Genomic DNA, 72,089 nt, shown 5'->3' on the forward strand with positions numbered 1-72,089 from the left:
AGATAAAGTCAAATGGCAATGTTTACTTTGGTAACATGAAGATTGCATTTCTGTTTATGATCATAACTAGGAAGATCGAAAAATGTTTGGGAGATTGCATTTATGTTTCTGTAGGGGTATTTAATTTGTTTTGCAGATCACTTTTTAGACATATGTTTATGTAGAAGTTTGTTACTTTTGTGGTTTATACATATTTCTAACTTGTGATAGGTATGCTTGAAACTGGTTGTCTGGCGAACCGGTATTCATTTATATGGATAATCGAGTTCTATGGATCTCTGGAACAATAGTGCAGTTGAAGGTTGAGAACAAAAGGGAGATCCGTGTGATATTCTCCAATTATACAATTATAGGAGTTCGCAGAGGAGGTGGTTAGCATCCCTGGGGTGGTTTTGATAAACTGCACTCAAATTACGGTAACTGAATTCTAAAAACTTCTGGTGGAGATCATGGGCAGAAAAAGGTGGAGCAAACCACCAGCAGAGAAAACCACAAATAACTGCCACCACAGTGGGTTTTTCATCTCAGCAAGATCTAACGATGGATATCGATTTCACCGGCGGTTAAATCTTAATGGGGTTAATAATATATATAAGCTGGAAACAAAAACGAAATGAAAATATGTAAATATGGAATTCTAGAGAAACACCTGAGTTGCCACGTTTCCAAAATATTCATTCTCTAAGCTTATAAGTTTCTCTTTAGTTGCATCAGGGATATCAAGTTTGATGGCCGATCTCAAATTTTGAATACATTTTGCTCTATTATACCTCTGTTATAAAGGGTTAGTAAATAATTAAAAAAAAAACATAAACAAAGATTCCACTCATGATGGAAGTTATGATATAAAAATAAAAAAAACTCGATAAGTAACTTACTCGTAAGCCACGGGACATTGTTTATTGTGGACTACTTAAAGGTAATGAATAAGTGCCAAGAAATGATTGGCATTTTTAGTTGCTTGATTGTTTGATAGTTCCTATTGCGTCTTACTGTCACTCATTAAATTAAAACATAAATAATTGGATGTAAAATGGGAAAAATACTAAAGAATATTATGAAATGAAAAATTACCTTAACAACTCTTGAAGATGAAGAACATGGCCATCGCATTCTTCACTGAGTTGAGCAAGTAGATCATTCTACATCAAAACTAAATTAGGAAAATTGAAAAAATAAATTTTCTGTAATTCAAACAGTAACAAAAACACTAGTTTAATATTTTTTTCAGAAGTAAAGTCAAACGTGACGAGACAATTGTGAAAGATGGTTTCTGTGACGAGTTTAGGGATATGATTAGTGGCTTCCGTAACCACCCATTTTACTTCTTTATAATAAAGGCCAGTTGGATGAACCGAGGCAAATATGCAGGTGTCGTCATTGGAACACACCTTCCACAAGCTGTTTTAACAAACCAAGTAGGTATGTTAAGTTTTTTTTTTATCATGTTCAATTTTCTGTAGCACTTAGAAGACACTATCAACCACATTCTGTTTCTTTCGATCTTTTGATTTCCATGAGTATGTACCCAATGGATATGAGTTAGAATCATGATTGGGATGACTCACTAATAGAGGTTATCAATTAAGCTAAACATAACTGGAATTAGTCATTTAGTCAGGTAGATAAAGGCTCTTAGAACGTCAAAGCACAAAAGCTAATTCGGTTTTCCTAGCATAATATTAAGCTCACTTAGCAGGTGTTATTGTGAATGCATCCCACTTAAACATAATATTATGTTTGAAACTTTGTTAGGGTGCCTTGATAGAAAGTGTTAATTACTTAATTGAGTGTCGATCATTTGATGAATACTTGCAAGGCTAGTTTTATGAGCAAACAATCAGCATCTACAAAGGGCAAAAGTAACTCATTTTCCCACATTGGCTGAGGGAAGAATACATATATGAAGAGACAGCATACATAAACAGCAGCCCAAGAAGGAGAAAAGCATACCTTTCTCGGCCTTTTGGCTAAGATCAAGTGTAGTATTTGTTCTTATCAGTTTAATATCTGATATGTGGGCCATCGGCCCACTCGATATTAATCTTATTTTTTATGGGGAAAAACCCATCACAATAGCTTGCTATTGGGGCCTTTGAGCGTCGCCTTGGTGTTGCACTACTGCCTTGGCCTGGCGCACCCCTCCAAAGCTTGGTTTAAGTTTATTTGTTATATGTTCTAGTGTGTTAACGAATCTGGGGGTGACTGTAATGGATGATTGGTTAAACATCAAAAAGAGTCTTCTATGTAAGTTATCACATCATTTTGCCATGTTCCCACCCCTCCGTAGTTTTATTGTTGGTTTGACACATTTCTTTGAATTTTACCAAGAGAACTCATGCTAATAAGCGTTTTGCTTATTAGTAATATGCAAATAACTTAAAATGGGTTTTAAAGACATTACGTCCCAATAACCTCTTTTAAGATTTCTCCATATTTGTCTATTCTTTCAGACATGGATCGTATTAAGTCTTCAGCATTACTAGATTCTCTTATTTGTAAAGAGGGTCCAGCAAAACTGTGTCTAGGTTTTGTTCCTAGAATATGTTTATTTCGTGCAATATCAATTGCCCAATTTTCTTGTAACTGTGAAGGCTCAGAAAATTTACTTCCTTCGACAATTCCAATTTCTCAGAAAATATCTTCAATTGTTATATTTTCTTTTTCCTTATACTCAATTGAATGAGTACTATTAGTTAAAGCATACGAAATTAAATAATTAATCGTAAAAACTTTATTTCCTGATTCCATAAGGTCAGTTCTTTTCACATTGGTGTATAAAACTTAAAGTTTTATCAAAATCTTTTGAATCTCGATGTAAAGCAAATTTAGGATAAATAGTAAACATGAATTTACCATAAGCTAAATTTCCTTGTATCGCTCCCAGAAGAGCGTCTTGCCTATTAATAATTCTATTATCAACAAGGGCCATTTTTATAGGAAAATTTATTCCATCTCTAAACTGTGCTTTAGGAGAATTTTGACTGCTCCTATATGTACCATATTGAGAGATTTTCTCAATTCTGGTTTAATATGTAAAAGCCTTTTTGCTATTTCCCCTTTTGTAAGAAGTGGCAAATAAACTTCTCTCGATGTATTTTTTATGTCCACTGAAAGTTCTTCAGTGTTAAAACAATAAAATATGTTATTTTTTCTAGAAAAGGCTCTAGACACTAAATTTTGTAAAGTTTTTGTTTGATTAAAAACTTGTTTTGTGTCAAGCTTGATTTTAAGCTTGCTAATTTTTGTTAGTTGATCAGAGTTAATCATATAATCTTAATCTGATACAAAACCCTTTTCGTTTTCACTAAAGTTTATTACCTCAGTGTTTTGTTTTGATTCTTCCGAATCGTCTTTAAATAATTTTTTGTTTTCCATTTAAAAGGGAAGTATCTTATTTTTTAAAAAAGAGCACTCGGCTCTGATACCACTTGCGGAATGGTATTGCGGTAGTTTACCGTGTGGCTATTTACTACGGTAAATAGAGTAACTAATAAGTTACTATTTGAAACCATTAATTTTTGTGCCCAAAAATTTGTCGTACACAAACTTGTAGTAGACAATTTGATGGCAAAGTTTGTTGCTTCGGTAAATTACTACCGTAAGTAGGATGACAAATGAATTACTATTTGAAACCATTAAATTTTGTGCCCAAAATTTGTTGTCGTACATAACTTTGTAGTAGACAAAAGTTGAGTAGTATACAAAACTTAAGTACCCCATGTGGTACTAAATTGGATTTATCAATTTTAGTGCAAACTTTGTCTATGGCAAAAGATGCCATCCAAATTTGGTAGACCAAAGATGCGTTACGAAGTGTTTTGTAATTATTCAACTTGATTACAAATTTGTTCGTAGATCCATTTTGCAAATGGAAACTTGTATAGTTTCTATAAATGACAAAAGATGTCATATATGATTCTTGTAAATTGAATTCAATCATCTTTTAACATACATGCCATTGACTTCTTAACAGCTGAACCTGTCCCACATTTGAATAGATTAATTTGTGAAGTGTAAAATATTTTCGTCAAGGGTAATTGTGAAGCTTGAATCAGTTTTACTGTTGCTGTATCCATAAGGGCAGAAAGTCCTGATTGAGCACCAAAGGAGAACATATTAAAGTTAGGGATGATTTGTATTCTTTGGTCTCTGCTTTATTTCATATCTACGAAAGTGCTTCTTTTTGTTTGATAAATTCACATGTAATTCTTCGTTTTATCTGCAGAATTCTTGACTTCTTTATGGTTTTACAGGATACACTTAAATCTTTTTAGGACGTTACGAATATACAGAAGCTGCAATACTATCTTCCATGTTAGTTTCCTTGATGTATACGCAGGTGCGTTTTGTTGCTTATACACATTATGACCTTTTAATCAGTTATCAGTTTGTTACGACTTTTATACGAACATACTGCAGAGTTTCCACCAACTGATAAGGGTAAAAAGATACTTTTGCTTGTCCTCTTACAGTATTAAATCCAATTTGCAGCCAATTTCTGACAACAAATGGTATTATCATACTTTTTTTTGTGTTCTTATATGCATGTAGAGCATGTGGATTCTGTATTTACTATTGCCATTAATACAGATTGGTCAACTGAGGTACCTGCTTTACTTTTCAAGTATGTGATTCAATCTTTGCTCTTTGTTTCTCAAAGTATTTCCTTCACTTTGGTTTCGATCATGATGTTTTTGGGCCAAAGCACCTTATTTTATACATATTACGACTTCATTATCAACTTTTATATAACAGTATATGCTTTTATGAGTGAGATTTTACTGGTTACGTTTGTTTCTTGGCCTTTCTGCACTTCTTCATATCGACAGAATATTGAACTATATTTTTCTGAAGATCTTCCTTCTACTGGGATTCTGTTAAATGTTATGGTTTTAAGTTATGAAAGAGGAAAACACAAAGAACAAAAGTCACTCTGTTGGTGCACTTGTGTCTGTACTTTGTCTGTATTCGGTCTGTATGTAACGATGTCCTGATTTGTGTTGTAAGTTGACCAAGTCAACCATCCTCCGGTTTGACTTGGACAACGGTTTGTATATTGAAAGATGTTCTGATCGAAGGATAGCTTCTCGAAGGATTCTGTTGATCCTTCGAGGTGCACGAAAGATATAGTTCGACTGTTAGACCTCGAAGGATGATCCTTCGAGGTCAATGCTGATGATTCGAACAACTTATCCTCGATAGATGATCCTTCGGACCATCTATCGGATCCTTCGATCTGGCATCATGGGCTGGGTATATATATACCCATGCAGTGTATGTGTGAGATAGTTCTGCCATTTTTGCACATCCGAGAGATAGAGAGCTTTGAGAGCATTCTGTCCAGGACTCACACACACACTTTGAGAGTTTATAGAACATTTCTGTAAACATTGAGCTTGTAACCGAACCCTCATTGCATTAATACAAGTTGTGTTAATCGGTGAACTTGTGTGTTTGTTTCTCTACCTGCTACTAACTCGGTTTGCTTGCTAGCTGGGATTCCGCACTAGCTAGTAGGTTTGTATAACAAGGTTTAGGTTCGTTATCCTCCGTGAAAAAGGGACCTACAAGTGGTATCAGAGCTTGGCTCTTTACCTTGTTTAAAACCGGGTTTTTACAAGTTTTGGTGTGTTGAAACACTTGGTTTTGCACCTGTTTTTACTTAGTTTCTTGCATTTTCTTTGAGTAAAAACGTGTCTAAACTAACCGGGAGTGTTTAAAGTGGGGTTGGGTAACTTAGAAACTTGTTTTTGAGTGTTTTGGTGATTTCCGGCATACTCCGGTAACTATTCCGGTCACCGGACTGTGTGGATAAGATTGTCCATATTTGGTAAACTTTCAGGTCATTTCAAAGTTGGTAGAAATCTGTGTCAGACCTTACCTCCTTTTGCCGAAAGTTGACTTACCAACCTGTCACCTTTTCACCAACCCATCACTTTGTGTCTGTGTGTCAGAACCTCTCGAAAGATATCCTTCGACCTCGAAAGACTATCTTTCGATTAAGGAAGGCTTGAAAGATTATTATCCTTCGACCCATCTTTCGAAGTCCGAAGCATATCTTTCGATAAAGGAATCTTTTCGAAAGACAGGTGTCCGAAAGATAAGGATTTAACTCGAAAGATAAGGATCTTTCAAAGGGGAATCCTTCGAGTTCTTGAATCTTTCGAAATCGTTGTTCGAGATTCAACAGTGATCTTTCGAGCACTGTTGATCCTTCGAACAAGATTTGATCTTTCGAAGTGTGGTCTGTTTATTGCTAACAAGTTTCTGTTTTCTTTTAAGATCTTTCGAACTAGGGTCCTTCGACTGTGTGTGATCTTTCGGGTGCTCATCATCTTTCGTGACTTGGACATAGAATTTATTTTTCTTGTCAAAGATGAATCCAAGTTGGTGGGGAAATCCGACTCCAGACAGTGGAAAATACATGAATACCAGTCAATCTCCATCATGGGCCGAATCGCCGGTATCTACATCCTCACAAACAAATGCCACTCCAGCTGGTCAATGGGCGTTTGTTTCAAATCAAACTCCGAGTATTCAAAGTCTTCTACTAAGCGAAAGTGAAACCGGAAGTTTAAACAGGCCTCCAAAGTTGATGCATCTTAATGAATATCCGGGATGGGTTGATCGTTTCCATACATACATTCTTGGTCAAAATACAGAGTTGTGGTTGCGGTTCACTACGGAATTCGATCAATCTATCGAGGTTGCTGCTTCTTCGACAGCTACATTTGCCGATCTTCCTGATGATCAAAAGAAGACGTATGACTTAGAAAAGAAAGCATACGCTATTCTCACTCAAGCACTGAGCAAGGATATTTATCATCAGTTCGTCAGTTTCAAGACTACGAAGAAGCTGTGGGATGCATTGAAGACAAGAGGAGTAGGTAATGAAGCCACACGTCAACTACGACGAGATCTACTGAAGAAAGAATTCGATGGCTTCACATGTATGGATAAAGAGTCCTTGGGAGATATGACAAGCCGTTTCTATCACCTACTTACTGAGCTGACCAACTTTGAAGTCACAACGACTCCAACAGAGGTGGTAAAGAAGTTTGCCGATGCATTGCCTCCTCAATGGAATAACTTCCTGGAAATCTTGAAGTACAACGGAACGTTGAAAACTACAAATATCAACGATTTCGTGCAGCTTCTGGAGAACAAGGATCAGGAAGAAACGTTGAAGGCAAAGAGAGTTGCAGTGCCACAGAATCCAGAGATGTATTATGGCACCTCCACTTCTTCATCTGCAAAAGCCGGTTCACATGCTCCACTTCAAACGGCGTTTGTCACAAGCACGGATATGTATGGCAATCCAGTGCAAGTTCCTGTAAAGCCGCCTCCAACCACAGATCTGTATGGAAATCCAATACAACCACCTCCTCCTCCTCCTGCTCAACAACCACAATATGCGTGTTATGGAGGAACATCATCTGCTGCAGGTCAACAATCAAAGCCAAATACAGTACAGCTTGACACTTCAAGCTTCTCTAAAGTCAGTGTAGAAATAGCTAAGGAACACATGGAGCTACTTAACACTGTAGTGAGCGCGTACTGTGGGTTGATAGAAGGTCAGATTGGAAACATTAATCTGACACAAGAAGATTACAGGCAGATTGATAAGGAAGAGATGGACTTGATGGATATCAAGTGGGCCTTTGCGAGTGCTGTGAGAAGAGCAAAGGATTGGATGGAAAGTACTGGCAGAACCAGCTTGGAAAGTAAGCGAGACACCAAGTATGGGTTCGATAAGCAGGCTGTTAAATGCTTCAACTGTGGTGAACGGGGCCACTTTAAAAGGGAATGTACAAAGCCAGCACAGCACGGAAATCAAAATCCCTTCAGAAACCGAGGCAACCAGCAGAATCAGAACAGAAACACTGAGCGTTCATTGGTGCCTGCAAATAACCAAACCAACCGAGCACTTGCAGTTCAGGTGGATGAAGGTTGTGACTGGTCAATCCAGTTGGGTGCTGATGCTCCTGATGAAACAGCATGTTTTGCTCAAATTGTGAAAGAGTTGGTTCACACCAGTGGTAGAGAATCTTCTGCCAGTGGTGGTGAATCGTCTGAAGATGAAGACTCTTCTGGTTATAGCAGGAGTGCTGATGAAGAATCATCCAATTCTGGTGATGATTATGTGGGTGAGACATCGAATGCAGCAATCGATGCAGATATTGATGAACTCTTGGAGGAAGTTGCAGCAGAAACTCAAAGAGGATCTATTCTGGTGGATCAAGCTGCTTATACTTCGTCTTCTCTCCATTCAGCCTTTATGGCTAATGTCGACGGTTCATCAAGTCAGGTATGTGTCGATGAACCCACTGCTGTTAATTGTGATGAATGTGCTAGGTTACATGCTAGATGTGCTGATCTGGAGAAAAGTATGTCTGAGTTGCAAGGCAAACATGATGCTTTACAAGCTAGTTTGTTTGACTTGCAAGACAAACATACTACTGTGAATGAGAATTTGAGTGACTTGCAAAGTAAGCATGACGCTTTGCAAGAAAAATATGATGTGACCTTTCTTCACAATCAGAAATTGACTGTGGACCTCTCTAAATGCACAGAAGCCAACATGTTTTATGAAAACCATGAAAAAGAATTTAAGTCAGTAATTGAAACATTAAAGAAGGATAAAACTGAACTGACTAAAATGGTTTCAAGAAAACAAACTGATATTAATTTGTATATATCTCGCCTTGAGAGTATGCAAAAAGAGATGGCTTGTGTGAAAACCGAAAGTGATGCGATCCAACTCAAGCTAGACAGTTATTTGAGTTCTAGCTATGTGTTAGATCACATCATTGACGTTCAGAAGGAAAAGAGAGATGTCACATGCATAGGCTACAAGAAGTGTCCACCACCAGTGAGACATAATTATGATGCCATGCCTGATGAAGAGGACAGGGTTTTCTTTGAACCTTCTGTGCCTCTAGATGTTAAGGAGTTTGCTGCAGGACTCGGATACCAAAAGGAAGTATCCTCAGATTCAGATGTGTCAGCAGATACATTTGTGAGTGCTAAATAGAATCAAGATCCTCCAGTTGTGATTGAGGATGCTGATTCGTCTGATGATGAATCTGACGATACTGTCCCAGCAAAGTCTGATGCGGTAGCCAAAAATGAGGACATACCTCTTGAGAATCACATTCTATGTGATCCCCCTGTTCAACCCGCTAAGACTGTTGCAACTGAGTCCTCATCTGCAGAAAAGCCGGAGAGTGTGAATTTGCTGTACACTCTAGTTGGTGATGATAAAATTTACTCAGACAAAGATTTTCCCATTAAGAATGTTAATCAATCCTTAATCTGTAAAGTCTTTGAGAATTCGACGAGTAAGTTCTTGGGAAAGGCAGGACCTAAAGTTACAGTTACACAGTGTCCTCCTATTCCAAAGGCTGAAATTCGAAAACAATTTGGTAACAAGAAATTACCAACAGTGCCAACACAGCAAAATCACACCAAACCCAAAGGTAAAACACCGGCTCAAGCTAACAAGAAGCCGAACCAAAAGAAGAAGAAAAAGGTTAACTTTGTGAAATCAACGGGAACGGATAAAATTGAAAAGTTTGAAAATCAATCTAACTTAGATTTTGTCAAGAAAGCTATTGTCGAGAAAAGAAATGAACCAAGTAGTTCAAAACCTAGTACCTCGGGTTCACAAAGTTCAACATCATCGGCTAGACGATCACATGATTCTTCGGGGTTTGTTGAACGAAGATCATGTTTTGAGTGTGGAACCATTGGGCATATTATTAGAAACTGCCCATATCTTCATAAGCAGAAAGGAAAGGTTGATGATCCCCGTGGCAAAACTGACCGTAAGCCAACTGTTTCCACAAAACAAGATCCCCGCCTTGTAAAAGAAAGGGAAAAGAAACAGAAACGCCAACAGGTCAAAAGGATTGAAAAAGCGATTAAAACCGATGTGGTTCAAAAACAATCTGTTGTTGTAAAACCAGAAAATTCTAAAACTTCAAATCATCAAGAAGTTAAAATTTTAAAGAAAAACACTGGTGAAACCAAACAGACTTGGAAACCAAAAACGGTTGTTGAATCAGGGGGACCATCACAATTCACCCACCATCAAAGGCAAGAAGTTATTGTCATTGATGAAAATGGAAGACCCAAGACCACAATGGCTTGGGTCCCCATCTCCAACTAATTCATTTGAGTTCATGTGCAGGGTGCTTCAGGAGGAACTATCAGTAGTCATTGGATTGTTGATAGTGGGGCATCCAGGCACATGACAGGCGACATGAAGCTTCTCTATGACGTTAAATCTATTAGAGGAGGTTATGTTGCTTTTGCTGGAGATAAAGGTGGATATATAACGGGTGAAGGAATGATATCTAACGGGATTGTCAGCTTTGACAAGATCAACTTTGTGCAGCAGCTTGATCACAATCTTCTCAGTGTCTCTCAAATCTGTGACAAGAAATTTTCAGTACACTTTGATGCTAATGGATGTTATGTGCTGAAACCCGGCTTCAAAATTCCAAAAGAATGGATTCTCCTGTCGGCTCCAAGGATAAATGATTTGTACGTCCTTGACATGAGCCAGGCTATTACTACGTCTGCACAAGCAACTTGTTTCGTTTCCAAAGCCACAGAAAAGGACACTATCTCTTGGCACAGACGAATGGGTCACATTCACTTACGAAAAATGAATCATTTGGTTTCAAATGAATTGGTGAATGGTGTTCCCCTCAAAAATTTTCATCTTCAAGACATCTGTGTTTCGTGCCAGAAAGGAAAGCAAACAAAGAAGAAGCATCCTACAAAGAAGATCAACACGGTGGCAGTTCCTCTTGAACGTTTGCACATGGATTTGTTCGGTCCTGTCAAGCACAAAAGTATTCGGGGTGATCAATACTGCCTCGTGGTTACTGATGATTATTCAAGATTTTCTTGGGTTGCGTTCATGGCACACAAGAATGAAACCTTTGGCATTATCAAAAACTTGATCATTCAGATTGAGAATTTGTATAAGTTGAAGGTTAGGCGGATACGTAGCGACAATGGTACTGAATTTAAAAATCATTTCATGGCGGAGTTCTGCACTTCAAAGGGTATTCTTCATGAGTTTAGTGCAGCTTATACTCCTCAACAGAATGGTGTCGCTGAACGTAAGAACCGCACATTGATCGAGACTGCTAGGACAATGTTGGTAGAGTCTCAGCTACCCATTCCATTCTGGACTGAAGCTGTGGCCTTTGCATGCTACACATTGAACAGAGTCCTTACAGTCAAAAGGCACAACAAGACCTGCTTTGAGCTTCTTCAAAAACGGAAACCAGATTTGTCTTATCTAGAACCGTTTGGAGCTCCATGCACAATCATCGATCCTAATGGAAAGTTTGGGGCAAGAGCAATTGATGGATACTTTCTTGGGTATGCCACCCCTAACTTACGAGTCTGGAATCTAGAGACTAAAAGGGTCGAGGAGTGGTCTGAGGTCAGAGTACAAAGGCACACTTTGCCAGTCAAAAATCCGGGTCAACCTTGGATGTTTGAGTACGATGACTTCTTCAATTCGATCAATGTTGAAGCCGTTGAAGAAAATGCTGCGGCTAGGATGTTTTTCGAGAGTGATAATGCAACAGTTTCACCGGTGGTTCGTCCAATTCTTGTGAATCAAGAACCCTCTTCTTCGGTGAACAACAATACTCTCAACAATGAGGATTTTCATGATGCAAACGAATTGAACGAATCTTCAGAGGATGATGAATTTCTAGATGCAGATCAAGAAGCTCCTACAACAGCAGTTCATGGTACTTCAGAGGGTACTCCTCCAGTGGATACACATAGAACAGCTGAGACTACTGCATCATCCTCTTCGTCAATTCCGGGTCTTGAATTGGTTGTTGATCTTAATCTTAACAACCTGGGTATAAATGTTCCAGTTCCAGATAATCCAGAAACAAGGATTCATAATACCCATCCTCAACAAAACATCATTGGAAATGTGCAAAGTGGCGTACAAACAAGAAACATGTTGCGAAACAACAACAATGCAGGCTTGTATGCAGCTATTCGAGAATCCGGGCAACAAAACGACTGGTCCTTCGCGTGTTATGTCTCACAAGAAGAACCAAGAACATGGAAAGAAGCCTTGAAAGATAGCGCTTGGGTTGAAGCAATGCAGGAAGAACTGCAACAATTCCAGAAGCTGGGTGTCTGGAAACTAGTAGAGAAACCTGCTGGATACAAGAAGATTGGTACCCGTTGGGTTTTCAAATGCAAAAAGGATGACCGCGGAGTTGTTATCCGAAACAAAGCACGTTTAGTCGTTCAGGGTTTTCGTCAGATTGAAGGGATCGACTACAACGAAGTCTATGCACCTGTTGCACGTCTCGAAGCAATTCGAATCTTTCTAGCCTATGCGTCCTTCAAAGGATTCAAGGTCTATCAGATGGACGTGAAAAGTGCATTTTTACATGGTGTGGTTGAAGAAGAGGTGTACGTCGAGCAGCCTCCAGGTTTTGAAGATCCTATCCATCCCGATCGGGTTTGGTTGCTCAACAAAGCTCTCTATGGTCTACATCAAGCACCGCGAGCTTGGTATGCAACCTTATCTCACTATCTGCTGGAGAACGGTTTTCGCAGAGGTCTTATCGACTGTACTCTTTTCATCAAAGAACAAGATGGAGATCTTCTTCTGGTACAGGTATACGTTGATGATATTATTTTTGGTTCTACTAATGATGTCTTGTGTAGGGAATTCGAGCGCATCATGCAGGATAAATTCGAGATGAGTGCTATGGGGGAAATGACTTTCTTCTTGGGCCTACAAGTACAACAAACGGAGTCTGGGATATTCATCCATCAGACTAAATATGTTGGTGACATCTTGAGCCGGTTCCAGATGTCTGATGCAACGCCCATTGGTACCCCATTGCCAACTAATCACGGAATTACTCCTGACTTGAAGGGAGAAGCTGTTAGCCCCTCAAACTATCGCGCTATGATCGGATCTCTTATGTACCTCACAGCATCAAGGCCAGACATAATGTACCCAACATGCCTGCTTGCCAGATATCAAGTTAACCCGAAGGCCTCACATCTTGCTGCTGTTAAAAGGATCTTTCGTTATTTGAAGGCGTACCCTGACACCGGTCTGTGGTACCCTAGGGATAATAACTTTGAATTGGTAGCTTTCAGTGATTCTGATTTTGGCGGATGCAAAATCGACGGTAAATCCACAACGGCTGGATGTCAGTTCTTAGGAAATCGCCTAGTTACATGGCAGTGCAAGAAGCAGACGTGTGTCGCTACATCAACATGCGAAGCTGAATACATTGCTGCCTCAAGTTGTTGCTCCCAAGTTCTTTGGATCCAACAACAAATGCGGGACTACGGTTTTGAATTCCTAACTACTCCTATTTACGTTGATAATTCTGCTGCTTTAGATATCACTAGAAATCCTGTGCAGCATTCAAAGACCAAACACATCGAAATCAAATATCACTTCATACGTGATTGCTTTGAGAAAAGGCTAATCGATGTTGTTAAGGTCCACACCGATGACCAACGTGCCGACTTATTTACCAAAGCTTTTGACAAATCAAGATTTGACTTTTTATTATTGGTAAACGGCATTAAGGTCAAGCAAGAGTAAAACCAACATCGGAAAATCATTTTTGTAAATACCCTTGTGTTTTTAAATTTGTCTTAGTTTATTGATTTTAGGGGGAGTAAATCCAAAAATCTGAAAATCCAAAAACATCGAAAAATTTCAAAAACACAAAAACAATAGAAAAGCAAAAATGAGTTTCCTGGCGAGCAAAAGAGAAAATGATAGTACATCAGTGGTCTATTCAAACCTCTTTAAACCTTAAATGAAAAACAATAAGCAGCTCTATATAAGATGTATCGGTAGGCTCACAATCATTTTAAAGTGTGCAGGGTGATATAAATCTTAATCGACTGAAGACCAGGTGGGAACCATTCATTGGCATATGGTCTTAGTACCGAAATTTCGTTTGATAGATTGCCGAGGTTCTGAGATATTCGGTCTTTATGCTGCTTATCATCTGGGTATCATGGTTGTATCTTTTACCGAAAAATAAAGGGGACGCAAGTCTAGATCTTCCATGATACTATACATACGTGTACATATTGCATACTGCATTCGACCTCAATAAGTGATAAACAATCACATGTCCAAATCAAATAAGTGATAAAATATCACATTTTTCCGGGTGTCAAGTTCGTCTCTCTGCTGTACGGAAGTACTGACCTGTTCACGGACTTGCACCTGTGCCCTCATGCATATGAAAATCAAGTTCCTCATCAATAAGTGATTTTATCACAAAGGGCTTGTTTTCAATTCAAAATAAGTGAGTATCTCACAATTTATACGGTCAAACAGATGATAATCGGTATACTCACCGGTAAGATGAACTTTCGTGCATACCTTGATACGGGAATGTGTCGTGATGTGGATGAACATCGGTCTGTAAGTATAAATCATACATTAACGTATCCTCTTGTCATGATTACATCTGATAAGTTGAGCTTAAGTGGACAACAATACCGATAATTGTTATAGGATGCTTATCTTAATGTTAACTAACTGAACAACAAGAGTGTTTTGGCATGACCGTACACTGATATGATTCTCTTACCCTCGAAACTCGCAAAAAGAATGTCTGTATATATTTATTTACTGCTTAACTTTTATTGTCTTCTTTTAAACAGTTTCGTCGTTTGGTGCATATCAGCACGACATTAGCGGTGATGTCGTTTGATAACACTCAAAGGATTTTAAATTGTTGTCTTTTACTTTCAAAAATACCAAAAAGATTTTAGGAGTGTTTTAATATAAACTTTATAAAAGCCAAAAAGATTTTATTTCTGCTTTATTTTCGATCGTACGATGTTGGAGCTCAAGTCTTCGTTACCTGAAACCTGACGAAAACCGAATTGACTAAATCTTCATAAACGGTCAAATTTTGCAAGTTTTGAAAGTTAAATCTAAAATTGACAAAGTTATTAAACTTTCAAACTGTCGGACGGTGTTTGTTTGTGACATGGTCATTCGTGTGTCATTTGTTTATACTATATTCCAAGCAGTTGTTCTCATTACGCGTTTAGATTTCTTGCATGTGCAGATTCTAAAGGCTAGGAGAACATGGTCGATGACAAGCTCTGGAATGAAGACACGACGAGAAGGCGCTCAAGTGATGAAAATGATCGAGTTGCCGTTGGCCATCATCAACACCACAAGGATCTCACTTCATAAAGATAAAGTCTTTTCACGAGCATAACTCAAGGGGGAGCTTATGTTAAGGGGGAGTTTGTCAACACACTTCCTACATGATACGGGTAGTTTGTTGATACACTCTCTGCTTTCAAGACGTGAAGACTTTGAAGATCCTCCGACTTTGAAGACTTGAAAGGACATCAGAGTTTTGAGAACTCGAAGACCCAAGACCGTCGAAGTTCGAGACGATCTACAACCATAGAAGATAAAGACAAAGCTACAGCCAAGGGGGAGTTTGTTGGTGCACTTGTGTCTGTACTTTGTCTGTATTCGGTCTGTATGTAACGATGTCCTGATTTGTGTTGTAAGTTGACCAAGTCAACCATCCTCCGGTTTGACTTGGACAACGGTTTGTATATTGAAAGATGTTCTGATCGAAGGATAGCTTCTCGAAGGATTCTGTTGATCCTTCGAGGTGCACGAAAGATATAGTTCGACTGTTAGACCTCGAAGGATGATCCTTCGAGGTCAATGCTGATGATTCGAACAACTTATCCTCGATAGATGATCCTTCGGACCATCTATCGGATCCTTCGATCTGGCATCATGGGCTGGGTATATATATACCCATGCAGTGTATGTGTGAGATAGTTCTGCCATTTTTGCACATCCGAGAGATAGAGAGCTTTGAGAGCATTCTGTCCAGGACTCACACACACACTTTGAGAGTTTATAGAACATTTCTGTAAACATTGAGCTTGTAACCGAACCCTCATTGCATTAATACAAGTTGTGTTAATCGGTGAACTTGTGTGTTTGTTTCTCTACCTGCTACTAACTCGGTTTGCTTGCTAGCTGGGATTCCGCACTAGCTAGTAGGTTTGTATAACAAGGTTTAGGTTCGTTATCCTCCGTGAAAAAGGGACCTACACACTCACAGTCGGTCCCATATTGGCTGAGTGAACTATACAAAGATGAAGAGACTACCTATATAAACAGAGGCATAAGAAGAGAAAAAGCATACCTTTCTCGGCCTTTTGGCTAAGATCAAGTGTAGTATCTGTTCTTATCAGTTTAATATCTGATATGTGGGCCATTGGCTCACTTGATATTAATCTTATTTTTTATGGGGAAAGACCCAACACAATAGCTTGCTATTGGGGTCTTTGAGCGTCGCCTTGGTGTTGCACTATTGCCTTGGCCTGGCGCACCCCTCCAAACCATAGTTTATATTTTCTTACCTTTTTGTTATAATGCTTTCTGTAAATTTCATATGAAGTTTGAGGTTGGCAGTCTGCTATTTTTTAAAATGTTATTAAAATGAGTTTGGGTTATTGTTTTTCAAGTGTTGGAATTGAAGATGATGAACATGTCTTTTATTGATCCTTGTTATGCTACACAAAGTATGTGAGAACAGAGAAGAGATACGCCCGTCCCTTTCAGGAGACATTTATCTTGAATCCCACGTATTAGAATAAGTCCATATCACTTTACCATATTTTTTTGAATTGATTTGTAAACAGAGGTGAGGAACTGGTGGAATGAGTGATCTAGTTCACCGTGCCTTGCTACAGTTTCTTTTAAATAAATACTGGTCATTCTATCCAATGACTATGACTATCAGATTAGCAAAAAATGATAACTTTCAGTTAGTGAAAAAAAATCACCCACATGACGTTAAAAAAGTAGGTGTTTTTGGCAAGTTTTTGACCAAACTCATAGAGTAATTTGCAACCACTTCCACATATATGACAACTGAGGAAAACTTAGCTTTTCATGTCTAATGGTATGAGCACAAGCCAGATAACTGACGTAACGTCTTCTCGCTTCTTTTTAGCTGTATCTTTTCATTTTTCTCTTATCTCAATTTTTAACCAGTTGACCCGTTTGATGCTCAAACTGCAAGGATTTACCGTCATTTGTTTCTAATCACACATAACATATTATACTCAATTGTTTCTGAACTCCATATTTTGGTCGAAACACATTTTGGATGTTGTTTTTAGCAAGTTCTAGTCATTTATGTATTACCTCAACATATGTTTAACTAGGCAGTAAGTAACATGTAGTCTGTTCTGTGACACATTTATTCCAAGTTCTACAAAGATTGTGGATCATGAAATATATGGACTTTCAGCCTTATTTATTGTTTCTTGGCTTACCCGCCTTATGAGATTGCTTACAACATCATGCTAATAATTTTACTGATAGTATTCATCTCATTCAAGGACCTGATTGTTCTGGCATATATGTAAACCAGGTTGTTCTTATTTATTGTTTCCGGAGCATGGTTGCCCTGCAGTTTTAGTCTTCCGTTTCCATACCATTGTTTAGTTTGGCAGGCTATTAATCAAAATTCTTGTAATGGATTTTGCTTATCTTGTAATCAATTCTCAACATGCAGAATATTCTTACAGTACAATCCTTTTGAATTCAAATGAGTATATAACAAGTTAGAATCATGATTGGGATGTACTGACTTTTAGAAGTTATCTGTTTAAGCTAAACATAGCTGGTATTAGTCTGGTAGATAAGGGTTCTTACTTAGAACATCAATCAAAGCACATTCAGTCTTCCTAGCAGAATATTCAGTTGACAGATCTGTACTAAGGCAGTGTAACTTGTATGTATCCCACTTAAATTTTCTAAACAATAACATGATATTGAGTTTGAAAACTTATTAAGGTGCCTTAATAAAGAGTGGTGATTAAGTATCCATTAATTGTTGAACACTTTGTGATATTAAATTCTGGGAGGTGAAACTGAAAACTATTATGAAATTTAGTCTATGACAGTCCCACATCGGCTGAGTGAAGAATACATATATGAAGAGACAGCAGACATAAACAGCAGTCCAAGTAGAAGAAAAGCATACCTTTCTCTGCCTTTTGGCTAAGATCAAGTGTAGTATCTGTTCTTATCAGTTTAATATCTGATATGTGGGCCATTGGCTCACTTGATATTAATCTTATTTTTTATGGGGAAAGACCCAACACAATAGCTCTAAACTATTTTTTTTATTTTTTATTTTTTGTTATAGGTAAGGGAAGAAAGTCTTGAGTGAGAACTGAAGGACTATATATTAAAGGTGGGGATGATTTGTACTCTTTGTTATTTGCTTTATTCCATATCTACAGAATTAGTCCTTTTTCTTTGGTAAATTCAGATATAATGAATGCTTCATTTTACCTGCAGAATTGTTGACTTTTATGGGATTCAATTAAATCTTGTCTAGGATGTTCTCAATATACATAAGGTGCAATACTGTCTTCTTTTTGGATCACGTGTTAGTTTTCTTGGTGCATCAGTTATCAGGCTTGTAATCAAATATGCGATTCCATCTTGCCGTCAAGACGTTTTGTTAATAATGATTGCTTTTGACGGACATTCGATGTAAAAGGGCGTGAAAAACAAACTTTGGAGATATTTGGTTTCTAAGTTTGTGTATCGTTTGGCAAATTTGGATATCCGGTTTCATTAAAAACAGTTTACAGTGATCGTTCTGCATAGCCATCACAATAGTTTAGAGAAATAATTATTATGTTTATTGACAAGAGTTAGCAACACTAACGCTTCCTGAGTTTCATTAAATGAGAGAAAAGAAAAGATTTGGAAAGAAATAATTTTTTGTTGTATTCCAGAGTTTAATTAAAGAAGAGAAAATGAGAGATTTTTTTGTCTAAAATTAATCTTTCCAATTTGGAAAGAAACAGAGAGAAAAGAAAAGAAAATAAGAGAATCATTTCTTTTCTCTCCTTAGTTTAACTCGCGAACACAGTGTAAGGTCTTTTGAGTTACTAGTGGCAGCCAGCTGCTGGCCACTTGTTTATATTTTTCTTAAATTTACGCAAATGATTTGATGGTCCAAACCTCTAGGTGGTAAATGGAGGATTTGATTAACCCAGCTACCCGTTTTCGACCGCCAGCGACGAACTTTCAGGAATTGATTTTCCATTTTTGAACAACTATTGATTGGATTCTTTTCCATTTTCCTGACCTTTGCTTTAACTTTTTTCTTTTTTTTGCCTTCTCTTCTTATTTCCATCCCTTTTATTTTACTAATTCACTAAAACTTTAATATTCTAACATTAAATTTCTTTTATTTGTTTTTCTAACATACGTTTTATAAACGAAAATATAGCCGGTACTGCGATTCAAACCGGAGTCTATTCGCTATAACACAAAACCTTTAACCAACTAAGAAGGTAACTTTTCCATGTATTTTCTTAATAGTTTTTCCTTTTTTAACTCAAAGTAAATGTATTTAATTCATCATATTCTTTTAATATTAAGACATCTTTCAAATGTTTTGCTATCACTATATGGTTAGTGTTGGCATTTTAACCGAGCAATGTTGGTACCGGTGTTGGTTCTACAGAAATCGTTACCAATATACGTTATTTTTTATCGATGTCAAATCGTTACCAATATACTAATCAAAACCCTTGATTATCAATACACAAGTGCAGATACAAGTGTAAATCAATGGTCATGATTTGATGATGAAAATACACTAGTGTAAATAGAAAACAAAAGAAAAACTAAAGTTGTTACATGCTTAAAAGGATATTGACAAGTATAGGTACCCAATAATCACTGATATCGATATAGGTTCGTTCGACTCATCGTAGTCTAATTTGACTACAAATTTGTTTTCTTAAAAATTTATACTGGAACATCAGGAATAAAACTAAACACACATATGTGTTAAGCTATTTTAAATAATTAACGAATGCAAGTTATTAAAAAGGATATTTAATTTTATACATTTAATTTTATATATTTAATTTTCTACTTAATCATATCCAAATTTAATATATATAATAATAACTAACATATATAAGAACCATAATCCACAGTTACATAGATTTATAAAACAAATAATGATAAATTGTAATAAGCTAAATAAAAATTTAATATACACAAAAGGGTGGTGATTTTGACCAGCAATCCAACAAAGTTATAAAAAGGAAATAATAAAATAGAGTATTGTATTATTTGTTAGCTTTGTTGTAGCAAAATCATATGATGACAAATTTGTAAATAATATCATATTATTGTCCAAATAATACACTATTCATAAGGATCTTCATGAATTGTACCTATATCGATATCAGTAATTATTTGGTATTGATGAAACAATGGTTAACCGGGCAGGGTTAACTCACTGATCTCGTCAAGAAGGGTTAATCCCTTCCTCTCGAGGATCGCTGGCTGGATCACCGGTGGGTTGATCTCCTGCACAAGGAAACAAACCGTGACTCGTAACAAGGAGGATGGGGTGGGGGGTGCTCCTTGTTACCACTCTCCGGCGTGAGAATCAGTAATCTGCTTGGGAAGCAAAGTATGATAGTAGTAGTAGTGAGAGAGTTGTGAAGAGATACCTCAAACCTGGTTTGGGGATGGTATTTATAGCCGAAGAGTGAAGGAGGAGGATGATGGACATACTGACGACGTGCTGCACCTTTGCAGGTGTGTCAGGCTTGTCGGGTGTGGAGGTTACGCCACGTCAGTCTGTTACTTACGTAGCCCTGACAGATAACTGTCATTGGTGCTACTTGCACTGTGGTGTCAGTCCCACTTGTTGGGCGTATAGGATGCGGTGCGAGCCACATCGCTGCCTGCGGTAACATCTGATGTTACCGCGTCCCTTGCTTGTGATCAAGAAATACGCGAGATGCGGTGCCAGCCGCCTCGTCGCCTGTGGTGACTGTTGCTGTTGTCCAGCTTCCTTGTATTGATAGAAGTGTTCACTGGACGCGGTGCCAGGCCGCATCGCTGTGAATACTTCCGTTTTCATACACCAGATGTGATGCTACCGCATCACTCTACCGCTCTCATATCCCAGGTAAGTCCTCCTCTATCAATGGGCAGTTTGGATTCAACCCTTGTGTCTGTGCGTTCCCGCATGGACATAAGTGGGTTGTTAGCTAGTGGGGGTTTTGATAAGGGTAATGGTCACTCGCGGTCATGCTGACGCGAGATCTGGGACCATACCCCTTCAAGTCCCCCCAGTCTAGTGTTGCTACCATATGCAAGTTGCATGTGGGAGGAGTACTGGACTATGGTGTCTAGAAGGTAGTTTGGAGTCTGGAGGAGATTCTAGACCATGTAGATGGTCTTTGCGCTTCGTAAATCAAGCTGGAGATCTGGAAGAGTCATGCGAAGCCTCTTCCGTACCGGTGAAAAGATTTCGTCTGATGCGAAATTCTCAGCCTCAAGTTTTGATCCGGTAGTATGGGGTACCGTTCTGACGTCTTCCGGGTTGGGTGCCACCTGTTGGTATGTCGAACCAACCTCTGAGATCGAGCTGGAAGTGTCCACAAACTTCGATCCAACCTCTGAGATGGTGGTTGAAGTTGTCCTGCACAAACTTCGAACCAACCTCTGAGGTGGTGAATGAAGAAGAGAGTGGTCGTCAGCAGTAATTGGACATGAAATGATGATCCCTTTTGTGGGGTTTTCATGTTCTTCTGATTAGCTCTCAAGTAACCGCACGTCCTTTGCGGTTACCTCGTTGCTTGGCATTGTTGGCCACGAATGTGGGAACAATGTTGGGTACTTGTGTCATCGTTGGCCATGTTTGGTCGAACAATGTGAATCTGGATAATTGTCAAATAAACATGGTCATAGGCATGGTAATGCCCACCATTGTTTATTCTATCCGTCGTACAAGTAGGGTAACAAAGTCATAAGCAGACGTGTTACCGCTGTTCGGCCGCTTGTTGTTCGACGAGATCTCGTATGAGTACTGGGAATCTCGTCTGCACCTCTTCCTTAGCCACTTTCCTTCACGCTCCAATACCGAGGAGTTTTCCTTGAAGTAGCTTCGTTCATCTATGTGATGACTTAGTTGTGGCTCTTCCGTAGCAACCGTTTGTGGAAGCTATGGTTGTGTCCGCAGTGACTCATGAGTGTCTGCGGTTTGTCACCCCATCCTCGCTTGAAGCGGGTGTGTTGCTCGGATGTGGCTCTTGAAGGATCAGGAGTCAGGGTTGCTGATGTGCGTGCACGTATATTCCCTTCCTTCTTCTCGTTGAAGAAGTTGTTTATGCACCCTCTGTGGTTGTGAACCGGACAGGAGGGATTTGAAGCTTGAAGAGAATGAAGGTAATGCGGTTTACCTGTTTCTGAGATGCGGTTCAGTCCAAAGAACAACGCTGGTTCTGAGTATCTGACACACCTGAACGGGCTCGTGTGTGTCATCTCCGCATATTCCACGTGTGCTCGTGGGTAGCGCGGATAGGTATTATACCCCCTTATAGTGTAGAGATATACATTTTTTGCCTATTTTTAGGGGTATGTAAAAAAACGACATGCGGTATGGGTTATGGAATTGGCCTGTGGCGTGGAGGGATCTATTCCCTGTTCTTATTCAGCTGCATCACTTTCAATTAGAACCGACAAAATCTGACCGGTTGCTATGGAAAGATGGCGGTGATGTAATCAGCAGACGGACGATACCTTGATGTAATCAGCAGAGGGACGATACGGAATCGATTCAGATTTTTTACTACATTGTCGGCCTTTGCATTCTTTCTTCAAATTCTCGACTATCTCGGATATGTCAGCAAAAACTTTAGCTTTTTCTTTTCCTTTAAACTGTTGTGAAAGAATAACATTAGCACATCCATTATTTTAATCTTAAATTTTTTTTAAAAATCTATAAATAAAAGAATACCGCATCATATTTCATATACAAAAAGTAATCGATTAAGTAGCATCTATTCATCAATCACACATATATTTTCAGATTAATAGCAAAAAACCAAAGATGTTACAAAACCATTACATACTTAAACATCGCAATGAACATAATCGGAATAGTAATCAAGAATAAAAATAAAAGAAACATAGGGCAAAAACACAACACAGAACGACTTTCAATACGTTCTTATCGAGCTGCAGATTTACTTTCAATAATGTCATCCGTACTTGAAAAACTATTTGACTGGTAAACCTCCTAAATGAACAGTCTGGTTGTTAAACCTCTAACACAACCAACGTAATTATTGAACCTATTTCATATACCTTATGTATCCAGCACATTGATTTAACAATGTGTTTGTAGTACCAAATGACCAAAAAACAGACTATAACACTAAGCATCTAGATGCAAGCTCAGGTTTCAAATCAGTACTCAACTTCGTATCGTTTCATTCAAGCTTGAGTTTCTAAACATGACTTTTAATAAGCATTAATCATAAATAAATTAATATAAATATATGTTTGAAGAAACACTGACCTTCACGGTAGTATCCAACGAGGACTTCAACACTTGACGATCCGAACAACCTAACTGCAAAACAGAACACCGTTAAGACTCGTTACAGGAATGGGGTTATTCCTGTAACCACCCTCCGGCGTGAGAATAAGTCTCGGTTTTGGGAGTAAAGAAATATATGTATGGAAGAAAGTTGTGCGGGAGTAAGATGATCAATACCTTTGATATTTACCCTTATTTATAGTTTAACCATTAGGAACATAGCTAGGTTAAGAGATAATTGAGCATGCCACGACGTTGTTAGGATCTCTTATAGGCCTTTATGGCCCTGGCCCGTAAATGGACCTTTATGAGCTTCTAAAATATCTTTTAGACCATGACCAATGCCCCAGTTGGTCCTATACATGTGACCCGCTATAAGAAAAAGAATTGCAATAGCTAAATGATGGTGTGTAGTATCGGTTAGCCATAGACCTCCAGTTACGGGGTCCGCAATATTTTTGATTTGGCATCAATAGTTGAAGGGAATTTTCCGAAGAGAAAATGGATTACGGGAGTGTGTGACTTGAACTATTGATTGGTCTGTGCAGATTTGTGCCTTTATTTATATTTATCTGCCACATTTGAATTCACAACCAAATGTGTCTTTGTTCCAACCATCACGTAAGCCCATACGGAGGATAGGCTGGTTCGCTTAATGAGAATCTTAAAGAGAATTTTTTTATGATCAGATACGAATCATGTCATACATGAGCAGGCTCCGTAAGATCTAGTTCACTTAACTTCAGATTATTTAATAGTATAGTATAAAATGCATTCCGATAAGTTAGGGATTTGCATAATCTTCCCAAAAAGCTGGAGATTTGGTTGCGTGACCTATCCATGCAAGATGGAATAATCTAGAATAAATGTTTGTGATTATTTATTTATAATAAAATAATAGGTAATGACCGGGTCGGGTTAGCCGATTCGGGTCATACCTCGTCATGTCCCCCCAGTCCGAAGTTATGAAATGAAATTCATGAGATCGGACTAAAAGAAGGAAAAGTTAGCATACCCTGTTTAGGGCAGATTTTATCGAGTAAATTGTCGTTATATGTTATGAGAAAATGGCGGCGATGGGATAGGATGTGACAGTTAAGTCATCATTGGGATGACCACTGTATTTACCCTGCTCTGACGCGTATTTCCGTCCGTTCGTCTTTTCGAATTTGAAAAGTTACCTTCTTGTATAAATAGTACCCCTGTTTGTGAGATTCGAATTCCATTTCCATTTCCTCACAACTCTTTCTTTCACTTCCCTATTTCGAACAAATGGCCTCTAAGACCGGTGAATCTTCTTCCTTTGCCTCAGCCAGCGCTGATGCCCTGTTCTGTAAATGGGGAGTTGTGTCTTACAACAACCTTGTGCAAGATTACGGTATCAGGGCTGAGTGGAATCCCGTGTTACCATCAAGAACGGACACAGCATTTCCGTTGAAAGAGGGCAAAATCACGTTATTTAGTGATTTCTTCAAATTCTGTAATTTCCGACTGCCTGTTACCAAGTTTTGCAAATTGGTTCTTGACCATTACCGTATTCACATTTCCCAACTGCATCCACTAGGATTAGTGAAACTTCGACAGTTCGAATTTGCTTGTGCGGCCCTAGGGCACATTCCGGAACTTATTGTGTTTAGGGCTTTCTTTATTCTTGTTTGGAAATCCCCTTTTTTCACCTTCGACCGGAGAGATACCGATGTGTCTTGTCTGAGGGATATTCCTGCCAGTTCCAAGAACAAAGATTGGAAAAAGAAATTTTTCTATATTGATGCCTGTGTGATTCCTGGCGAGATGCACTGGAAAGAAATGGGACCAAAAGACAAGGTTAAGGACGATGGTCCTTCTGAAGATGCTTATATGTCAAACGCCCTGTATACAAGGTTGTGTGGCCGCCCTTTCGAGTGCACAGTAATCCCAGAAGGGGCCCTGGTAATGGCGGGAATGAGTTTGCTGTGGCGTGACATCAAGCAGTACCCTTCATTTCGAAGGGATGATGAAGGTATGCATATTTCTTGCTAGTCTGGTATGCTACCATTTTGAAAATAATATGTATGCACATTTAAGGGGAATGGAGCTTGTTTGACTTTGTTGACCCTCCGCGACATCTTGAGTTGAGGGCCGCGGACCGCGTGCTCGACGAACAAGAGCCAGATGTGTTGAGGGTTCACCTTGAGCAGTTTTTGTTACCCGCTTTGCCAGCGGATCCCACTGCCTACGTATCCCCCTTTCCCTCAGCGGGGGTGGTAGCGTTGTCGCCCTAGAGAAGAGAGCAACCCGGATAAAGGTTACCGGGAGGAAATACATGGCAGCTGGTTCGGCCACGTCTTCCGCTGGTGGGGCAGCGTTCACCAAGGGTGATACCTCTACTACTGCTGAAATGACAAGCCCTACCCATGTGTCGAAGAAATGAAAAACGTTTGTTGCTCCTACTCTGACCGCGTTCGAGGCTGTGCAAGCCGCCTATGCCCTGCCGCTTGGTATGCACTTTTTATCTCCGAATGTTATAATGAATTATGAGCTTCGTGTTACTTGAAGCTTGTCTTTGATATAGGTACTACTGGCGGGGCTCAAGCTGAAAATGTGACACCTACCCCCTTGTCATCTGCGGGGGTAGTGCTTCCCATTGCTGGCGGCAGCAACCCTCCAGAGCTTATACCTCAGGCTAGTGTTACCGCTGCCGTTAGTTGTGCCATGCCACCGCCTACACTTACCGCTGCTGTGACCTCCAGTGTCGCTCCTTCCTCTTTGTTTGATTCTCCATTGAGTATATTTTCCGCTACCGAGAAAGAAATGCATGTCGTATCCCTTGCTCACGAGGCAAATAGTGCTGGAGATCATGCTGCTGGCGATACAGGGGGTCCAGCAGTGGCATTGCTGATGATGGGGCCCGCCAGGGTGATGACCTTTACTTGCCTACCATTAACTGGGATCCCAACACTCGGGATAAACGCTACCAGCCCCAGTGGAAAATTGCGGAGTCTTCTAGGTTGATCTTTCCCCAAGTGGTTCAGCACTGGGTTGAGCGGGCTTACCCCCCGGCCGAAGCGGCGTATGTTGAAGGTCTGAACAATGAGAATTTGATGAACTCCGCGATTGTGGATTCTGTTAGTTAGCCCCAGAGGCTTACAGAGATCCAGCGCAGATTAATGCATGATAACAATGAGCTCCACCACGCGCGGGCCCTTATTGAAGAGCTCAAAGATGAGAAGTACCGCTTGGAGAGTCAGCTCCAAGCCGCTGGGTTAAGGGAGAACCGGTTTTTGTCAGAGAAAAACAAAGCTGAGGACGACTTGAAGAGGGTGACTGCCCACCTTGCTGAGGAGCGGCTCATATGGGCTCGCGATATAGCAGAGAAGGACCGGGTCCTTGCTCACGCTAAAAGCGTGCAGGAGGAGTTGGAGCGTAAAGCTATTACTGAGGCCCAGAAGGTGAGATCTGAAATGTCTGCGCAAGTGGAAAAATTCCGAATTGACACTGACTTTGTGTCTCAGGTGCAGGAGCGCTATCAAGCTTTGACCGTTGAGGTGGAAGCTTCAAATGCTAAAGCCCGGGCGAAACAGACGGAATTGGAGGAACGGGAGGGGCAGCTTAGGGAACTTCAGCATCGTTGTGATTCCCTTCTTTCTGAAAGAAATGCACTTGCCCAATCCTCCGCCGCGCGCCTGAAGGAGGTGGAAAGTGCCTTGGAGGGGTGATAGGAACTGGTTGATAACAAATGGATTAGTAGGGGCGTTCGAATACCGTCGCCAATCGGCACCTTTTACAACGCTAATAGATCGCCTCTCTGCTGCCGCGTATCAGTCTGGTCACCATGATGGTGTTTACAAAGGATACTTTGACTGTCAGTAGTCGGAAAAGATTGCTTCTGATTTCCATACGGCAAGGGGTAAATTTCAAGGTGACATGGCTGATGCACTGGAGGCAGCGTACAACGAGCCATTGCCTGCATATGCAGACCTGATGGACAAGGTGAATGAGGATGGCGTCGAGTCCTTGCGTTTGATGCTGGACCCCGCGGAAGAGTCAGAGGAGGAATAAGTAATTTGTTTTGTTTATGTGTGTTACTTTCTCCCAATATTTGTAATGACACTGTTTGACTTGGTTTTTGTGAAAATATCTGAATGGTTTGTCAGACATTTAATGCTAATGTCATGATGGATAACGCCGCCATTCTTCTGAAATGTGGCGACTTGACATGTAATGATTATTTTCCATTAATGTTACTATCGTCATCTCTGTCAAAACTATTTGCCCTTCTATAAATTGGGCTTCTTTTTTCTTAATTTGGTAATTTGAAAGGATGAGTTGGAAAAGTTATAGACAGAGACTTTCTGACATTTTCTGGCGGTTAGATGCCGCCGATGGCCTGGTTCAACTGCAAATTCAGGTAACGAAGTCGATGATCCGGAAAAGAGGATCGCCTTCCAATGCTGTCCTGCCCCGGGTGAGCCGGTCATGCAAAAGTGTTATTTATGAGGATCTTTTGCCAGCTGACACGGATGTGGCATCACTATCAGCTGATAATTTGATGAAGGTAGTCCCAGCTGATCATGTTCAACGTTGCCATTTGGTGTATGAACGTCACCGTAATGGCTGTTCTGTTAAGAATCCCGTTGGTGATCCAGGGATGGGAGCTCCACCAGTGGTTGGAGGACAGACTGATGACTTTGCTGTTGACCGTTGTTTGTTGGGCTGTACTGGTAAGGTGTTGCATACCCCTGCAGAGGTGATGGCAACCCGTTCCCAGGAGTAGGTATTAGAACATGTTCTTTTTTGGTTCCCCTATGTTGGTCTTTAACAATAGGGACAAGTACTTGGTTTGTGTAAGATAGTTCGTATGTATTTATTACCAAAATACCTATCTTTTTGCAGCGGTTATTGTATCTATTACCAAGATACCCGCTCTTAGCGCTGTATGTATTGACCCCATGACTTATGTGTGAAAATATTCCGTGTTTAAGGGTACTTTTATTGTTTACCGTTATGTGCAGTTAAGATGCGATGGTAAATTTTATTGTATGTTTAAGTAATGAGGAAAAACAAAGGGAAATAACTTTTTATTAAGCTTAAAGCTTAAACGAAAAGAAGCGACATCGCTGTGGATGGATTACACTTGTTTGTCAGAAAAAAAAAGTCTATTCTTGCTGTTAGGAGCAAGACATTACAGGTAACATTTTTTCAATTGGGCCATGTTCCAGCTACGCGGCACGGCGGTACCATCTAGCCTGGACAAGCGGTAGGCCCCTTTGCCCAGATCTTCTTGAATGATGTAGGGGCTCTCCCAGTTGGGTCCCAGTTTGCCTGAGGGTTCCGCCCTACTGGCTTCATTATCGCGCATGACGTAGTCGCCTTCTTTGAAAGTATGTTGTGCCATGCGTTTTTTGTAGTACTTTTCTAATGTCTTCTTGTATTTTGCTTCGTTGATGGCGGCAGCTTCGCGCCTTTCTTCAAGTAGGTCTAGGCCTTCCCTTAGGAGCCTATCATTATCATCGCCTGTGGTGAGGCGGCGTAGTGACGGCAATCCCGCATCCGCGGGTATCATTGCTTTCGCGCCGTAGGTTAGGCTGAAGGGGGTTTCATTATTGCTTGTCTTAGGCATTGTTCGGTGTGCCCAGAGGACATTTGGCAGTTCTTCCACCCAGGAGCTTCCCTCATAACCTAACCTTCTTTTTATGCCATCCAGCAAACTTCTATTCGCTGGCTCTACCTGGCCATTTCCTCGAGGATGCGCCACTGATGTGAAGATTTTTTGGATCTAGAGGTCGGCGCACCATTCTTGAAAAACCTTGTTGGTGAACTGTGTTCCATTGTCACTTACCAGGTATAGCGGCAGTCCAAACCGACATACTATGTGTTCCCAAAGGAACTTTTTGGCATTCTCCGCCGTGATTTTAGCCAAAGGCTTGGCCTCCACCCACTTGGTAAAGTAATCAATCGCCACGATTAAGTATTTTAGCCTTCCGGGAGCTAGCGGGAATGGTCCAACAATATCCACTGCCCATTTTTGAAAAGGCCAGGCCGCTGTAACCGGGATTAAGTTATTTTTAGGCCTGAGTGTTTGAGGGGCAAATTTCTGACAGCTGAGGCACTTTCTGAGTTCTTGTACCGCATCTTCGTGCATCCCGGTCCAATAGTACCCGACATTGTGGATTTTAGTCACAACTGCCCGGGGTCCCGCATGGATACCGCATATGCCTGCATGAATTTCTTGGATCAAGTATTTTGCTTCTATTGGGGAGACACACCGCAGGAGTGGTCCCAAGTATGACTTCCGATACAATACGCCATTGTTCACTTCGTATTGCAGTGCCTTTGTTTGTACCTTTTGAGCTTCGCCCCTAGCAGGGGGTAATTCCCCCTTAGTAAGGAATTTTAGCATTGGAGTGTACCAGCAGGGTTCTTCCGCTGTAACGGCGGAGACGTTCCGGGGTTCAATTGAGGGCATCTGCAATGTTTCAACCTTTACTTCTTTTTCCATACCCGAAGTGGCGAGCTTGCTCAAAGCATCCGCTATTTGGTTTTTTCCTCTGTGAACGTGGTTGAGTGTGACGTTATCGAAGGAAGCCATGAGCTCCTTTGTTTTTGCCAGGTATCTTGCCATGGATTCGTCTTTGGCTTCATATGTCTCATTCACTTGATTGTTAACCAATAAAGAGTCAACGTATGCATCCACTCGTGTAGCTCCCATAGATTGGGCCATTCTCAACCCTGCGAGTAGCGCTTCATATTCTGCTTCATTGTTGGGGCATTCGAAATCGAAACGTAAGGCATACATCAGTCTTATCTCATCTGGGCTTATCAACATTAGACCTGCCCCGGACCCTTTTCCACTAGATGATCCGTCGGTGTAGAGTTTCCAGGTTTGTCGGGCAGTACTGGACTCTGGGATGTCCCGTATAGCGGGGTCTACTATAGCTTCTCCGTCGGGAATTTCGGCCAAGAAATTGGCAATTACATGCCCTTTGACTGCTGTTCGTTTTCGATATTTGATATCCAAAGCTCCTAATTCAATCGCCCATTTGGCCAATCTCCCGGAGATTTCTGGTTTGTGCAAAATTTGCAGCAGCGGGTGATCCGTCAAGACCTGCACGCAGTGCGCTTGAAAATACCTTCGCAATCGCCGGGTAGCGTGCACTAATTCTAGCACCAACTTTTCCAGGGTTGGATACCGCGTTTCTGGTCCCGCCAATACTCGGCTGATGTAATATATGGGTGTTTGCTTCCCATCACTTTCCACCATGAGTACCGCGCTTACCGCATTATGGGCCGCCGCCAAATACATTTTAAGCACTTCGTTAGGGAATGGCGCTGTCAACATGGGTAATTTTTCGATGAAGCGTTTCATGTCTTGTAGGGCTTCTTCCGCTTCGCTGGTCCATTTGAAGTTCTTCTTGTTGAGGCAATCTTTTAGTGTCTTTATGAATGGCAAAGATCTTTCGGCATGCCTTGCTAAGAATCTGTTTATAGCCACTAAACACCCGTTTAACGCTTGCGCTTCGTTCAAAGTCCTGGGAGAGGGCATCCGCGTTATGGCGGCTACCTTTTCCGGATTAGCTTTAAAGCCGTCCCGGGTGACTATCACGCCCAAGAACTTTCCTTCCTCTACCCCGAACAAACATTTCTTGGGGTTGAGTTTGATATTGTATTCTGTGAGTCTTTGGAAAGTTTCTTCAATGTCTTCCAGCATTTGTTTTTCTTCCCTACTCTTGATCACTAAATCATCAACATATACTTCTAAATTTCTGCCGATTTGTGTTTCGAAGGCCTTATCCATGAGTCGCTGGTAAGTAGCCCCGGTGTTTCGTAAGCCGAAAGGCATCTTGGTGTAACAAAAGATGCCTACGTCAGTGTGAAACGCTGTTTTTTCTTCGTCTTCTTTGGACATCTTGATCTGGTGATACCCTTTATAGGCATCTAAAAAGCACTTATACCTATAAGGGACCAGGGAGTCAACCTTGAAGTCCATCTCGGGCAGTGGGTACGCGTCTTTGGGGCATGCTTTATTCAGGTCTTTGAAATCAATGCACAATCGCCATGTACCGTCGGGTTTCTTCACCATCACAGGGTTTGATACCCATGTATGATACTGTGTTTCCCTGAGGATTCCAGCTTCCACCAACTTTCGTAACTCTCTGACAACCGCTGCCTTTCGATCCGGAGCCATACTGCGCTTACCCTGTGCAACCGGCTTAATGCCGGGAAGTGTTGCTAGCTTGTGTTCCGCCTTATCACGAGGTATTCACGTCTTGTCGGAATGTTCGAAAGCGAAGATGTCTACATTCCTTCTTAGTAGTTGTTTCAAATCGTTATTAACCTCGGGAGAGAGGCTGTCTCCTATCGTAACTGTCTGATCCGGATGGCGTGTGCTTAATACCCATCTTTCCAGACCGATGGCCCCGGTAGGTCCTTGGCGACATCTTTTAGTGTTCAATACTTCCCCTAGTTTGTCAAGAAACACCGTTGCAACACCCCGCGGGGTAGGAAACTTCATGAAACCGCGTGCCGTGGAGACTATTGCGTCCAATTTTCCTAGGGTGAATCTTCCAATGATCACATTGTGGTATGACTCAGCGCGTACCACAAGGAAAGTTAGGAGTATGGTCCTTTCTCGGGGTTCTTGTCCGAATGTGACTGGAAAGGTAATCTGACCAATAGGGTCCACCTTCTCCCCTGTGAAACCTTTAATGGGGGCGTGTACTGATTCGAGCAACCTTTTGTCTTCTGGTTGCATTCTATTGAAACAATGTTCATAGATAATGTCTTCTGAGCTCCCGGTGTCTATCAGGATCCTTCTCATGCGATAATCTCCCACTGCAGCGGATATGATCAGAGCATCCGTAGTGAGGTGCAAATCTTCCACGCGAGGCTCAATGGTTATAGTTGCTAACATCCAGGGTTCGAGCGTGGAGAAACCCAAGCCCCCCCCCCACCCCATAGTCTTATGTTTGTAAGAACCAACACATAATTGACAAGTGTCGGTCAATAAAAAAATAGTTTAGGGAGACCTTTTGGCCATATTTATTTATAACAAATTAATAATAATTATTAAAATATCCCTAAATCCATGCAAGTTTAATTCAAATTAAAGTTTGAATTTTTTAACATATCCATGATCTAGTAACTCTCCATGATCAAACCACCCTGCAGGAACCACCACCAAAAAAATACAAGCAACACTACACTATATAATTAGCATAACATCCTCAATCGTTCTCTATTATCAACACATCATCCTCAATCATTCCCAATTATCAACATAAACGACATTAGCACAACATCCTCAATCGTTCTCCATTACCAGCACATTAAATGTGCTGATTATATCTATTTTTGGTTTTCAAATTTAACATAAATGTGCTGATTATATCTACTTTTCGTGTTTGTTTGTATTCTATTGTAATTAACACATAACTAGCACACACCCGCGTACTATGTCAGCACATGAACAACCAACTCATTTATCCCACACTGATTGTTGATTATCGTTGGACGTTTGCTTCGAGGCTGAACGCACAATGGCTTGTTCAGCTTGTTTGTATTCAATCTGTTGTTCGTATTCGAGGCTAATCGCACAACGGGGTTTTATATGGAATTAAACTTTATCTCACAAAAGGGATTAATGTGGGTGAGTTGTTTTGATATTGATTCTCATAAGATTTATACAACAAAATAAGAACATACGTATAGATTTAAAATCAACACAATACATTTTTCATACTAGCACAACAACTACATAACTAGCACAATTATAAAACACTTTGTATTTTGGGGTCAAAATAATATAGTTCAATGTTCACACTCTGTATTTTGGGGTCAAAATAATATAGTTTGACCCGTATCGGCTAATTTATGAAAACTAGTTTCATAAGCCGAACCGTGCGCGCAATAGGCGAAACGGTTAACCATGAGAGTCTTACGCTTATTTCCTAAGTCAATATGCCTTAAAGAGGTTGTGGTATCAGTAGGATACCTTCCGTGATGCCCGTAACGAGTTAAAGTTAATATTACGCCCCGTAGGGGCTTTTCGGTCATTTTAAAGACTTTTAAAGAGCTTTTCGAGTTCTACAGGGAATCTGAGTTTCCCGAATAGTTTATAAAGTCTAAAATACTTTATTTATTATTTAAAATCAGTAGCAACTGGAATCGGGTCAAAAGACCTTGTAGAACTCAAGTTTTGGCCGAAAAGGGCATATTCGGTATTTACCGAACCGTAGCCATAACCGCAGGTTATGAGCAAGGTAAAAATTATTAAAAATCTTTAAAATTCCAAAAATATTATTTTATAACAGTGGGTAAAAGTTTTGGTGACGGAAACTTGGTTTAGATAGGGGTTATGCTAATTGCGCCGTTTATTACAAAAGTTTCTTATAAATGCGCTATTTAGCATAACTCTCATTCTAGACCTCGGATTGACGTGAAACTTTAAGGACATGCTTATAATTTAATAATCAAGGTTATGGTCCATTCACGTGTCCGAAATACTCGTTTTATTTTTAAAAGACCGTTACGGTCAACTTTTAGGCGATTAACGGAAATGCGTAAAAGACTCGGACAAATCATGAACCGATCACAGAGGTCTATACCTTCATGTAACCTGGTCCTAAGAGAGTCCTAAGGCATATCTATACCTCACTAAAACGGGTCAGAACTGAAGTCAAAGCAAAAGTCAAACTTTTGCGACATTCGGCTCCGAACCGGGTCAATAGAGCAAATGGTCGATTCAAATGAGCGTAAACAAGTTTATATACTTAATATCATGTTTTATGAGTGTCAAAACAGATTTCATAGCATATACATTACAGATTATGTATAAAACGGCAAAATAGCTTTCTGTTGACTTTTTAAGTGCACGTTTGACTCGACATTTGACATAGTTAGAGTGGTGATCAGAGGGAACCCTTTTAGGGGTTTATTACCCACATAAATACCAACTCATAACTACTTTTGATCCGACAATTTACTGGACCATTTGTGAATTATCGCTATGACAACCGTTAGTTACGACGGTTGGGTTTATAAGCTAAATCTATGGAAAAACAAGACCATAATGGATGTGAACGACTTACAGAAGTTGTGTCTTGCTTAGGGAGCAGAGAAGAATGCTTGAGAGCTTTAGAATGTGATCAGATGAGTGAGTTTGAGTTGTGTGTTGGTTATGAACCAAGGATGGCTATTTATAGTGAAATAAGGCACTCAAGATCATTACACAACACCTACAACTGATCATGGATGATGGGCAGGTGTCCCATAGAGCTATGGGTCGAGTATAGGGTGCCCATGCCTCATTTATTGATGTTTGATCGTTCACAAGCTCAAAAGGAATGCAATTACAAACATTCTGCATCTGGGCGTCTCATGCGGCCCGCATGGAGGATCCATGCTTGTTTTAATGCGGGCCGCCTGATGTTTAAAATCAGGCGCGTATCTTAGGTGGCTCGCGGCCCGCTTTCACTTAACCCAAACTCTAATGCGGGTCGCGAGAGGCCTGTTTTTTCAGGTTTTTAAAATCTTTTGTAATGATGAACAGAATCTGGTAATTAATAACGAAATCTTTCGTAATTATTAACATGACCTTTCGGGTTTGAAGGGGTAACTTTGCGGTTTGGCCCTCGGTTAATTACAACTAAGGACCTCGTGTTATTTACCCGCGTTGTTAAGTCCCCGGTTAGTTTATTAATTATTCAGAAAGCCTTAACTTTCATTGTTGACGCTTTTAACCCTTCTCATACGAATTTGATCATAACTTTCTCGTTTTAAAACGGAACTTCGCGGAATTTATACAATATGTTCTAGTGAGCGTATAATACTGTTACAAAGCCTCGAGAGCGTTAAAGGGTCACTCAGAGGTATAATTAAACATGTTGACACAGTTAACCCCTGTAGCTTGTAATCTCTCACTTTCTTCCGCGTTTCGCTACCGTACGATCCGTGATTTATTCGTTTGAAGGTACAAGCACCATTTAGGGTTACCATACAGTATATTTACCCTTGCTTGACATCTATAACCCTCGAATTTTCATACATTCAAGATTTGTCAAAATTAGTCCTTTATTTAATATCAATGCCACGTGTAATCAAATGACACGTGTTAACACATCATTGGACACAAAAATTCGAGGTGTTACATCCTCACCCCCTTAAAATAAATCTCGACCCGAGATTTACTCAAATAAATAGGGATACTTTTCTTTCATTGTGGCTTCGACTTCCCACGTATATTCGGGACCTCTACGAGCATCCCATTTGACCTTTACAATCGGTACGTGCTTTCTTCGAAGCTTCGTCACCTGTCGATCTTCAATCGACAAGGGTTTTTCTACAAACCTTAAGCTCTCATCTATATGCACATCTGTGTGTGGAATCACCAATGATTCATCGGCGAAGCACTTTTTGAGATTGCAGATGTGGAACACATTGTGAATTCCATTGAGCTCTTCAGGCAAGTTCAACTTATAGGCAACTGACCCGACACGTTCAGTGACCTCAAAAGGTCCTATGTACCTCGGACTCAGCTTGCCCTTCTTGCCGAAACGCATCACCCCTTTCCAGGGCGACACTTTAAGCAACACCTTTTCACCTACATCAAAGTGAAGGTCCTTACGCTTCGGATCAGCGTAGCTTTTCTGCCTATCACGGGCAGCCTTGAGACGTTCCCGAATCTGGACAATCTTGTCCGTTGTCTGGAAAACTATCTCTGGTCCCGATAATTGGACCTCTCCTACTTCCGCCCAACAAACAGGCGATCTACATTTCCTAGCGTATAATGCCTCGAAAGGCGCAGCCTTTATGCTGGTATGGTAGCTATTATTGTAGGAGAATTCGATTAGGGGTAGGTTCTTATCCCAGTTACCACCTAAATCGATCGCACATGCACGAAGCATGTCTTCTAATGTCTGGATAGTACGCTCACTTTGACCGTCCGTCTGTGGATGCTAAGCCGTACTGAAGTTCAAACGCGTACCCAAAGATTGCTGGAAACTCTTCCAGAAATGTGACGTGTATCTAGTATCCCTGTCGGAGATAATAGACACAGGTATGCCGTGTAAGGCTACAATCTTATCAACATACAGTTGGGCTAACATATCGGAGCTATACGTCTCCTTGATGGGTAAGAAATGAGCTGATTTAGTCAGCCTATCGACTATGACCCATATCGTGTCGTTTCCCTTCCTGGTTTTTGGTAACTTGGTAATAAAATCCATAGTTACACATTCCCACTTCCACTCGGGAAGCTCAGGCTGTTGTAGCAAGCCAGACGGCTTTTGGTGCTCGGCTTTGACTTGAGCACAAGTCAAGCACTTTGCTACATGGGCGGCCACAGACTTTTTCAAGCCTATCCACCAATAATTTGCCTTTAAGTCATGATACATTTTGTCAGCTCCAGGATGGACCGAATATTTGGAACTATGGGCTTCCTGGAGGATAACATCTCGTAGTCCTCCATAAATCGGAACCCATATACGTCCGTTCAGTCTAAGGATTCCATCCTTGCTAAGAGTCAACTGCTCCTCAGTTACTCCTAACTTTTCATTAGGATAATTAGCTTCCAACACAGCCTCTCGCTGTGCAGCTAATATCCTTTCAATTAAATTGTTCTTGACCTCAATGCTCTTGGCATTGATTCGAATAGGTTTTACCCTTTCTTTTCTGCTCAGGGCATCAGCGACTACATTCGCCTTGCCGGGATGGTACCTGATCTCGCAATCATAGTCATTCAAGGTTTCCATCCAACGACGCTGCCTCATGTTCAACTCTTTCTGATTGAACAGGTGCTGGAGGCTTTTGTGATCAGAATAAATCACAAATTTAATACCATAAAGGTAATGCCTCCACAATTTCAGTGCAAATACAACGGCACCCAACTCCAAATCATGGGTGGTGTAATTCTTTTCGTGCACCTTTAATTGCCTTGAAGCATAGGCAATCACCTTGCCCTTCTGCATAAGCACACACCCCATGCCTGTGTGTGATGCATCGCAGTAAACTACGAATTCATCTGTACCTTCAGGTAGTGTCAACACAGGTGCGTTGCTTAGCTTCTGCTTCAGAACTTCGAAGGACTCTTGCTGCTTTGGGCCCCAAATAAATTTTTCTTTCTTCTTGGTTAAGGAAGTCAGGGGCGCAGCAATCCTTGAAAAATTTTCAATAAATCTCCTGTAGTATCCTGCTAATCCCAGGAAACTACGAATTTCGGTAGGCGTCTTTGGCTCTTGCCAATTCATGACCGCCTCTACCTTAGCGGGATCCACCTGGATTCCACGCTCACTCACGACGTGACCCAAAAATTGAACCTCTCGTAGCCAGAATTCGCATTTAGAGAATTTGACGTAGAGTTTCTCACGCTGTAACAATTCGAGAATACAACGGATGTGTTTCTCGTGGTCAGCTTGGCTTTTGGAATATATAAGGATATCGTCGATGAAGACTATGACAAATTTGTCCAAGTACGGCTTGCAGACGCGATTCATGAGATCCATGAACGCAGCCGGTGCATTTGTGAGCCCAAAAGGCATCACTAGGAACTCATAGTGACCGTAGCGAGTCCTAAATGCTGTCTTATGCACGTCTTCATCTCTGACCTTTAGCTGATGATAGCCCGACCTCAAGTCGATCTTTGAGAAGTAGCTCGCTCCTTGTAGTTGATCGAATAGATCGTCGATCCTTGGCAAAGGATATCTATTCTTTATGGTAACTTTATTCAGCTCACGATAATCGATGCACAAGCGCATCGATCCGTCCTTCTTCTTCACAAATAGGACAGGTGCTCCCCAGGGAGACGGACTAGGTCTGATAAAACCTTTTGCCAACAGTTCATCCAACTGGGTCCTTAATTCCTTCATTTCAGTCGGAGCTAGCCTGTAGGGCGCTCTAGCTATGGGAGCTGCTCCAGGAATGATATCTATTCTGAATTCCACTTGTCTATCTGGTGGTAAACCAGGTAGTTCTTCGGGGAAAACCTCGGGATATTCAGAAATAACGGGAAGATCCTCTATCTTTGGCTTGGGCTCTTCAATTATCACTTGAGCCATGTAAATGACACAGCCTCTCTTCAAACATCTAGAAGCTTTGAGCATAGATACGTCCTCGGGTAATCCATACTGCGTGTCTCCTCGAATGGTAAGCGATTCACCACTCGGAGTCTTTAGCACTATAAGCCTTTTGTTGCAAACGATTTGGGCCTGGTTGTGGGATAACCAGTCCATGCCTAGAACAATGTCGAAACCCGCTAGTTTGAAAGGAAGTAGAGATAGAGGAAAAGAATGGTTCTTAATGGACATTTCACATCCCTCTAGAACAGTGGAGACGGTTTCTATCGTGCCGTCTGCTAACTCTACCTCGTATTTCACATCTAGGGTTTTGATAGGCATATTTAATAGTTGGCAAAATTTTTGGTCTACAAAGAATTTATCGGTGCCTGAATCGAAAAGTACTCTTGCAAATATATTATTTACGAGAAAAGTACCTGTAAGCACATTGTCGTTCAGCACAGCCTCCTTTGCATCCATGCGGAAGACTCTCGCATTTGTCTTTTTGGTCTCCTCCGCCTTCCTGGCATTCTTAGGGCAGTTGCTCTTGATATGCCCCTTTTCATTGCAACCGTAGCAGGTTGTGTCCTTGATCTTCTTGCAATCCACGGTCTTATGATCCTTGGACTTGCATAGTCCACAGGCAAAAGTCTTTGGCTGAGACTGCGAATTCGACCCAAACCTACATTTCCCAGAGTGGGGTTTCTTGCAGATTTTGCAGTTGGGTCTTTCACCAGTTTGCCCATCTTTCTTCGTCTCCGACCCTCTTTTGCCATCACCGTTTCCACGGTGCTTCTTTCCTGACCTTCGTGAGGTATCATCCTCACGTTTCCTCTTCTCAGCCTCCTTGCTCCTTAGCGTCCTCAGACGGACAGCATCTAAAGTGAGAGACAAGGAGAGGTCAGTAACTGACCTGAAGGTCGTCGGCCGAGAGGCCTTCACGCTAGCCTTTATCGCAGGCTCCAAGCCCCCAATGAAACGGGCGATTCTTCTAGACTCTGGTGTCACAAGGTACGGAACCAGGCGAGACATCGTATTGAAGCTCGTCAAATAAGCCTGGCAGTCCAGGTTCGTCATCACCAGTGACACAAAGTCAGCCTCGATCTTCTCAACCTCATGCTGAGGGCAGTAGTTTTCCTTAATGAGAGCAATAAATTCCTCCCATGTCATCTTGTATAGAGCAGACTTACCTGACGCTTGTACCAACGCTCTCCACCATGCTAGGGCCTCGCCCTTAAACGACTGTGACACAAACTTCACCACTTCCTTCTCCGCACACCCACTGATGTCCATAATAGTGTCCATCTCATCCAGCCAGGTGATACAATCCACAGCACCCTTTTCCCCTGTGAATTCCCGGGGTTTACAAGACACGAAGTACTTGTAGGTGCAGCCCTTGGCACCGGATGCTTCAGTATATTCTCGATCACGACGAATACTATTCTCAGCGGACGAGTGATTATCGTCATCTTTCTTGGGTTTGGAGAGTGGTTTGGATTGTGACTTTGGTTTGGAGGGTGGTTTTGATACGGTTCTGCTATGAGACTCGGTGTATTGACGATCAAGAGCTGCCTGAACAGCGTTGTCAATCAGAGCCTTTAGCTGTGCGCCTGTCAGATGCACTTGCGCATTGTCGTAGTCATCTTCGTTTGTATGGCTGTTTACTCCGTTGGGATCCGCCATTGTAACTTGAATCTGTTACAGAAGATAACAAAATTTTATTCAGGAGTTTATTATGGAATTGTCTTTTATGGCAATTCGTTAACCATGGTAACAGAGACCATATTTGGTTAACTTATTACTCACTTAATTTTAGGATTTGAATATATCCTATTTTAGCTATAATAATAATATTGGCGGCAAAAAGCCTAATCACGAGGATGTTTTATAATATTAGCCGAGATTTCAGAGAATCAAAGGCATAGAGATTTGAACCATAGTTCTTTTATCTCTTTCTGACAGGGAGTCATAGACCACCACTGTCTTCCGTCTTTATAAGACAATTATTACGGCCCATAGGCACTACATCACTAATGGATGTTTTATTAAGGTTAGCCCGTAGGCACTACATCTCTAATGGATGCTTAAATAAGATTGGCCCGTAGGCACTACATCACTAATGGATGTTTAAACAAATGATCATCTCTATTGATGATTTAACCCATGATTTACAAATCATTTAGTAGGGTTTTTAAAATCCTTAGAAGGATTATTGTATAAGAATGACGTGTGCGATTTTAACGAATCACATCTGCCATGATTGTTAACATGCTTACAGAGGTTAACAGGGAATCTGAATCTTTTAATTAGGTCGTACCATCTTGGCCGGATCTTAAAAGACACCAGGCTAGGTTTCATTCTTAAGATTCTTCATTTAGGCAGATCAATTTAAAAGGAATGGTTTTGATTTATTTCATATATAGTGATACAAAATGAAATTTATAACATAATATTCCAAAATTTTAATACGATTACACACCGCCCTAAACGGGACTTTTAAATAGTACATACCTACATAGAGGTTTAAAATAAGAGACAAGTCCACGCAGGGACTAATATAAGATAAGTGTCCATGCAAGGACTAAAGGATAAGTCCACGTAGGGACTGAAATACGATAAATGTCCACGCAGGGACTTCTTTTTAAAATAAACGTTACATTAGAACATACATAAGGACTAATGGTCACGCTTCTTCTTCTTGCCCTTTAGTAGGTTTACTAAGCCCTTGAGAAATCCTCGGTGGCTCTTTTTCTCTTCCTCGAACTCTCTCTCCACGCGATCCAATCGGTGGAGTATCTCTTCATGCTCAGGAGGAGAGAAACGTGGTTTAGGTGCTGGTTGCGGAACTGGAGGTCTGGGAGGTATTGGATACCCATGAGCTGAGTAGTCCGGTGCTCCCATGTTCCCATGAGCTCCGTCGGGATATCGTGCATTATACATAGCCGATACCACATATGGTTCGCGCTCATAATTGTAGTTGTAATGTGCTTGTGATGACGGTTCGAACGGGTTGTAAGCCGTTGGACCCGTGTAAGCAGGTATGGGTTGGTCATACCCAAATGGTGGCGAATTTGGTGCAGCTGGTGCGGAGTTCGCCTCCTGTACAGGACTTGAAGGTCCTTCTTCTTGTAGTGGCGGGTAGTGGCTACTACTAGAGTGACGAGGGGTGCTGAAGTGGAAATCCCCTCCTCCTCGTGTGGACATACGAGCATTTGTCCTCCTACGCCTTGGCGGATCAGGCATTACTGGTTGCGCCGGTGGCGGAGGTGGTGGCGTAACTGCCACAAAGCGTGAATCCTCGGAAGGATCTTGCGGATGTCGCGGTTGTTGTGATGTCTGTTGAGGTGGTGTATAGTACCACTCATGTCGGTCAAACATCGCTTGAAAACTATCTGGTCCCTGATAGGGTGTGCCATGGAAGGATGACCCATCAGAGACTTCTATCGGATGCGTGGGCGTACCACGAGCAGGTTCTGTTGGATCAGTATCTTCATCCATATGGTCTTCGGAGAAGTGATCTTGTGGCCCTAATGGAACAAAGCCTGAAGGTTCCTGTATGTAGTCAGCTGGATTAAACTGACCTATGAAGTATGGAGTAGGGTCGTCGTAATTTCGGTGCGATACCGAACGTTGTAGAGGTATGAAGGAAGGTTGCGGGTTGTTGGGATCATTCTCGGAATTTGGCCCGAATGAGTGCCGGTATGATGGCGTCGAGCTGTGCAAGGTGGAATGCCTCGCAGGTTCATAAAGGTCTCTTCGCCTTTGCGGTTCTTCACTCCTTGTGGTTGAAGGAGCTCGCGTATTAGAAGGCCCGGCTTCGTGATCGTGATGAGTAACGATCTCTCCTCTGCCTCTTCTTCCCCTTCCTTTTCCTCGGAAAATCACTGGCGGCATGTTTCCTGCTTTATCAAACTTTTAAATACCAATAATAAAAGAAAAAGACAAAGTTGGAATAACAATTCGAATTTGTCCTATGTTCTTGTCTAGACTCAAGTATGTGCAATTGTGTCACTGAGATTAAACACATTAGGATAGTGTTTAATTCACTCAATGTTGGCTCTGATACCAACCTGTCACACCCCGATTTCCACGTGTATCACCGGTGGGCCCGGTGGGGGATTACCGTGACGTAGTTGGCAACAATATAGTCAAACCACACAATTATATAAATGCACAGCGGAAGCTTTAAAGATAAATATATACTTCAACCTCTGGTGGTAATATCAAATGTATTACAGAAGTCGAATGTATCCACAGCGGATCAAAATAATAAAATATTGTTCATTCAGATACGGCATCGAGTTTGCGAGACTATTCGTGATGCTTAGGAAGCTAATACCAGCCAATTTCGTATAGTACCTGCACTTAATCTTTTTGGGGAAAATACGTCGGTTTACACTGGTAAATACATTCAACTGACACATTTGAAAATGTTTATTAAAATTGATTTGAATGCACAAGGCACAAACTCTTTTATAACTTGGGAAAATTATTAAAATCTTGTGAACGTATTACATGTTCTTTTATGCGTTCAGTAGCCCGGATCGTTCCGGGTTAAAGATTAATAGACACACCACATTGCGTAAAACCGTAGTATAGAAACCAACGGCTACGTCTTTTAATTAAGTGTCGACAATATATACCGGGTGTACGCCTACACCGGGATGTCGAGGTCGTGGCCATTTCGTAAAATGATGCCAAGGATATCCGGGACAACGGTCATTAACCCCCCAAAGGCTTTTAAGAAACAAAACTGTTTAAATGAGCCGATCATAATATTTAATTAACCACCTAAGCGATGGAAGGTATGATGCTCAATCAAGCGGTAAATATTATACCGTATCCCAAGCCCATATAGGGGAAATAAGTTAAAAGTATTTACCTTTGCAAGTATATTCCTTAATTTGATTAAATCACCGATAGCTTTTACTGGGGCTCCTAATCTGGAACGAAGGTTTTAATTAACCTCTTAGAATCCTAACGGGTCTTTATATTAGCCGTAGCCTAGACCGGTTGGTTCCGATATATAGATATAGTTTAATCGCGTGAAAGGCGAAAACCGAGAATGGAATGTGATTCTGCCCCAAACAAGTTCAGAGACTTGTTTTATATGGGTTCAATGTTCACACTCTGTATTTTGGGGTCAAAATAATATAGTTTGACCCGTATCGGCTAATTTATGAAAACTAGTTTCATAAGCCGAACCGTGCGCGCAATAGGCGAAACGGTTAACCATGAGAGTCTTACGCTTATTTCCTAAGTCAATATGCCTTAAAGAGGTTGTGGTATCAGTAGGATACCTTCCGTGATGCCTGTAACGAGTTTAAGTTAATATTACGCCCCGTAGGGGCTTTTCGGTCATTTTAAAGACTTTTAAAGAGCTTTTCGAGTTCTACAGGGAATCTGAGTTTCCCGAATAGTTTATAAAATCTAAAATACTTTATTTATTATTTAAAATCAGTAGCAACTGGAATCGGGTCAAAAGACCTTGTAGAACTCAAGTTTTGGCCGAAAAGGGCATATTCGGTATTTACCGAACCGTAGCCATAACCGCAGGTTATGAGCAAGGTAAAAATTATTAAAAATCTTTAAAATTCCAAAAATATTATTTTATAACAGTGGGTAAAAGTTTTGGTGACGGAAACTTGGTTTAGATAGGGGTTATGCTAATTGCGCCGTTTATTACAAAAGTTTCTTATAAATGCGCTATTTAGCATAACTCTCATTCTAGACCTCGGATTGACGTGAAACTTTAAGGACATGCTTATAATTTAATAATCAAGGTTATGGTGCGTTCACGTGTCCGAAATACTCGTTTTATTTTTAAAAGGCCGTTACGGTCAACTTTTAGGCGTTTAACGGAAATGCGTAAAAGACTCGGACAAATCATGAACCGATCACAGAGGTCTATACCTTCATGTAACCTGGTCCTAAGAGAGTCCTAAGGCATATCTATACCTCACTAAAACGGGTCAGAACTGAAGTCAAAGCAAAAGTCAAACTTTTGCGACATTCGGCTCCGAACCGGGTCAATAGAGCAAATGATCGATTCAAATGAGCGTAAACAAGTTTATATACTTAATATCATGTTTTATGAGTGTCAAAACAGATTTCATAGCATATACATTACAGATTATGTATAAAACGGCAAAATAGCTTTCTGTTGACTTTTTAAGTGCACGTTTGACTCGACATTTGACATAGTTAGAGTGGTGATCAGAGGGAACCCTTTTAGGGGTTTATTACTCACATAAATACCAACTCATAACTACTTTTGATCCGACAATTTACTGGACCATTTGTGAATTATCGCTATGACAACCGTTAGTTACGACGGTTGGGTTTATAAGCTAAATCTATGGAAAAACAAGACCATAATGGATGTGAACGACTTACAGAAGTTGTGTCTTGCTTAGGGAGCAGAGAAGAATGCTTGAGAGCTTTAGAATGTGATCAGATGAGTGAGTTTGAGTTGTGTGTTGGTTATGAACCAAGGATGGCTATTTATAGTGAAATAAGGCACTCAAGATCATTACACAACACCTACAACTGATCATGGATGATGGGCAGGTGTCCCATAGAGCTATGGGTCGAGTATAGGGTGCCCATGCCTCATTTATTGATGTTTGATCGTTCACAAGCTCAAAAGGCATGCAATTACAAACTTTCTGCATCTGGGCGTCTCATGCGGCCCGCATGGAGGATCCATGCTTGTTTTAATGCGGGCCGCCTGATGTTTAAAATCAGGCGCGTATCTTAGGTGGCTCGCGGCCCGCTTTCACTTAACCCAAACTCTAATGCGGGTCGCGAGAGGCCTGTTTTTTCAGGTTTTTAAAATCTTTTGTAATGATGAACAGAATCTGGTAATTAATAACGAAATCTTTCGTAATTATTAACCTGACCTTTCGGGTTTGAAGGGGTAACTTTGCGGTTTGGCCCTCGGTTAATTACAACTAAGGACCTCGTGTTATTTACCCGCGTTGTTAAGTCCCCGATTAGTTTATTAATTATTCAGAAAGCCTTAACTTTCATTGTTGACGCTTTTAACCCTTCTCATACGAATTTGATCATAACTTTCTCGTTTTAAAACGGAACTTCGCGGAATTTATACAATATGTTCTAGTGAGCGTATAATACTGTTACAAAGCCTCGGGAGCGTTAAAGGGTCACTCAGAGGTATAATTAAACATGTTGACGCAGTTAACCCCTGTAGCTTGTAATCTCTCACTTTCTTCCGCGTTTCGCTACCGTACGATCCGTGATTTATTCGTTTGAAGGTACAAGCACCATTTAGGGTTACCGTACAGTATATTTACCCTTGCTTGACATCTATAACCCTCGAATTTTCATACATTCAAGGTTTGTCAAAATTAGTCCTTTATTTAATATCAATGCCACGTGTAATCAAATGACACGTGTTAACACATCATTGGACACAAAAATTCGAGGTGTTACAGAGTATCAAATTAAAAACACAATGGAAAGTAGACTAAAAATAAAATTGATGAAGACAGATAAAAGAGACAATTAGTGAGAGCAGATAAAAGACACAATGGACAATAGACTAAAAAACAATGGACAACAGACTAATACACAATAAACAATAGATTAAAACACAATGGATAGCAGAATAAACACAATGACCAGAACGTATAACAAAATGCATAGAGTACCCAAATATAACATCATCTTCATTGTGTCATATATTGTGTTATAGGTTTTGATAGAAATGCAATGGACAGAACCCAAATTAACAATGTGTTATAAGTATTGATAATAACACAATGTATAGAAACCTTAGTAAAAAATTTAAGGACCAAAACCCAGTTAAAAGATACAGTGGTCACAACCGTTAACACAATACAAAGAAAACCCAGTAAAAGTGAAAATTTTATTTTATTTTTATATAGTAATATCATACTAATATTAAAGATAAAAAAACGCTCATTATTATGGTATTTTTTTAAAAACAAATGTCGTATGAAAAAGTTATGGGCGTTTTAAATTTGATGGGGAAATTGGCATGTGCCTTGCATGTGGAGAGAGAAAGTCAATATATGTAGGATTCCTTTTATGCCCTTCTATTATTTTCTTTTCCCCTAAAACTAACCTCAACCCTCCAAATCTAAGATCAATGGACTAGAATCCTTCTTACCTTTTTTGTAAGACCCTAATCACGATTTGACCCAAAACGACGCAGCGGAAAATGAACCGTAAAATTTCTTTCTTTTAACTGCTCTAACATACTTGAATACCGTTTAGGTCAACCCTTTTAACATAAACACATCATTCATCATTTATTTAATGTAACTATGTTAACAAATAATTACAAACAACATGACTGCTTTCCCGTACAATCCATAATCTTCAACTCGACCCTCGTTCACTTGTCCATCATGAATATCTGACTAACCTGCGGTCACCATATATAACCAACACGTTAGTACATGGCGACATCATATATAATTTAATACATATACTTAAAAGGCTATATCACATTCTAACTACGTCATTGAAACATCCCCTCAATTTTATTTACTCGAGTCTGACATCAATTCCTTGAGAGTCCAGCGTTCCCATACCTGCACTCCATTTCATTCTCAATAGTAACATGGTTAGGAATACGTAATCTCAAACATATTAAAAACCCACATCTTCACATATACGTATACCAATGATCTACAATAATTAGATTACAACACGTGTATACATTTTCATATATCTAAGTACATTCATACATATCCCATTCATACGTGCGTACATACAAGTTCACACTACTTACTATAACAACCCTATAAACCGACACCCTGCTAAATATTTTTGACACCACAAAATATATTAAAATATCCCAATATGTCTTAAAATACACCCCATACGCGAAAACGGACCCCGAATAAGTTAATGTTTTTACGTGACTTTTAATCTCGAATAGCCTACTTTTAATTAAATTTGTGTTTTGCAGGTTTAATGGAGTTTAAGGAGCTTTTCTGGAGCTTTACGGGTCACCGGGACGAAAACCGGACCACCGGGACGCGAAACAGGTCAATCGGGAGCAAGGAATGCGAAAAACGGAAACTGGGGAATTTAGGCATCGTCGCCGACGCCCAAAAGAGCCGTCGGCGACGCCCCGTGCAGCTCACCGTCGCCCAAGAGTACCGTAGACAGCGAGAAAGGCCGTCGGCCATTTCCGGGGTTTACACATGCCGCCGGCGACTATAACAACCCTAAAATAAACCGACATCCTCCTAAATATTTTTGACACCCCAAAATATATTAAAATATCCCAATATGTCTTAAAATACACCCCATACGCGAAAACGGACCCCGAATACCTTTATTTTTATAAAAATTAAATAAAAACAAGAAAATTGGGGCTCTCGTGGGGCGCGTAGCCCATGACTACTTCCTACGCGGGCCGCGACAGCAAGGAGTCAGAGTCGCACCCTAGAGCGCCACGTGTTAGGTCACGTGTGGAGTCTACGATCCGAATCAGCAACCCTAGGGCCTACCCTAGGGAGCCTCGCCCCTTGCTACGTCTTACGCGGGCCACGTAAAACCCAAAATCAGGCCCTATAAATTGCACGCATCGGCCTTCAGTCGAATTCGTTCATTTCTCGAGCTTTCTCTCTAATTTCTAAATAGCAATTATAATTTCCGGGCATAATACCCCCCTAAATAACGAAGTTCTGCTCCGTTGTAAGTATCATAACCCCTGGATACGTATTAGATATGCTGCCCGATTGATCTAGGGTTCCGTAATGGCTGTCGTGGTTCTGCCCGACGTAGTCGTTGGAATGCCGTCTCGAGGAGGGTATTACTAATGTTAAAATGGGTTATTATACTAACACATGTGTATTTGTGTAATTTATAGATTGTCACCAGGAAACCCTTACAGAAAAACCTAAGACAACAATGTGAGTAATCTCCTTTTTGCAAACTGTTTTTACAAAACCTCACACGATTAATTATATATTAAACAGTTTTAGTATTTGTAAGGATACAATTATCGTCGGTATGTTGGGGTTTTGTATACAAAATTTGTTACTGCCTTGCAAGGAGTAACATTTCCACAAGTCGGGTTGACAGTACCGTGGGTTGTAATTGGTATGACTTGGAAACAAATGTAATTGCGTGAATGCCCTCAATACTGTACAATGGTTTTTACTTAAACTTGATTAAACTGGGATTCACTCACCAGTATTTCCCACTGACAAAATGTTTTTAAACGCGTTTCAGGTAACAAAATGTGAAAGCCAAATAGAAGCCAGCTGGACAGCACTGAAGGCTTGGAAAAGTGGCAATAAAGTTACCTAAAATAAATAGATGTTTCTATTAAAACAAATAGGGTTTATCCCTATGAAAATGTGTGTACTTGAAACTTGGGTTTTTCCCATGTGTTTAATATTATAAAAGCGTGGTATTTTACTCTGATAAAATATTTCCTAACTACGGTCCTGATGTAAATTCCGCTGCCAAAATGGATAAACACAAGATACCACCCAAACTGGTCGTGGCCGTCCGTTCTCGGGTTTGTTAAGGGACGGGGGTTGCGACACTTACACACGCTACAGTTCCATATCTACATACATACAAGTCACATTCACTTATTCGTAAATTGAGCCTTACCTACAAACATATCTACACAAATCAATGCAATTACAAATAAACATAACCGACTAACTTCCAACAAACATGATGAACATTCCATTAACATGATGAATATTCCATTAACATGATGAACATTCCGGTAACATGATGAACATTTCAGTAACATGATGAACATTCTAGTAACATGATGAACATTCCAATAACATGATGAACATTCCAGTAACATGACGAACATTACATTAACATGATAAACATTTCAGTAACATGATGAAAATTCCATTAACATGATGAACATTTCAGTAACATGATGAACATTTCAGTAACATGATGAACATTGCATTAACATGATGAACATTTCAGTAACATGATGAACATTCCATTAACATGATGAACATTTCAGTAACATGATGAACATTCCATTAACATGATGAACATTCCCGTAACATGATGAACATTCCATTTACATGATGAACATTTTAGTAACATAATGAACACTCCAATAACATGATGAACATTCCATTAATATGATGAACATTCTGTTAACATGATGAGACTATCATCTTAATTTACATTAAGGATAGACAAAGTTCATATGAACTTACCTTGGTACTTACCCTTACCCGTAACTTCTTACATGGTTCCCTATATACAACATACCAAACTTCATTTATATATAGGAAGTGATTCCGGAAATCACTTACCTTAAGCGTCCGTTTCGTACTTGCTTCCTCGCATCTTTCCCGTTAGCCTTCCACGCTTCCACCCACCTTGACATGATCCTTTACTTTCATGTCATTATGGTTACCGCATTATTGGCATACACGCACATTCTAAATTACATTCATATTCTATATTGGCCTTTACTAGTCAATACCAACCACACAATGCATAAGATAACAATCACATCTTTGCATTCCATATAATTCTTTATATTGTCACTTATAACATTTATTGATATAGCATGTGCCTTGCGATTTGTCACACCCCGACCCGTAGAACATACAAAACGTGGCGGAAACGTCGGGGAGTGTTGTAACAGAATCAATTGTTTCAAATCCATGGCAAATGAAGTTTCGTTTTATAAATCAAACATGAAAGTTTACATTGTCTAAACAAGAATTAAAGTGTACATAACATAAATTAACTAGTTCTTGTCTCGTTTTAAGTCACTAAGGCACAGGTCCGCCTAAGTATGTCTTGATAAGTCCTATGCATCATCTCCTGAAAACACATGTGAAAATAGGTACGTCAGCATAAAAATGCCTGTGAGATACATTGGTTTTGTGAAAACGGAATTCATGACTTGAGTTTGAGAAAATGTTTAGTCATGAACCTCGTATTTTGCTTTGTCTTGTAAATCATTTGAAAAACGGTAAGATCAAATGATATGTATAAATAAGAGAACAATGCATGGTTAACTGAATAACCATGTAAAAAGAGTTTGTATAAGATTTGTTGTTTGTAAATCAATGTCTTGTGAAAGGCATGTTATTTGTATAAAATGTTCTATGTCTCAAATTGAAATGATTCAAATAACGCTACGATATGTAATACCATACAAACACTTATATATAGGAAGTACCAGCGGCGTATCCACCATTCTTGTATCATATTACACATGCCTCGTTACTTAAATCACTTACTCAAACCAAACCATCAAGATGAAATGTTTAACAACGGTAGAAATGTTTATGTATAGTCAAATGGTTACAACGGTTCAAAATGTAGTATAATGTGTTCATATGCTGGATGAGCATATGCAACAGAAATGCAATGTGAAACAATGTACTACGTATGCACACAATGGGCGTACGTAGCATGAAATGTATTGTAGAGTACAACGGTTCAAAATGTAGTGTAATGTGTTCATATGCTGGATGAGCATATGCTACAGTGATGCAATGTGAAACAATGTACTACGTATGCACACAATGGGCGTACGTAGCATGAAATGTATTGTAGAGTACAACGGTTCAAAATGTAGTGTAATGTGTTCATATGCTGGATGAGCATATACAACAGTAATGCAATGTGAAGCAATGTACTACGTATGCACACAATGGGCGTACGTAGCATGAAATGTAAAGCAATGTACTAAGTACGCACACAATGGGCATACATAGCATAAACACAATGAAATCATGTACTATATATGTACTATCGAACATAGCAGTATATGATGTGAAAAACCGGAAAGCATGAAAGTAGCAAGTAGGCACATGTGTTTCACCCCAAAACAGTTTGGAAAACAGTAAAAGAGGGGTTCAATGTACTCACCTGAGATTGCTTTGGAGTTCTTGTATAATAACCAGATAATGCTAAAATCACGGGATATCAAACGGCACCTAATAGGTAGCTATGTTAATATACCGGACCAAATCGGAAGGATCGGATAGTACGCGGGTTCATAAACCAAACGAGTATGGAGACTCGTGTAATATGGTTTAACAAAGCCTACATACTAAAATGAAACTTAACCTAAGTGCTTACGGTCCATCACGACCCGTTTAGGTAGCTTATGCTACCTTACGCGTCGTTCGCGTAGAACGCGTCTGGAACGCCTAACATCGTGACCACTAGGTATAACCCCGGAAGGTTACAACTATGGCCACCTAAAGTGTTTGGTCGGATCCTAATGATCGACCAAATGGGTCGGGTTCGAAAGTATAAGCGATGGTTTAGATCACTTACCTTACGACCCTATATAAGTACTAAACTGAAAGTGACGAGCTAAGCATGTTAGAACATGCTTAACTAAGTTTGAAAGCAGGTTTGACATCAAAACAAACGGCTTTGATGCCCACGAGTAGTTTGGTTACAAAATGTGCAAGAATGCACATTCTGGCCGAAACTACGACTCGTCACTGAGCCTAGATAACGTGGTGATCAGTAGGTATAGTCACTACGGACTATAACCATCGTGATCACGCTCACGTTATGAAGTTCCATGAACTTCGCATCGACCATAAGCTGGTCAATGCAGAAAGTCAACAAAACGTTGACTTTCGGACTTGAAAAGTGAATAAAAGAACGAAAGAAGACTTACGGAGGGTCCCCGAATGCTAATCTAGACCAAAATGGCTCAGGTATGAAACAATGGTTCCAACTTAGAGCCTTAAGATCAGATTGTGTGGGTTTTGGAACAAAGGGGGGGGTATTTATAGGAAAAGTGGAACCGTTAGGATCGTTTATCGAATATCGTGCCGCGATCTCGTGCGTACACTTGTTGAAATGTTGTGGTAAGTCAGAAAATGCCCCTTGGCTCTTGATTGGGTGAAAGGGCATCGCCCCTTGATCGAACGAAAGGCCAACTGCATTAAATGCATACATTGAATCTGTCTGATAGTCCCACGCGGCCCGCATCAGGATATGCAAAAACTCAGGCGGGCCGCCTGAGCCCGTCTGATCTGCATATACTTTGAAAAATGACAGTTTTGGTCCCTGTTGCGTATTTAAGCCATTTCCGACACTTCTAAGGCCCGTAAAGTCAAATTTAAGGCCCTAAAATGATGCCTAAACATTGTGGACATGAAACATGCTCAAAAATGTGTCGGATGTTGGTTCGTTTGGCCGTACGATCGCGATGTTTGGTTAATTACGACGGAATGCGCATAAGCGCGAAAAACGATCCAAATGACGCGACGAACGGATTTTTCTCATGCCAAACACTAAGGCATAATATAAGGATGCTTACATAGATTTTTGGATGTCCGGATGTATTCAGAACGTAAGTTATGCGCGAAAGTGCAAACTTGTGCACTTTTTGACACTTTTAGTCCCTGAATGATCCAAAAGTTTGTTTTAGCATACCAAACACCTCAAAGCCTATTTCTAAGCTATGTAAAGGATATTTAGGGTATGTTTAACTTATGGACATGTTCCGGAATGTTCGTTACAGTTCAAATTGGCATACTTTCGCAGTTTGTCAAGTTTAGTCCCTGTAAGCGAATTAACTTGTTTTTGCCATACCAAAGCCTTCAAAACTTATTTCTAAGTTATGTAAAGGTTATTTAAGGTATGTTGAGTATATGTTGATGTTCCGGAGTATTTGTCGCATTAAACTGAGTACGTTTACGCACCAGTTTGCGTATAATGCTCTAGAAAGCAATGTAGAGTTTGAAATTGAACGATAATTGATATGTGCAAAACATACACATTTTTATACAAGATCCCAAGTATAAAATACAATATTTCATCGGCTTGGTATTTGTTTGATGGTCGCGGTGACACAGGTGTCACAGTCTCCCCTACTTTAGGAAATTTCGTCCCGAAATTTATTCGTAGGAGTCTATTTGTGACTCTGCCAAATAACCATCAGCGATATGCAAGGTAATGTCCTGTTATTTCCTTAACGGTCATTCTTCAGAAACGAAATGAACAGACGGGGTCATTTTCAATGGTTGCTTCATCAGAAGTGGAAATGAAGGATTATACAACGGATATTCATTTCCCCAACGGATAAATCTTTAGAAACGAAAATGAACTAACGGAGTCCTTTTCAACGGTTGCTTCATCAGAATTGGAAATGAAGGATTACACAACAGATATTCATTTCCCCAACGGATAAATCTTTAGAAACGAAAATGAACTAACGGAGTCATTTTCAACGATTGCTTCATCAGAATTGGAAATGAAGGATTACACAACGGATATTCATTTCCCCAACGGATAAATCTTTAGAAACGAAAATGAACTGACGGAGTCATTTTCAACGGTTGCTTCATCAGAATTGGAAATGAAGGATTACACAACGGATATTCATTTCCCCAACGGATAAATCGTCAGAAACGAAAATGAACTAACGGAGTCATTTTCAACGGTTGCTTCATCAGAGTTGGGAATGAAGGATTTCACAACGGATATTCATTTCCCCAACGGATAAATCGTCAGAAACGAAAATGAACTAAACGGAATCATTTTCAACGGTTGTTTCATCGGAATTGGAAATGAATAGGGTTAACTCTAGACACATGACAGAACTTGCTGTGATTTCTGTGCACTAAATTCCATAATTATGTATGCATCCATAATTACGTAATCCCTTGCACAGTCCGCACAGTTTGTTTTGTAATGTTTCGGGGAAGGATATCAAACTTGTGATGAGGGTGACTAGACTTCCATCGGTTCCTTTTTAATTAGATCGACAGGGGATCTTCTTAGTTAGGCCACCAAGGAGTCCTTTCAGCTATATCATCACATGATATCCCTAGCCAGATTTTTTGGATCAATCTGTTTATCTAGACCACTCAAGGGGTCTAATTATGAAGTAGTACTTTATAATCCGAGGGACTTAACTATAACATAGAAGTCCATTGAGGATTTTAAGTAATACCTTTGGGTATCCTACTATGAATCTCTTGTACACGGATATGTAAGATTCTACGAAGATTTGGATAACATAACAACACATAAGGGAACACATAAGCACAAAGTCACATAATTGTTTAACTTGATTATAATTTGTTATTAACTTGTTATTGATTGAATACGGATATGGAAACCAATCGACGGGTCTCAATGTTCACTGGAATCTATCTGAGAAGATAGAAAGATCTCCCAAAATTCGATTATTGATTATAAGGAATCATCACATTCGAATTAAGGTATACAACAATTAAAGACTTACGGGAAGTCCTTAGGTACCCTATTAAGGATTTATAGTGGTACTTTGGGTATTCGTCTTGTGTTGTAACCTGCGCTTTGTACTTCGTTTCCTTAGAATAAACGGGTACTTAGGAATTTTGTAGAAGACGCACGCGATTATAGAATGGGAGAATTTTGGGGGTAGTTTGTTCTTTAAGGAATACGGTCCCTTGATTGTCGGTATTGTAAGGGATATGTCATTTATACATGCAACCACAGAAATACATTGCAATGCAAATAAAAGATTTATTTATAAACAACGATAACAACGGTTTCTTGGACCTTGACAACAAAAGAAAATAATACATAAGACGTGATTATTTCTAAACGATGTTGTCTTCTAGTCAGTCAGATGCTTATCCCTGTGCTGGATTTGCATTAGCAAGCTTTGGGCAATTTCTTCGGAAATGACCCATCTCGCCACAGTTGAAACAAGAGCCTGGTAGAAAACGACCTTGAGCAGGATTGTTGCTAGCTTGGTTTGGCGCAGCTGCAGCTGGGCAGACTCTTGCTGTGTGGCCTATAAGTCCACAAGTTTGGCATTTGCGGCATTGTACATTGGCGTGATGATGGAGGCTACATAGGTTGCACAAGGGTGCAGTTCCATTGTATGGTTTTCTAGCAGGGGGTTGAGCTGGTTGGTTGGGGACGGCTTGTCCATTGTGAGCGACCATGGCGAAGTTCTGAGAAGCCTTTCGCTTCTTTGACTCCTTAGGAGATTCAGTCTGTTCATCCATGGTCTTTGATTCCTCGATTGGTTTCTTGTCACCCTTTCGAAAAAGTTTATGCTTTCTGATCTGCGATTCAGTCAAGGTTGCAGATAGCTCAATGGCCTGACGGAGTGTGGTAGGGTTGCTACCAGTGACAATGTCTTGTACCGAGTCAGGCAGGCCGTCGATGTACCTTTCGATAGCCTTGTCGAGTGGGGCGACCATAGTCGGGCAAAGTAGACTCAACTCATCAAACCTATCAGTATATGCCCTGTGTTCGCCACTATCTTGTTTTAAATCATCAAACTCCTTCTCCAACGCTCGTTGTTCATGACGAGGGCAAAACTCTCTCATCATAAGAGCTCTCAGTTCAGCCCATGTTTGTGCTAGAGCAACATCTGCACCACGGTCTCTCATTACCCCATTCCACCATGTAAGAGCCCTCTTCTGAAACACACTCGAAGAAAACTCGACCTTGCGATTTTCCGGACACTGCACGTGGCGAAAGGTATTCTCGATGCTCTCGAACCATTGGAGAAGCCCAGTTGCTCCCTCAGAACCACTAAACTTGAGTGGTTTAGCCGAGTTAAAGTTCTTGAAATTGCATGTACCATTGTTGTTGTTGTTGGCTTGGTTCCATTGAGCAAAGAGATTTGGGAATTGAGCAGCCATCTGCTGCGCAATAATTTCTGCCAGCTCGGCAGTTGCTATCTGGTGTTCGCGTCGAGGAGGCATTCTAAAAGAGGAAAACATGACAGGAAACAAATAAAATGGTATTGGGTAAGAATAGGATGTTACAATCACTGATCATAATCACGGTTGATGGTCACTTGTTTGAATCATGAAGCAAACAAACAACACCAAGGCTGAATCAAAGCAAATAGATCCTCATAGTGTATTGCGAAGACATGCTCGCCTATAAGTGGACACTCACCCCAAGAGTTCCCAGGTAAGAGTGACTGGTCCGATTATGTGGATTTGTACGAACACTCTAACCTTAGACAGAAAACCCAGGGTACAGGCATTCACTCTTCCAGTTCGCACGTGTTCACACTAGTTAGGACCCAAAACTTTGACGGGAGTTTTGAAAATTCAAAGGGGTTCAAAACCTTATAACAGAGGGTTCAAAACCTAGTAATCAATCATCCTAGAACAGATGATTAGTTTTCAAGGCGGTTTTGAAATTTATGTTCTTGTTGTGGTCGTCGCCTAAGGATAGGTGACGGTATTGTTTTATGACTAAACGCAAGTAAACTCGCGTTAGGGTCCTAGGAAGGTTATAGACTAGGTCAAAGCATTACTAATAACCTAATTCACTTATAACATTTATTGATATAACATGATGAACATTTCAGTAACATGATGAACATTGCATTAACATGATGAACATTTCAGTAACATGATGAACATTCCATTAACATGATGAACATTTCAGTAACATGATGAACATTCCATTAACATGATGAACATTCCCGTAACATGATGAACATTCCATTTACATGATGAACATTTTAGTAACATAATGAACACTCCAATAACATGATGAACATTCCATTAATATGATGAACATTCTGTTAACATGATGAGACTATCATCTTAATTTACATTAAGGATAGACAAAGTTCATATGAACTTACCTTGGTACTTACCCTTACCCGTAACTTCTTACATGGTTCCCTATATACAACATACCAAACTTCATTTATATATAGGAAGTGATTCCGGAAATCACTTACCTTAAGCGTCCGTTTCGTACTTGCTTCCTCGCATCTTTCCCGTTAGCCTTCCACGCTTCCACCCACCTTGACATGATCCTTTACTTTCATGTCATTATGGTTACCGCATTATTGGCATACACGCACATTCTAAATTACATTCATATTCTATATTGGCCTTTACTAGTCAATACCAACCACACAATGCATAAGATAACAATCACATCTTTGCATTCCATATAATTCTTTATATTGTCACTTATAACATTTATTGATATAGCATGTGCCTTGCGATTTGTCACACCCCGACCACGTAGAACATACAAAACGTGGCGGAAACGTCGGGGAGTGTTGTAACAGAATCAATTGTTTCAAATCCATGGCAAATGAAGTTTCGTTTTATAAATCAAACATGAAAGTTTACATTGTCTAAACAAGAATTAAAGTGTACATAACATAAATTAACTAGTTCTTGTCTCGTTTTAAGTCACTAAGGCACAGGTCCGCCTAAGTATGTCTTGATAAGTCCTATGCATCAACTCCTGAAAACACATGTGAAAATAGGTACGTCAGCATAAAAATGCCTGTGAGATACATTGGTTTTGTGAAAACGGAATTCATGACTTGAGTTTGAGAAAATGTTTAGTCATGAACCTCGTATTTTGCTTTGTCTTGTAAATCATTTGAAAAACGGTAAGATCAAATGATATGTATAAATAAGAGAACAATGCATGGTTAACTGAATAACCATGTAAAAAGAGTTTGTATAAGATTTGTTGTTTGTAAATCAATGTCTTGTGAAAGGCATGTTATTTGTATAAAATGTTCTATGTCTCAAATTGAAATGATTCAAATAACGCTACGATATGTAATACCACACAAACACTTATATATAGGAAGTACCAGCGGCGTATCCACCATGCTTGTATCATATTACACATGCCTCGTTACTTAAATCACTTACTCAAACCAAACCATCAAGATGAAATGTTTAACAACGGTAGAAATGTTTATGTATAGTCAAATGGTTACAACGGTTCAAAATGTAGTATAATGTGTTCATATGCTGGATGAGCATATGCAACAGAAATGCAATGTGAAACAATGTACTACGTATGCACACAATGGGCGTACGTAGCATGAAATGTATTGTAGAGTACAACGGTTCAAAATGTAGTGTAATGTGTTCATATGCTGGATGAGCATATGCTACAGTGATGCAATGTGAAACAATGTACTACGTATGCACACAATGGGCGTACGTAGCATGAAATGTATTGTAGAGTACAACGGTTCAAAATGTAGTGTAATGTGTTCATATGCTGGATGAGCATATGCAACAGTAATGCAATGTGAAGCAATGTACTACGTATGCACACAATGGGCGTACGTAGCATGAAATGTAAAGCAATGTACTAAGTACGCACACAATGGGCATACATAGCATAAACACAATGAAATCATGTACTATATATGTACTATCGAACATAGCAGTATATGATGTGAAAAACCGGAAAGCATGAAAGTAGCAAGTAGGCACATGTGTTTCACCCCAAAACAGTTTGGAAAACAGTAAAAGAGGGGTTCAATGTACTCACCTGAGATTGCTTTGGAGTTCTTGTATAATAACCAGATAATGCTAAAATCACGGGATATCAAACGGCACCTAATAGGTAGCTATGTTAATATACTGGACCAAATCGGAAGGATCGGATAGTACGCGGGTTCGTAAACCAAACGAGTATGGAGACTCGTGTAATATGGTTTAACAAAGCCTACATACTAAAATGAAACTTAACCTAAGTGCTTACGGTCCATCACGACCCGTTTAGGTAGCTTATGCTACCTTACGCGTCGTTCGCGTAGAACGCGTCTGGAACGCCTAACATCGTGACCACTAGGTATAACCCCGGAAGGTTACAACTATGGCCACCTAAAGTGTTTGGTCGGATCCTAATGATCGACCAAATGGGTCGGGTTCGAAAGTATAAGCGATGGTTTAGATCACTTACCTTACGACCCTATATAAGTACTAAACTGAAAGTGACGAGCTAAGCATGTTAGAACATGCTTAACTAAGTTTGAAAGCAGGTTTGACATCAAAACAAACGGCTTTGATGCCCACGAGTAGTTTGGTTACAAAATGTGCAAGAATGCACATTCTGGCCGAAACTACGACTCGTCACTGAGCCTAGATAACGTGGTGATCAGTAGGTATAGTCACTACGGACTATAACCATCGTGATCACGCTCACGTTATGAAGTTCCATGAACTTCGCATCGACCATAAGCTGGTCAATGCAGAAAGTCAACAAAACGTTGACTTTCAGACTCGAAAAGCGAATAAAAGAACGAAAGAAGACTTACGGAGGGTCCCCGAATGCTAATCTAGACCAAAATGGCTCAGGTATGAAACAATGGTTCCAACTTAGAGCCTTAAGATCAGATTGTGTGGGTTTTGGAACAAAGGGGGGGTATTTATAGGAAAAGTGGAACCGTTAGGATCGTTTATCGAATATCGTGCCGCGATCTCGTGCGTACACTTGTCGAAATGTTGTGGTAAGTCAGAAAATGCCCCTTGGCTCTTGATTGGGTGAAAGGGCATCGCCCCTTGATCGAACGAAAGGCCAACTGCATTAAATGCATACATTGAATCTGTCTGATAGTCCCACGCGGCCCGCATCAGGATATGCAAAAACTCAGGCGGGCCGCCTGAGCCCGTCTGATCTGCATATACTTTGAAAAATGACAGTTTTGGTCCCTGTTGCGTATTTAAGCCATTTCCGACACTTCTAAGGCCCGTAAAGTCAAATTTAAGGCCCTAAAATGATGCCTAAACATTGTGGACATGAAATATGCTCAAAAATGTGTCGGATGTTGGTTCGTTTGGCCGTACGATCGCGATGTTCGGTTAATTACGACGGAATGCGCATAAGCGCGAAAAACGATCCAAATGACGCGACGAACGGATTTTTCTCATGCCAAACACTAAGGCATAATATAAGGATGCTTACATAGATTTTTGGATGTCCGGATGTATTCAGAACGTAAGTTATGCGCGAAAGTGCAAACTTGTGCACTTTTTGACACTTTTAGTCCCTGAATGATCCAAAAGTTTGTTTTAGCATACCAAACACCTCAAAGCCTATTTCTAAGCTATGTAAAGGATATTTAGGGTATGTTTAACTTATGGAAATGTTCCGGAATGTTCGTTACAGTTCAAATTGGCATACTTTCGCAGTTTGTCAAGTTTAGTCCCTGTAAGCGAATTAACTTGTTTTTGCCATACCAAAGCCTTCAAAACTTATTTCTAAGTTATGTAAAGGTTATTTAAGGTATGTTGAGTATATGTTGATGTTCCGGAGTATTTGTCGCATTAAACTGAGTACGTTTACGCACCAGTTTGCGTATAATGCTCTAGAAAGCAATGTAGAGTTTGAAATTGAACGATAATTGATATGTGCAAAACATACACATTTTTATACAAGATCCCAAGTATGAAATACAATATTTCATCGGCTTGGTATTTGTTTGATGGTCGCGGTGACACAGGTGTCACACGATTTCCCTAACATTACATTTGTGGCCAAATGCCTTACTATGCTATTTATGCACAGTTGACTTTTAGAAAGTCAACTGTCCATTATATGAATTATCTACTTAAGCTCATACATTCTCAACATTAATAGATTATACTACGGACATCATACACATTTCTTACTCATATAGCAATACACATATAACTGCATAATCATCTAGTTGTATGCACACAAAACATAATCAATTTCTTCCATACTAGTAATATCATGATTTTTACAATTAACAACCTTGTCCAAGCTTAGTTAACACACATAGCTTCCCAACCTTACTCCTTACTAATATACGCAGTTTCTGCACAATTAACACCAAATCACATTTGATTTCATCTAAACATAAGTAAATCAACACATAATGTGCATCATATTACCCAAGCATAGAGTACAACTTCTAATGCATACTTTTTACCAAATCATATAATTAACCAAAATCCTACATGTATTCCATTCAAAACATATTTCTCATGTTTAATTATCACCCAATTACATCACCACCACACATTATACACTTTCATCCATCATTTGCATACCATTTCATCTATTAATCTCACCTAGGCATTTCAACAAACACTTGGCGTGCGTACTACTTTCTAAGCACATTGTACAAGCATCTTATGCTCATCTTCCTACTTCTTGCCTTCACCAATCAAATACAACTAAAATCAACCAAATTCCATACCATACTCAACCTATATAACAAGTATTCATCACATACAACATACTACATCAAATTTTGAACAAGGATTGGACATGGGTGTTATACCCATGTCGCCATTTTCACTAACCCAAGTGGGTTTCACCTTCAAACATCAAATTATTTGATATCATACATAAAACAAGTTCTATTTGGTCATTCTAACACATATCCATGGTCAGTTTCAACAAATTTCAGGATTGAATCACAAACCCACTTCATACAAATCATTAAATTATATTCTACAACATACCATGTGTTTGTTAGGACTTGATGAAGCAAATTCTTCATCCATGCACGAGGTTTGAGCTCAATCTCACCTCTAATTTATGTATTCTTGGTTGTTTGAAAACTCTCTTTTCTCTTTCTCATATGTCTCGACACACACAAACATACCATGTTCTGCACTTTGATTTTTGTTATAGCACCTCATTCAAAATTTTCATTTTCAGCCCCTAACCTTTTAGAACATGTCACTTTGACATTCAAGTATTAACTAGATTACCCTTCTCTTAGTTAACTTAGTTCATAGTAAACAATTAAACTTACTAGCATATAACCGACTTTTATTACGATAAAAGTCTATAATTACCATTTTTCCATTAAGACATTCTACATATAGCGTTGTAATATAACATATGAAATTTGGGGTGTTACATTTTTTTATCTATATTGTTTTTTTATTTGATCTTAATCCCTCTCTATATATATTGGCAAGTGTCAAATCCACGTTAACCCAAAATTCGAATAAAAAAAAGATACTCAAATTCAAATGGCGAAAAACAAAAACTCTCCCACCACCTTCGACAGCAGTACAAACTCCATCAGGGGTGGTGAGATCACTCTCCATCGCTTAACCGCAACGGTTGTTGATTTCCCCGCCTGTAACACCTCGAAAAATTTCGTCCAATAATGTCTTGACACGTGTCATAAGGTTCCGGTATGTGAAAACAAACTTTAGAGGGACTAAAAGTAACAAACAGTGAAAACTATGGAACGTAAGGGTCCAAAGTGTCAACAATGGATAAATAGACTCTATGATAACCCTACATAATGTTTACAACCTTAAACGGATGGTTCATGGATCATACGACGCGGAAATTGCACAAAAGTGAGGAATTACAAACTATAGGGGCCAAAAGTGTCAACATGTTGAATTTATACCTCTGAGTGAACTTTTGGCAGACCCGAAGCCTTGTAATGCTAAAATATACTCACTAGAATATGTGGTAAAAATTTTGTGAAGTTTCGATAACGTATGAGAAAGTTATGGCCAAAACCGTACTTGAAGGGTTAAAAGCGTCAACGTCGAATTTCATGGCTTTTCGGTTGAGCGCAAAGTTATCCAAGGACATTACCATGTTGGTAAATGTCCCAAGGTTCTTAAAACCAAGTTTGGGGGTTTACGAGTCAAGTTAAGCATCAAAACATCGCGCGTGAAGGTCAGGGGCCAAATCTGCCAATTATAGAAAGTTGCTGACCTGACCAGGTCCCTTGCGGACCGTATGGAGAGGACCTTACGGTCCGTATGACTTGCCCAGTATCACAGTTTCGCGAATTAATCTGATTTGGCCCGAATTTTGAGTTGGAACCAGCTGTGTGCACCTCCAAATGCTCCAATAAGGGTCCTTGCATGTCTAGGACTACAGTGAGCTATCCTAAACCTCTGAATTTCTCCTTAAATCAGATCAAAAGCTCATTTTCTTGAGCACTTGTTACAAACAAAGAACACTAGCACTTTCAAGAACACTCTCAAGACTTTCTGGAGCAATTCTGAACGACAAGGCTGACTCTAAGTGTTAACTAAGCTTCAATAGGACCTTTGTAAGCTTCTATATCAGTCTCAAATTCGTTCTTGCTTTGATTATTGCTAAAAGTCAAAACCGTTGTTCATATAGTTTGACTTTTCGATTAAACGAGTTTGGCTCTGTCATTTCTCAAATTGAAACCACTGATATGTTGGTATTTATGTGGGAAACAAACCCTCAAAAGGGTATTCTCTGATTCCCACTTTATGCATGATAATTGTCGAGTCAAAGTTGTTTCTAAAAAGTCAACAGAAATGGTTTTTGTGAAAAATAGCTTAAATGGTAATGTAGATGACATGCAATCAGTTTGATCATCAATAATAGCTTTATAATGAATATAAGAATGTGTTTTACCATGATCAACTCGACAATCTTTAGTATAAACCCGGATTGGAACCGAAAGTCTTATGAAACGACTTTTTCGTAGACTATCGATTCGGATCCGTGCATGCATGTTTGAGATCTGTATTGAAGCTTATTTTTGACCATTTTTATTTTAGTATAACTTTCTGGAGTTTTTGATATTTGAGTCTATGCTTAGCCGATTCATTTGCATGTTTCCGATTATGCTTAAAAGTTGACTATTTTGCCCTTTTTGATATAAAACGTGATTTTTGGAAAAGTGAAAGAGTAGAAATCTTTATTTCTAATATATAAACTTGCACCGAAAATTTGAGATCAGTTGGTGGTCCAGATTTTGAGTTATGGCCGATATCGTAAAACTATATCTTAAAGTTACATAAACGGCGCATTTCGCGTATAACCTATTTCAGGCCACGTTTTGTTACAAAACTTTTTACCCACTGATGTTATATAATATTCTGGGATTTTTGATGATTTTTATTTAATTTTTGGCTGATCGTATCTTAGATCGCTTAGTCGATTCGGTTAATGCCTGTTTTGACCGTTTAAGCCATAAAATGAGTTTTATACATCCTTTTGACCCGAAACCTTTTTCCACTGATTTTATATGTTAAATAAATTATTTTGAGCATTCTGGAAATATAAAAATCTCAGCTTTCTTTTAAAAACCGGAAACGGCTCTAAATCGCATTTTTAGCGTTTCCAGCGTATAGTAGGCGTTATACTCATTTTGAACATATAAGACTCATACCTACTGATGTAATTAGTATATTTTCATATAATAACAGTAAGTATAAATGTCTGAACTCAGATTTCCAGTTTTGGCATTTTTAGCCCTTGTGAAATTACTAAAATACCCCTACGGTGCATAGTTTGATTTTAAATGTTAAGTTTGGTATATGGGTCATACCCTACTGTTATAATATGTTAAATGAAGTATATTTACTGTATAAACCAGACCCGAAACTCAGATTTCTAATTTGACTTTTTTATAATCTTTTAAATGACCAAAATGCCCTTATAAGGCATAAATTGAGTTTAAAATTATTCCGGGCAATATAGAACATAACTTACTGATATTATATCATATTTAAAGCATATTATCTCAGGGAACTTGCATTTGACTCATTTGGCTACCCGTAACGCCCTTTTAGCGTTCGGTTCGGTTTACGTAACTAGTTTGCGTAAATTGACCGAAACGGGTCAAACGTTATCATTTTTATCTCAAAATCCAGAATGTATTTAGTATACCCATATGATACAAGTATTCAAACTTGTCGGGTCTAAATCACATTCTATCTGGTCTTTCGCTTAATCGTGCGCTTGTACCGTATCGTCCTTAAAACTAACCGGTCAAAGCTTAGGCTTAAATAAAAGACCCGTTAGAAATCTAATAGGTTATTATAAACCTTTGTTCCAGATTAGGAGGCCCAGTAAAAGCTACCTACACTTACCGTTTGTGATTCATACTTGCTCAGGTAAATACATTTTGACTTATTTTCCCTATACGGGCTTGGGGTACGGTATTTAAAATACCGCTTGATCGAGCGCACAAATCCTGCACCCTATGGGTGTACAGTCTTGAATAGTTTGTGCGACTCGTTTAAACAGTCTTGTTCTTACTTTAGGCTTTGGGGGGTTATTGACCGTGTCCCGGATATCCTTGGCATTATCTTACGAGATGGCCACGACCAGAGCACGGGGTGTAGGCGTACACCCGGCGTGTATAACGCTTTAATGTGGTGTGTCATTTAATCTTTAGCCCGGACAGCAGATCCCGGGCCACCAAATGTACGAGTAACATGTAATTCGTTCACAAGTTTATATTGCATAATTATCCCAAGTTAATAAAAATATTTATGCCTTGTGCATTTAAATCAATTTTCAATCATTTTCAAAATGAGTCAGTCGATTTGTATTTACCAGTGTAAACTGACGTATTTTCCCAAAAGGTTAAGTGCAGGTACTATACGAACTAGGCTGGCTGTTTCCTAAGAGCGTCCACTATAGTCTCGCAAGCTCGGACGACAAAATAAACTGTTGAACCATTTTATCTTATTTTTAATTGATCCGCCTGTGGATCCGTTTCAACTACTTATGATGTTATTATTACATTTAATTAAAGTTGAAATGTATCTATTCTGCTTCCGCTGTGCATTATTATATTGTGTTGTTTGTCTATGACGATGCCAACCACGTCACTGTACCCCACACCGGGCCCACCGGTGACACGTGGAGATCGGGGTGTGACAGGTTGGTATCAGAGCCAACGCTGAGTGAATTAAACACTAGTCTTTTGTGTTTAATCTCAGTTACACAATTGCACATTCCTCGATTTTCGAGTCTAGACAAAGAACTTAGGAAATGTTCGACATTTCGTTTATTTTACCTTTATTTTTATTATTAGCTTTGTCTTATATATTTTGTTGTGCAACTTGTTTAATTTTTGACAGGTTCATCATGCCGCCACGTATGCGAGGACGAGGAGGATTCGCCACATCACATGACCACGAGGCAGGACCCTCACACAGGCGAGCCCCATCAGCTTCGCACAACACTGCAGCCCATGATCTTTGGAGATCATTCGCCGAGCCAGCCAGGCACTCGGTATCTTTGAGCACCTCGCCATCCCTACCCCACTCATTTGGGCCCCACTCTGAAAATGGGCCCCACGACTCCCATGGATCTTTTATTCCATTACACCAGTCACCTCACCACTACCCAGCACCAGATTATCAGGGCCTGTATAACCCTGATGCATACTTGGATGAACCAGTGGGTCATAACCCACTAGGACCTGAAGACCACTTCTCTGGTGGTAACGAGATGGAGGTCGACGAGGACACTGACCCTTCCATGCCACCATCCGGCACGCCTAACCATCCCATTGAGATATCGGATGGGTCACCATACAGGGGATCACCATTCAATGGTGTTGACAGCTACGAGGAGAGGTTTAAACAGCATGATTGGTTTTACACCCCCAGCCATCACAACTCTCCCATGCACCAGTCTTACCACGGTTCTCCCGTGCACTCTCAGCACCACTCCCAGCAGCAGCAGCTTCAGCAGCAGCCTCAGCAGCAGGACCCATCTGAGGCCTTCTGGCGCGACGTGGTCACTCCGTCGCCACCACCACCACCGGTTTTGCCTCCTCCGCCTCAGAGGCCAAGGAGGAACGCGCGTATGTCTACGCGAGGAGCGATTCGCATTGCCACCCCTCGACATTCAGGTAGCGGCCGCTACTCGCCGCTCCACGAGGAGTCAGAGATGGGAGAATCTCAGCATCCCGTCTCAGAGGTTACTTCTGCGACTATTGCACCACTACCGCCGTAGAACTTTGGAGAGCCCATCCCTGTGTATGCTAGCGCAGCACAGTTCAACCCTTTCGAGCCGACTTTTCCTCCCGGTTATGATTATACGGGAGATCCCTACTGGTTAACTTCAGGCTACAACCCTCTCAATCAGGAGAGTACATTTGGAGGTCCCTGGGCTACGGGACAATCAGCTTTTGGATTCCCACCGCAGGGATACCAGCAGCCGCAGCCTCCGCAGCCACCGCAGTATCAGCCACCGCCGCCGGCGCCGATGATGTCGCCACCGCAAGTCCAAGAAATCCTGCAAGGGATACACGACGTGCGACGGGAATTGCAAAATGATCGCCGACACAACCGCGGTATGTTCAAGAAGATGGTTGACCTGATTAAGGGTAAGAGTAAGAAGGATTATTAAATCCTGTGTTGTTAGCTCTTTTACTCATGTCCCTGCGAGGACATTCATTCCTGTATTCTACCCCTGCGTGGGTATATTTCTCTTGTTCTACCCCTGCGTGGGTATGTTATTTCTGTTAGCCCCTGCGAGGGTTTGTTTTGTTTGTTTGTTGTTTGTTTTGGTTTAGCCCCTGCGTGGGCATGCTCTTTGAGAAAAGTCCCGTTTAGGGCAAAAGTTGTACTAGTTTACTTTAATTTAAATGGTTAATTTAAATTTTTCATTTTATCTATGTGCATGAATATAATATTCGAATAAATGGAAAATATCAATTTTTATTTGATTTGCCATTTTAATAAGAATCTTAGTAAGGTAGAACCTAGCTTGAATGTCTTATTAACAGGCCTGGCCAACATGGTAAAACCTGGTTGAAAAGATTCAAATCTCTGTTAACGTCTGAAAACATGTTAACATTCTTGACTAAGCGTGATTCGTAAAATCACACATGTCACCCTTTTAAATAAATTATCTACAGATTATATCTGTATACAAGTCTGATTGTGACTTGATACCTACGGGTTATGACTATGTCATATAAAACAAAAAGGCAGTTGTGGTTTATGACTCCCTGCCAAGTAAAGGATTATTTGTTTAATTATACAATGCTAATCCTATAAAAATCTAAATTTAGAATTTAGAAGCTGTCCGAAGTGACTAGGCCTATTGTGCCAATATATATATATTTCATTCTATGATATAGTTGCTAATAAAAGTGCTGAATGAAATTAAATAAATTAACTATTATGATTCTTAATATCATGGTTAATAAATCGTCTAGAACGATAATACTGTTAGGTTTCTAAATAAGACCTTGTCCTTTTATGTAGCTTAAAGCTACATGGCCAAATCGGAGGAGACCAACAGTCATTCTGGAGAACACCTAGATGATACAAAGATTCACGTCACTGGTGCGGAACTGCAAGCACTGGTTGAGAACGCTGTTGCCAAAGCTATGGATAGGCAATTCAGGGAATCTAGCGGGACTCGGAGTAGGACCCGAACTGTAACGCATGTAAAGCCCAAGACTCATTCGGAGGCTCATAGTAAGCCACCTTCTAAAAAGAATGAGCCGAAGAAGGATGAAGAGGATAATCACTCCTCCAACCACAACAGTATTCCTAAACAGGAAATCAAGCTGAAGCATGATACGCACAGCAAGTCCTGTACGTACAAGTATTTCGTTTCATGCAAACCCAGAGATTTTACTGGGGAAAAAGGAGCAGTTGATTGCATGACGTGGATTGATGAGATGGATACAGTTGTTGACATCAGCGGGTGTGCTGATAGGGACGTTGTGAAGTACGTGTCCCAGTCGTTCAAGGGAGATGCGTTAGCATGGTGGAAGTCACTTCTGCAAGCTGCCGGTAAGGCCGCTCTGTATAGCATGACCTGGGATCAGTTTGTAGCACTGATCAAAGAGAATTTCTGCCCGCAGCACGAGGTCGAAAGGATTGAGTCGGATTTCGTATCCCTAGTAATGAAGAACCTCGATTGTCAGGCATATCTCACCACGTTCAACACCTTAACTCGATTAGTGTCGTATTTGGTGACCCCGGAGCCGCGAAGGATTGCTCGATTTATTGGGGGTCTGGCACCAGAGATCAAAGCGAGCGTTAAGGCATCAAGGCCTACGACATTCAGATCCGTAGCTGATCTATCCCTCTCCCTCACTCAAGATATAGTCAGATTAAGAGCTATGAAGAGCTCAGAAGAAAACAAGAGGAAGCGTGAGGATGACACCTCACGAAGATCGGAGAAACGACACAGAGGGAACAACGACCATAGGAAAGGGTCGGGATCTAAGAAAGGAGATCATCAATCGGGTGAGAGACCCAGATGCAAGACCTGCAAGAGACACCATTTTGGGAAATGTCGTTTGGAAGCGAAATCCCAGTCTCAAGAAAGGCGATGTGGAATCTGCAAGTCCACAGACCATAAAGCCTTAGATTACAAGAAGATTAAGGACGCAACTTGTTTTGGTTGCAACGAGAAAGGGCACATCCGGCCAAATTGCCCAAAGAATGCGAAGAAAGCCGATGAAGGAAAGAAGACTAATGCGAGAGTCGTCAGAATGGACGCTAAGGAAGCAGTTCTTGACGACAACGTCATTACAGGTACTTTTCTTGTAAATGATGTTTTTGCTAGAGTCCTATTTGATTCAGGAGCTGATAAGTCATTTGTAGATGATAAGTTTTGTAAATTGTTAAACCTTCCTGTTAAAACCTTAAGTGTGAAATATAAGGTGGAATTAGCCGATGGAACCATAGAAACCGCCTCGACTGCTCTAGATGGATGTGTTATATCCATTAGGAATCATTCTTTCCCGTTATCCTTGCTTCCCTTTAAGCTAGCTGGATTCGACATAGTGATAGGCATGGATTGGTTATCGCATAACCAAGCCCAGATTCTGTGCAACAGAAAGCAAGTAATAGTTAAGACTCCGTCTGGTGAGTCACTTACTATTCAAGGAGATACTCAGCATGGATTGCCTGAGCAAGTGTCCATGCTCAAGGCATCCAGATGCATGCAGAAGGGATGTGTCATTTATATGGCACAAGTTACCATTGATGAGCCGAAGCCGAAGATTGAAGATATCCCTGTTATCTCTGAATACCCTGAAGTATTCCCTGAAGAACTACCCGGTTTGCCACCAGATAGGCAAGTGGAGTTTCGGATAGACATCATTCCAGGCGCTGCACCTGTAGCAAGAGCACCATACAGATTGGCACCAACGGAGATGAAGGAGTTGAGGATGCAGTTGGATGATTTGTTAGCTAAAGGTTTTATTAGACCTAGCTCGTCTCCTTGGGGAGCACCAATCTTGTTCGTTAAAAAGAAGGATGGATCGATGCGTCTGTGCATCGATTACCGTGAGCTTAACAAGGTCACTATCAAGAATAGGTACCCGTTACCCAGGATCGACGATCTGTTCGATCAGTTGCAAGGAGCAAGCTATTTCTCCAAGATTGACCTGAGGTCCGGTTATCATCAGTTGAAGGTTAAGGAGGAAGACGTACACAAGACAGCGTTTAGGACTCGTTATGGACATTACGAGTTCCTAGTGATGTCGTTTGGGCTCACCAACGCACCAGCCGCATTCATAGATCTCATGAATCGTGTCTGCAAGCCTTACCAAGATAAATTCGTTATCGTCTTTATTGACGACATCCTTATCTATTCGAAGAGCCAAGCGGACCATGAGAAACACCTTCGTTGTATTCTCAAACTTCTGCATCAAGAGAAGCTTTATGCCAAATTTTCGAAGTGTGAATTTTGGCTTCGAGAAGTCCAATTCCTTGGACATGTAGTAAGCGAGCGTGGTATCCAAGTAGATCCCGCGAAAGTAGAAGCAGTCATGAACTGGCAGGAGCCGAAGACTCCTACCGAGATTCGCAGTTTCCTCGGATTGGCAGGATATTATAGGCGATTTATTGAGAACTTTTCAAGAATTGCTGCGCCCCTAACTTCGTTGACTCGTAAGAAGATTAAGTTTGATTGGGGCCCTAAGCAGCAGGAATCCTTCGACATCCTGAAGAAGAAGTTGAGCAACGCGCTAGTGTTGACATTGCCCGATGGTATTGAAGAATTTGTGGTGTATTGTGATGCGTCACATACTGGCATGGGCTGTGTACTCATGCAGAAAGGCAAAGTCATTGCCTACGCTTCTCGACAGCTCAAGGTGCATGAGAAGAACTACACCACCCACGATTTGGAATTGGGTGCAGTAGTATTTGCTTTGAAGCTATGGAGACATTACTTGTACGGAACCAAGTGTATAATATATTCAGATCACAAGAGTCTTCAGCATCTGTTCAATCAGAAGGAACTGAACATGCGTCAAAGGCGATAGATGGAAACTTTAAATGATTATGACTGCGAGATAAGATACCATCCAGGCAAGGCAAATGTGGTTGCCGACGCCTTAAGCAGAAAGGAAAGGGTGAAACCGATCAGAATCAATGCCAAGCGCATTGAAATAAGAAATAATTTGAATGAAAGGGTGTTAGCTGCACAGAAGGAAGCTGTGTTGGAAGCTAACTATCCTGTAGAGAAGTTAGGAGTAACTGAGGAGCAGTTATCCTACGACAAAGATGGAATGCTACGACTAAACGGGCGAATATGGGTTCCAGTTTATGGAGGACTTCGGGATGTTATCCTCCAGGAAGCCCACAGCTCTAAATATTCCGTTCATCCTGGAGCAGATAAGATGTACCAGGATTTGAAAGCAAACTACTGGTGGATTGGTTTGAAAAAGTCAGTAGCTGAGCATGTAGCTAAATGTTTGACTTGTGCGCAAGTCAAGGCTGAGCATCAGAAGCCGTCAGGTTTGCTTCAACAACCTGAAATTCCCAAGTGGAAATGGGAAATGGTGACAATGGATTTCATCACCAAGTTGCCGAAGACGAAAAAGGGAAATGATACCATATGGGTCATAGTAGATAGACTGACTAAGTCAGCTCATTTTCTACCCATCAAGGAGACGTATAGCTCCGATATGTTAGCTCAATTATACGTCGATAAGATTGTAGCGTTGCATGGTATACCTGTATCTATTATCTCCGATAGAGATACTAGATATACGTCGCATTTTTGGAAGAGTTTCCAACAATCGTTGGGCACTCGTTTGAATTTTAGTACGGCTTATCATCCTCAGACTGATGGTCAGAGTGAGCGT

At 40.3% G+C, this 72,089-nt stretch overlaps 1 protein-coding gene, 2 non-coding genes and 1 pseudogene across 3 annotated transcripts; all 4 read left to right on the forward strand.

Annotated features, from left to right (window-relative positions):
• The first annotated feature begins 1,949 nt into the window (after positions 1-1,949).
• Positions 1,950-2,145, forward strand: LOC118490754. Its single transcript, XR_004890003.1, has one exon. It is a non-coding gene; the product is annotated as a U2 spliceosomal RNA (small nuclear RNA).
• Positions 2,146-16,237: 14,092 nt separating this feature from the next.
• LOC118491066 lies at positions 16,238-16,433 on the forward strand. Its single transcript, XR_004890289.1, has one exon. It is a non-coding gene; the product is annotated as a U2 spliceosomal RNA (small nuclear RNA).
• Positions 16,434-18,088: 1,655 nt separating this feature from the next.
• Positions 18,089-18,211, forward strand: LOC118490772 (annotated as a pseudogene).
• An 8,418-nt stretch (positions 18,212-26,629) lies between these two features.
• LOC110932068 (nuclear distribution protein nudE homolog 1-like) lies at positions 26,630-27,178 on the forward strand. Its single transcript, XM_022175428.1, has one exon. The coding sequence runs from the start codon at positions 26,630-26,632 to the stop codon at positions 27,176-27,178; it is 549 nt and encodes a 182-aa protein (XP_022031120.1).
• The last annotated feature ends 44,911 nt before the right edge of the window (positions 27,179-72,089 follow it).

The sequence above is a fragment of the Helianthus annuus genome, chromosome 3, assembly GCF_002127325.2.
Source record: "Helianthus annuus cultivar XRQ/B chromosome 3, HanXRQr2.0-SUNRISE, whole genome shotgun sequence".
Lineage (NCBI taxonomy): Eukaryota > Viridiplantae > Streptophyta > Magnoliopsida > Asterales > Asteraceae > Helianthus > Helianthus annuus.

What these genes read in the sequence shown, in the direction of transcription:
- LOC110932068 (XM_022175428.1), top strand. Translation starts at nt 26,630, where the DNA reads ATGCATGATAACAATGAGCTCCACCACGCGCGGGCCCTTATTGAAGAG.